Below are 72,089 nucleotides of genomic sequence, written 5' to 3'. Positions count from 1 at the left end.
ATAAAATTTACTTGTTGAGCCAAAAGGGTCTGCAGGAAATAGGCTTGTGCTGCTTGAGAAGTCGAGTTTCAGACGAAAATGGGGGAAAACGATGAGAGTGCAGTAGAACTGAGACGAAGGAGTGAGTGCGTATTGCTGCTAAGGGAGAAAGTATATTAGTCATAGTCCACAATATTTTACTTTTTAATCAGATTGGCTCCTTTTTTTTAGTTTAAAGATTTTCATATTGGCCCAAACATCACTTAATTCGTCTTGTCTCAATGGAAAACTAAACGCTTCAATTCGTTTTCACTAAATTTTATTGGCATTTGTTATTGACATGAAATAAATTTTGAACGCTATTTTATAAGTTAGAATGTCTACCTCATAAAGTAAAGTATTTATATATTTCAAATTTAAGTGTTTAATTGTCAGATAAATCATAATTAAGTATATTTTATAATTTTTTATCAACCTCAACTTATAAATAGTTATGATCAAGTCCAACTTATTAATCACATTTTTAGCTTTCTACTTAGAAATCACATTTGTGGACTCACCCACAATGTTTATTTGCATTTGTAGATTTGTTTTATAAATAGTTTCGAGTCTGTCTTATTATTCATTGATAATGATTTATTAATTGTAATTATTGAGTATGATTTATAAAGAGTGTGATTCTTTGAAAAAAATAATTCTTTGAACTTATAATACATTTATTGATTGCGACTTATAGTTTATTTGATTAAGTTTTTAAAAAGCCAAAAATTACTATTCCTCCGTTTCATATTACTTGATCACTTTTAATTTAATATGCTTAAGAAACGATATATAAGAAGATAATTTTATTAATTTATTGTGGTAATTTTACAAATAAATTTGAACACTTTTAAAAAGAATTAATTACAAAGACAATATAAAGAAATTTAATTAATGTTTTCTTGATTAAGTGAGGTATGAAATAATTATTTTTAGTATAATGATCAACTAATATGGATCGAAGAGGATATTTATTTTAAAATATTAAGGTGTTTAATCAAATTTTTTTTTGGTTAAAATTAAGTACTTTGAGTAACCCTTTTTATAACTACCAAAGTCCAAAAGTGCACATTTTGGGGAAAAGTCCCATTTTTTCCGTTCCTCTTAAAGCACAATAAACCCAAACTCCGGCGAACTCCGGTATGGCGAACAACGCACCGGAGATAAATGCTGCCGATGATTTTCTCGAGCAAATTCTGGCGATTCCCTCTTATGCTACGATTCCCTCTTATGCTAGCCTATCGGTAACTGATATAAGCGCCAGTGCCTCATCGGAGAATTCAGCATCTGGTATCTCTCAGCTCCAGCAGCAGCGGCTGTTCCCTTTGGGGTTAAGCTTGGACAATGGCTTTGCTGATGCCAACAACATTGGAGGTTTTCAAGTGAAGACTGTAAGCGTACTACTTCCTCAATTCCAATTTGTCTGACACTATACGGAAAAGTATGTACCTTTTTACTTGTTCCTCTGGGAGTTCATAATCAAGCTTGAGGGTCTGTCTATGTATTATGACAAATAAAAATATTGATGTTGGAGTTCATGAATGTGAAGATGTGCCTTTTTTTCTTCTTTTGAAAGATAAAAGGACAGTGGGCCAAACAAATTGGGACAATGGAAGTTTTTCTATTGTGAAAATTTTGAACTCAGTTCATAGTATTTCAGAGTTTTTTTGTTTACTTCTGTTTTGCAGTACCTCCTTGATCATACTTGCATAAGTGAAATGTACTTACTTTATCAAAATAATCAGTGTATTTAGAGTTTAGCTGGTGTGGGGAAGGAACTGGATATTCATTTCAAAAGGGGTAAGCTCGGGGATAGTACCGTATTTTTATTTGTTATTCATGTTCTTTTGCAGGAAAGAGAAGCTATGCACATGGGGAATTTATATTCAGCTCTAGAGCATTTGCAATCTCATGCTGTTTGCCTAAGTGTTCCTCAAGTTCACCAAGTCCAGGTTACATATTTCTGTTTTTTCACTACGCTATTGTTTCATAGTCATTACATTTTTATTCTTTTAGACTAGTATTTCCATATAATATCAGCAAAATTAAATAAATCAATTTAATCACTTTACGTAAAGTAGCTATTGAGAATTTAATCACTAGTATACTTGTTGGAAACCTGGTTTTGCCGGTGATTTGATATGGGTCCTTGTAGTAAGATTCCTATTGTTCCTAGAGTTTTAGTTTGGTGACGATGAAGGGACCAGAGTGAGTTGAAGAATGTAATAACTAGGCAAATATGGAAATCATCACTACTATCTCTACATAACAGAGATAATAGAAATTGTCTTCAAGAAGCATCAACTCCCAATATACTCAAGGGCGTGATCTAGGGGTCAATGAAGTGGGTTGAGCACCATGAGGTCTTAGGTGCAAATCCAACAGAGATAAAAACAATAGGTGATCTCTTCTCATATGTTCTAGCCTTGGTGAACAAAGTTACCTGGTACCTATTGTTGGTGGGGGTAGTAGTAGGTATCCTGTGGAATTAGTTGAGGTGCTCGCAAGCTAGCCTAGACACCACGGTTATAAGAAAAAAGCATCAACTCCCAATATAAAACGGACAGGCTGCTGAATCTTTTTTGACCTCTTAGCTTCAGATACTTAATGTTCCTAGTAAAGGTGTAAAAATTGCACCTTTTGTTCCCCAAGAAGATGCTATTTTATTTGTGTACTTCACATTAGCTGTACATCTACATCTTGGCTATGGATCATAAGGAAGGGGAGACAGTGAAAGGCTTTATCATATTCTTTTGTTGCTTCCTTCTGTGATAGCTTGTTTCTAAAATCTTGAGTAGTGGTGGCAATTTCAGCTCAAAATTGTTTTGACCCCCCCAAACCATTGATGTTAAACCACCCATTTGGAATATGGGCTAACATGTGTCCACCCAGTTTTCAAACCGTGATTCTTTTTGCATTAATTNTACATCTTGGCTATGGATCATAAGGAGGGGGAGACAGTGAAAGGCTTATCATATTCTTTTGTTGCTTCCTTCTGTGATAGTTTGTTTCTAAAATCTTGAGTAGTGGTGGCAATTTCAGCTCAAAATTGTTTTGACCACCCCCAAACCATTGATGTTAAACCACCCATTTGGAATATGGGCTAACATGTGTCCACCCAGTTTTCAAACCGTGATTCTTTTTGCATTAATTTTTATGTATTTCACTTACCCCTCACTTCCTAATTCCAGTTTAGTTGCATGCGACAGGCTTGACGAGTCTTATATTGATATTTTTTAAAAAAAATGTGGCATCTTTGTCAGTTTATGATTTATATCCATTATTTACTAATAGATCTCTTAACTTCTCTTTGGTTCTTGCAGCCTTTTCAAGGCCACCCAACATCAAGCACAACAGTAACAATACCACACCAACCTGCAATTCATCCTAGGCTTCGGGCACGAAGAGGACAGGCCACTGATCCACATAGTATTGCTGAGCGGGTAATATGACTAATATATTTGGATGTTTGTCAGGAGAACATTAAGCTATGTTAATTCTCAAAAAAATTAAATCAATTTTGTTGTAAAATGTGGGGGTCTGTGGATAATGCTCTAGAAACAAGTGTCTGAATAATGTGTCCATCTCTTTACAGTTAAGGAGAGAAAGGATATCAGAACGAATAAAGGCTTTGCAAGAACTTGTCCCCAGCTGTAATAAGGTGTGCTCTATTCTCTTGTTGCCACAAATTCCATTGATGAGCATTCGTTTTCTTGTTGCTACAGATATCAATTCAGTCTCATTCAATCTTAAAGATATATATTCCAAATAATGGATATATTAACTTTTGTGCTGACCCATCGTTTATCATGATATTAAAATAACTGTTAAAGAATGACAAAAGTCCCACATCGGTGGTTAATGAGATGGGTGGACTCCTTATAAGGCTTGGACAATCCTCCTCTCTTTGAGCTAGCTTTTGGGGTGTGAGTTAGGCCTAAGACCTAATTTAACATGGTATCGGAGCAGGGCCCGTCTCACCCGATGTTGGGACCCCCAAAATCAAAATNGCAATGGTTGATGAGATTCTGGACCATGTGAAGTTCTTAAGGCTTCAAGTTAAGGTAATTTGTCGATCATTATCAGGAAAAAAGTTTTTGTTTTTAAAAAAGTAAGGTAATTTGACAGTCAACTAATTTTCAAGCCAACTACTAGCTTAGCTGATGACTCTATTGTCTAGCCATTATATTCCATGACAAACATCACTAAAGTTCTTGCAATTTTGAGTTATCTACAACGGCACTGGTTCTTCTTGTTTTTATTCTGCCATATGATTTCATTCTCATTTTGGATAATGGAACCGGTCTTTTGAAATGGGGAACATATTAAGCCGCCGCCTCCACGAAAAAATAAGCTAGTCTAAGCCATTCTGAGAAGTTCACAATCTGTTTGTGAATTTTCATGGTGGTATTTAATAATTCTTTGTTTGAGTATATCTTTGCCAACCTCAACTAGCTTCATTCTGTGAGTTGAGATAAAGTGGACGCATTGAAGGTTATTGACTTAACATCACCTTAACCGTACACTGCGAAGGATTACGCACTGCGTTTCCATTAATTTATTTGCTTCCTTGCAAGTTTAATGCACCTTGTAGTTTGCTAATGAGCAATAATACTCTTAGGGGTCGTTTGGTACAGGGGATGGGATAGACAAAGTTATCCCTTGGATTGGGATATCCCATGGGATTAGTTATCCCACCATTTATATGGGATAACTAATCCTATCATTTTATTTCAAATGGAATTAATACCTCTAACCAAATGCAGTAATCCTGTATTTTATCCCAAGATTATTATCCCTTATCCCCGTACCAAATTCCCCTGAGTGATTTCAATTTTTGCTTGATAATTCAAACTGCAGGTTATCCTTGCATTAACCATTCTAAGAGTGTTTCAATTTTCACAATATAAAAAAAAGAAAGAATCTCATTCAACACTGGTTCAACTTGCTTCTTTCCATCAATTGAAATTCTTCTTCCTCTTTTCCCTCCCATTAAATACATAACCTCGCCGAGGATGGATGGTGGCTCTTAAAGTCTTGTCTAGTCGAAACATTATGTAATGAATTTACTGGCTGAAATCTTTAATTGAATATCAATGATCATCATGGTAGTCATGTTTAAAGCTCTTAATCTTTTACCGTTGTACTTTGTTTTGGTCATCATTGCAATCTTTTAAGGGAGTTCTGGCTGTAGTAAAGGTTGGACAAATTAAATACATGAATAAACCACCCCTTATTAGTTCTCTTAATTATGTTGATCGAATAAATGATTTGCCTTAAATATGCCTAAAGGTACTGAGCATGAGTAGGCTGGGAGGAACTAGCGCGGTAGCACAACTTGTTGCTGATATTCCATTGCAGTCTGTTGAGGTAATGAACACAATCACTCTTTTCTGCTTCTAACTAACTGAACATCTTCGAAAAATACCTCTATAGTTTCTGATTACTCAACTGTAAGATTGCTAAATTTTCTCCAAGACTTCATTGTTTCGTCATTATTTTAGGGAGACAGCTGTGAAAGTCGATCCAACCAGCACGTCTGGGAGAAGTGGTCCGATTCTGAAACAGAGCAAGAGGTAGCAAAGCTCATGGGGGAAGATGTTGGAACAGCCATGCAGTACCTTCAATCCAAATCACTCTGCATCATGCCTGTTTCACTTGCTGCACTCATCTATCCTGCTCAGCAAACTGACGACCAATCAATGGTCAAGCCAGAACCAACGGCCCCATCGTAGACTTCTAAGTTATTGCAGGTGCAATCAAGAACTCCTAATTTCTTTTAGTCCCATCTGTCTATATATCCTTACCTATTTTCTCTTGAATCACCCTCTGAAATCCTTGGTAATGCAATTAAACTCAGATGACACAATTTGTGCTTTTAGCTCAACCATTGGCCCCTTTATCAACTTTCTTGAGTTAGTCACACCTTGAACAAAGGCAACACTTAAGAAAGCAACCAATCCATTTGTACCATTGTAGGGAAGAGTGTATTTTTTTTCAAACTCTCTGTTATTAGCTGCTTGTTTCCCCTTTTTTCTTGTGGGTTGGTTGTGACTCCTTGTATCTTTTTTATAGTGGATAGCTAGCGATGTATTATAAAAGAAAATTGTCCCAGATTGCATTTGGTGGACTGTGTGGGGAGAAAGAAACCAAGTTTGTTTGAAGACAAAGCCATTAGTATACAGAAACTAAAGATGAAATGTTTAGGGATTTTCTTTTTTTTGGTGTAAACATAGCTTAATGGAAGATTTAGAATCAACTTATGATGTACTAGATTCCTTATGAGAAGATTAAGGATTAGGAGTTTCTTCTTTTCTTTTCTTTTCTTTTTTTTAAGTTTTTTGCTCATCTGGATGTAAATATGGGGGACTACACACCCTTTGTGTAGTTTGTTATTAATACACAAAAATGTTACCTGTTAAAAATAAATAAATTATAAAAGTGATCAACTGGCACTTTGTAAAGTATAGTGTAATTAAATATGGAGATTGGAGAACAAAACATACTTTTCATATCAAGAATTGAAAAGCAAAAATACAGTGTGTTTGTACAATTGGTTTCACAGCCAAAAAAAAATAAGTACAGTTGCTTTGTATGTTTGAAGGGGAAATTATCCCAGTCTCAAAAAAATATGCAGGATTGATAAACCACCATGGTTTGTCCCCTGCTATATATATGATGTTACAACAAGAACAAAAACGAAAAAGTAACTGCAATTACTAACTCTTTTTTCTGTTTGATTACAGTGTTTCAAAATAAATAAATAAATCAATTTCAGGATTCATCTAAACAGAGAAATCTTCATAAAAGCCTCAAAAATGCGTGTGGTATATTTATATATATCATAGTTCACATGATCCCAAGCCTCTTGTTTCTGATCCTTTCATTATCCTCAGCCTCTTGCATGATGACATGAACATTCTGCAATATCCATGAAAATAATCTCATTAAAATCCATGCCTAGACATGTAACTTATATAAATTTAAGTTATATACATTGACAGTGTAAAGATTTTTTACACGATCTATGTATTTTAACTTATTATAACATGTTAATTATTTACCATATTTATCAGATTACCAATTATATATATCACTCTAAAAGTTAACCAAGTGTTTAACTACTTACTCCTGACTAATGCAGCTTAGCCTATTTTCTTTCTTTTTTTTCTAAAATACATTTTTAATAATCTTATCTTCCAAAAATTTGCTTATGATTGTGTAACAATTCTTTTAACAACAAGTGGAGTGGTGGTGGGTGGTGGTCAAGGTTCAAGAACTTACTCTCGACCAATGCAGTTTAACCTATATTAGCAAATTAATTGTTATTTTTATCAGATTTATCAATCATATGTATTTGTTTACAACTACCTTATAAATGATCTGATTGTGCAACTATTTTTAATGGTAATAGTTCGGGGTGGGGTGAGTGAAGGTTCAAGAACTTACTCCCAAGGAACATCTCCAACAAGCATCAAATCACCTTCTTTATCTTCATAAGCAGGTGCAAATTCTGACCCTTTATAGCCTTCCCTCTCTGAATATTCACCTATGTTGAGCTTGAACATTTTCTCCATTGCTTTAAGGAGTTCAGTGTAACACTTGTACATTTTAAGATCAATTTTTCTAAGAAAAGGGGCTCCATCCATGCTAACTTTGACATAGATTCCACACTGATCTTGATGAGCTTCTGTTTTCTTTGTAGTAATTTGTAAGGTGTTCTTCCAGTAAGATCTCACTGGTGGCCACCCCACTATTTGTGCCCTGCAATTTAGTAGGCGGAGCCAGAAGGTTGAGTTAATGAGTTCTAAATTCTAATAAATAGAAAAACAGCTTATTCGATTCTGGATACGCTGTTTATATATATTAAGTGGATCTCTCAAGAAAAATACAGGATTTTGACCAAAGGTAGTAGTTCTGCTTCCTCTCTTGCTTTGCCCCTACTCATTCAAGACTTGAAAAAAAGTAACCCCTCTTTTTTTATTTTATGTGTGGCATCGTTTCTTTTTAGTTGATTTACAAGAATAATAGTTTTCTAAATTTGGAAATAAATTTAATAGAACTTTCCATTTTACCATAGCCTATCTTGCTCAGATCCTCCAAAAGTATCGCCACAGCCATGTCAGATCTTTCAAAAATAGTGTATTTTGGATGGTCAATACACGTGCAGTGGCGAATTTCATAGTTACTTCTTGTTTGTGGTAGCAATTTAACTTAAAATTTCCATTCCACCCTTAGTTAAAATTATTCATTTCTCGCTTAACCGAGTTAAACTATGTCAGATAGATTGGAACAGATGGAGTATGAAACTTACTTGGCAACAGGGGGTGTTGTGGCTTCATAATCTGAACTTGATTCATCTTCATATTCAGACAAAGACCTTTTGTTATTCTTGGAATTGGGCACAATTTGTTGGTGATCAACTTCTTCCTCTGTCCCTGGCAAACCCAATCTAAGTTCTGTTGCTTTAAGATTCAAAATTTTCTCCATCCTGGTAATAAAAACTTCTGCACAACTATACCTCAAACTATAAACTCAAAATTCTAGGTCTTTCTTGGTTTTCTTCTACAAGATTGATGTGAAGAGATTATTTTTGACCTTGTATTTGTGTTCAAGAAAATATGAGTTAGATAATAGTTTGTGGGTTGTTGTTATATAATGGGAAAAGGGGGAAGAGTTGGAGAATCATTAAAGAAATGTTCCAAAAGTACATAAATTTGGGACAAAGACAAGCTAAGGCTGTTGGCTGGAAGAGTAGCAACTTTGAACATGTAGGGGACAAGAGAGGGACAAGCTCACCCACATATATGGACTAAAACTCTACAAGACTTTTTTTTTTCTTTTTCATTTAAACACTTCAACTGGACCTGTTACCTGTTAGACATTTAACATATATCTAAGATATAACTCTTACCTATCGGATCAATTTCACGTGCTTTAGACAGGTGAGATATATGTTCTTTGTCCATGTCGGTTTATATATTGTGTTTAATTGGCATACATTGATTGACTGAACACGAAGTGTCTGGTATATAATGGTCAGTTGAAGCGTTGGAATGAAAAGTCATACAACTTAAAAAGGGATTGTTAATATATTTGTTACCACTTTTCGTTTAGACACTTCAACTTATCCTGCTACCTACTAGACATCTAATGTATGTCTAAGATATGCCTTTTATATATCGGATCAATTCACACGTCTAAATAAGACATGGTGGCCTATTCTGTTTAATGGTCATGCACTGACTGAAGTTGTTGTGTGTAATAAATTTAGGTCAATTGTTATGTCAAAATGAGAAGTGGTGAAACAATAAGGGACCAACTATGTAGTTGGCGAAAAGGAAACAATAGAGTATATGGTAGGATGGTTGAAATTTTCATTCTTAATTAGAAGTCTCGAGTTTGAGCGCTCTGAAATATATAATTTCAAGGTATGAAATGCTTTGGTACGTACCTATATGTAATGACCCTCTTGGTCATTTTTTGTGAATACTGAATGAAAAAATTAGAGAGAAATTAAAGAAGGGAATCAGATGCTACATTTCATGAGTACAGATTGTACTTTTTAATTTTCTTTTTTCATATTTGTTACTATTGTTTTAGCATCCCAATTAATTCAGATTTACACCTGCGTAAAGCACATTAAAAAGAGGAACACTATTATTGTAGAACAACTAACATATTCTGAACAATCAAATCGCAGATCAACTTGTCTATGTAGTTGAAAGAATGTATACAACCAACAATGACAAGACAATTCTTGGATTTTGTCAATTAGAAGCTTCATGGCAGCATATTGTTTCAAAGAAAACAAAATCAGTTTTGCTGTATTTAGGTTGTGTTTTCATTGCCTTTCATTCTCTCCTCATTATTAATTACCCCAACAAACCTGCCTGTCTTTGACATCTAACCAATGCATTCAATTTTAAGAGGGTGGAAATTAGATCACTTCCATCCATAGACGGATCTAGAATTTAAGTTCGATAAGTTCCACCTCTAAAATAGATGAATTTAAAACCTAACATAATAAGTGGATTCAGAATGAGTTTGATCTATATATATGTGTGTATTGTTCGATCTCAATAGTCCAATAAAATATACTTCCACTGTTTCAATTTATGTGACACTTTTTGAATTTCGAGATTCAAACAAGTCTATCTTTGACCGTAAATTTTTCATACATCTTTTTAATATTTTGAGTTGTTGATTATTGTGACTTATAGTACTTTTTACGTAGTTTATAAATATATAAATTTCATTTCAAAAAAATTAAAGATTCCATGGGTAAATTGTTGGTCAAACTTAAATTGTTTAACTCTCGAAAAACGAAAAATACCACATAAATTGGGACAAAGGGAGTACAAAAATTTGTCTCTATAAAAAATATGTTTTGAAGAGTGAGGCATAACCTATGTCGAACAACTCAAACAACCTACACCTCAAATTTTATGTACATTTAATGAATTTCTTAATGTGTATATATATATATATATATATATGAACTCGTAATCGACCCTCGAGATCCGTTTATGGACAACAATAACAACAACAATATATCCAATATAATTCGACAAGTGGAGTCTGATGAAGGTGAAGTGCGCAATCTTACCTCTACTTTATGAAGGTATAGGTTATTTTTGATAGACTCTCGGATGTTTCTGCCATGGACTTGAGGAGAAAAAAATGGTAGGCCGAAGAACTGATGAACGCAACTCACTCTTCCCCACACGTATTTCGATGCACACGAGAGGGTATTGAAATTGGACTCTCAGTCTGCTGTTAAGACTACATGTAGGCCCAAACCTCACTTCAATATCTTCTGTTAGCACATCATACAGGCCTTCACCACCATCCTACCTTTGGTATTCCTACTCATAGGTGGATTCGAAATTTCAATTATTAAATTTAAAAACTTTTACCATCGAATTCGTCATACTAATTACTATCAATAATTATCATCATTAATCAACATTATATATCGCTAACCGTTATCATCATTCACCAGCCATTAGCTGTTAGCATCATTTCACTGCTAATTATTAGCCGCCGGCACCAAGAACCATCGTTGATCACTACTGCCAACCACTATATCATAAGATACTACTCACAACCATCATCATTAGTCAATACCATCTTAAATCGACACACACAATCACTATTGTTAGTAATCACCGTCACTAATCGCCATGTAAATTTTTGCCACTGCCACCACCAAAGACCACGATTGATCATTGTCAATCACTATACCATAAGATACTACTCACAACCATCATTGTTAGTCAATACCATCTTAAATAGACACACACAATCACTATGGTTAGTCATCACCATCACCAATTGCCATATAATTTTTAATTTTTTTTTTATTCATATGATATTAGATCAATTTAGTATTTTATTTGAACATTATACAAAGATAAAATTTTATATATTCAAATGTTGAGAAAACAAACAATCTTAACTATTTAGTATTCAGATTTTAATGCAATATCTTAATAATCAGATGTGTATTCAAATTCATACATCTAAATCTCAATGCATATCTTAATATTACCTTGTGCGTTCAGACTTTAACGTCTTAACCTCAATAAAAACAAATAATATTAGTTTAGTTTGATAATTAATCAAATTATAAGAAAGAAATAAAGAAATTAAAATTGGTAAGTGTTGAGCAGAGTTATTTAGCATGTTTTGGGGCCTACTATCTCGACTTATGTAACCTTTAGAGAGTTTAATATAACTTGACCAAATATTAACTCAATTCTTTTTAATTCATTCAAATTCAATTAAACTCGCATAATTTGACTCAAAATCATTTGCTTGATAAAAATTTCAATAACCGTTTACTTGATGAAAATAGTACAAAACAATATTGTATCTAGGTGAAAAACTAGATGTCATACCATTAAGGGATCTTGAAATAAATATAGATAGGAATTACCTCACTAACTAACTTACATACCCTATGCACGATAGCTATTGTTGATGAGGAGATCATAGACTCTTGATAGAATGGAATGTGATTACTTGAATCTTAAGAGTTTTGATGCTATCATCGACTTGCATTGCTCAATCATTTTGAATCATGTTCAAGGCAACACTTTGATTGATAATGTGTTGGGTGTAGTTAGGATCATGTTCAAGCAGATTTCTCTAGAAGCTAGTCCACACAAAGTTCTCATCAACGAATGAAATTTGCGAGTCATTTATTTATTTTAAGGTGAAACTCTCTTCATCGAATTTCACAAATACACACTACAAGTCTACAATACAATGATGTTTCTTTTGATATTTATTTTTACATTTTTTTAAAGGATACTTACGAGATATTATTTTTCAAGAAGTTTTATTACTCTAAAGAAATCAGAAGCTTAAAACATTTTTTTTGTTTCAAACATATCAAACATAAACCAACTAATAAAAAATATCAATATAACAAGAATTCAAACAAAGTAAATATTTTCTTGATAACTACTTAATTTACAAACAAAAGCCTCAAGATTTATGATATACATATATGATCATTCACTCTTAATCAAGATATTTCAAATTCACATTTTGTGTATGAAAAGAATTTCTAATGTACGAATATTAGATATCGAGTGAAACCCCTCCCCGAACCCCACCAAGAAGCCACCTAAGATCTACACTCAAGCATTTGTCACATGACTTTATCACGTGATCACACAATTTCACTATCAAAGAATCGAATCAACCCCATTAAATTTTCATTCCTCCAATCGGCGGCCCACCGCTTTCTTACTCCGTTGGCCGGCCGATCGCCGGAATCTTTCTGAAACTTAGCCCCTACGCTAAAATCAAATCCAATATTTTCCCCAAAAAAACTCAAAACCCTTTACTTTTTTTTCATGATTATGTAAATTAATAATCCAATTTTTTGCCTTCAGATTTCACTAATCCGTATACCTAATACTAAAATTTTCCATGGATTTCGTGGAACTGGAGGCAATTGAAGGTCTCCGGTGGTCATGGAATTCATGGCCAGTATCAAAATCCGAAGCTTCAGGTCTGATAATCCCACTATCTATTATGTGTACACCATTGATGCATTTTAACGAGCTCCCTGTACTTCCTTATGATCCTCTTATATGCACCCAATGCGGCGCCGTTTTAAACCCATATGCTCGTGTTGATTACCAATCGAGAATTTGGGTTTGCCCGTTTTGTTACCGGAAAAACCCGTTTCCAAAATCGTATCTTGGAATCAACGAAAACAATATACCTGCTGAACTTTTCCCGACGTACAGTACTGTTGAGTATCATTTGGGGAAAAGGGGTTTAGCTCAAAATCCGAATTCGAGCTCTAATTTTGGAAATATGTCACTGTCATCGAAAATGCCTTCGTTTTCGAGTACTTCCTCGAGCTTGGATTGGGCGGGATATGGGATTGGCCCAGCGTTTGTGTTTGTTGTGGATGCTTGTACGTCGGATGAGGAGCTTGGGGTGGTGAAAAATGAGCTTCTTCATGTGATTGCTCAATTGCCTGAAACTGCATTAGTTGGGTTGGTGGTATTTGATTCAATGGTTAGAGTTTACGATCTTGGTTTTGGAGAGTGCTGTAGAGTTGTGATGTTCCACGGTGAGCGTGAGCTTTCTTCTGAGCAGGTAAAATGTGACATATTTCTAAGCCTTTGTCAATGTGCTTGTCTAGTTCAGTTTACTAATGCATTCAATTAACAAAGAGCTGTTTTTCTTTCTGAAATATATTATACCCTAGTTATATCAAGGATAATGCAATTTAAACAGTGGTAGCTTTCCAAATGTTTGATGCATCAGTGAAACAACTAGAGAAGTTTGGGTTCAATGCAGGAATGCATGCTTTACTTGTTTTTGAGCTGTGGATCTCTGATTGAATCTTGATACATTTCTTTTCGTAAGAAATGTGAGATGAATTAGCCTTTGTCGTTTGGGAATTAGTAAAAGGGGATAAAAAAGGAGGAACTTTAGAGTCGGGTGGGGGGCGAGCACTATACTTTTAAGGAGAACAAGAAAGCTCCACATTGAATTTTTAGTCTATTTCTTCTGATCCCCAAAGAAGAGTCGAAGGAAGTTTGAGGGACATTATTTTGAAGTTCTCAGTTCTGCATATGAATATAGGATCACTTTTATCAGACAAAACCTTATAGTTAATGTTTAAAGGCTAAATCAGTCAGCTGGCCTGTTTGCTCCACTTTGTATAGTGCACTTGTTCAGCACATCGTAAAAGTTCTAGCCAAATAGTTGTATTTAATTTGAAGGGAAGCAAGTGTGTGTTATGATGTGACGCACAAGAGGTTAGCTTAAGAGGAAGTGTTTTAGTGTCTTGAGGGCAGACGAGGCAATGCTTTCTGTAGTGTAGATTGTGATGGATTGGTCTTTGCTGTTATGGCTTCTCCTTATACAACTTTTCATTGGTGTGATTTATATTAGGGATCTCATTGAATGAGTCCTATCTATGCCTTTATTCTAGTCTGAAGCTTCATGCTAACTAAAGAACACGTGCTTGGCATCATTTTAAAAAATTTGGGACATTAAAGTGCTGCAGAGCCTCTATAACTATTTCAAATTTGGCAACATACCCTATAAAACATCTTCCATGACATGTAGCCACCTAAACATTTAAACGGTAGCGACTGATCCCTTCCGTGAGTTTTTAACTAAGATCAACTTCAACTCAGAGAATTGTTGGAAATGCCAGCTTCTCCTATTCTCTTCTTGTCAATGCTCACCGTTTAGGAGTAGTCAGCCACTTCATTAGTTTTCCCTTCTTTTTCTTACTAGACTTTGCGTACTCTCTCCTCCAGTTCCTTCTCTAACCCGAGTTCTAATCTGCTTTTGTGTTTCTTTCTCGTGAATTTCCACTTTTCCCCACTTTTTTCTTGTTTCTTCCATCCCACTTCAATAAGTATATGCTCATCTTTCTCTTCCCCTCTCCCCCTTGTTCTTTTCTCTATATCTCTTCTCGCCATCTTTTTTTGACATCCGACGCAACATCCCCACCTTCGCACACTAGTGAAATCTTGTTTCTCAGCAAACCAACCAACCAACAACAAGCACCAGGAAATCGCACAGGGGGAGTCTCAAGAGGGTAGGGTAGGGTGTACGTAGACTTTACCTCTACCTCCATACCTCATGGAGGTAGAGAGGTTGTTTTCTAAAGACTCTTGGCTCAAGTATTGCATATCAGAGCATTAAGGCAAAGAACATATAGAAGTAAAGAAGGCATAATAAATAATAGAGAAAGAATTATATTACATTCAATGAAAATGAGCAGTATCAGTAGTAAAATAGTGCAATAATTGAATCACAAGAAATAAGAGGTAGTAACAGTGAGCGTAGGACAAGGAACTACAAAATTACCCCTAAGCCTACTCTGTAGGAAAGCGAGACCACTCCACTACTCACCCTCTACCCTAATCTGCGATCTGCACAACTTTCTATCTAAGGTCAAGTCCTCGGTAAGCTAAAGATGAGTCAGTCATGTCTAATCACTTCTTCCTATACTTCTTCGGCCTGGCTCTACCTCTTCTTAAACCCACCATTGCCACCTCTCGGACCTCCTTACTTGGGCCTTTGCATACCTCCCCTTCACATTCCCGAACCATCTTGGTCTTACTTTCCCATCTTATCCACCACAGAGGCCACTCCCACTTTGTCCTGGATATATTCATTCCTAGTCTTATCTCTCCTAGTATGCCCGCATAACCGCCTCAACATCCTCATTTCCGCCACTCTTATCTTGTGAAAAAGGATGTGATGGACACTATTAGAAACTTTCACAAGAGAGAGTATTTTGAAAAGAGTTTCAATGCAACTTATGTTGCCCTGATTCCCAAGAAAAAGGTTTTAGAGATTTCAGACCTATAAGTCTAATTGATAAAATTATCTCTAAGCTTCTCATTGAAAGGCTCAAGAGACTGATTATAAACTGGTGATAGACATCAAATGACTTTTATTAGAGGTACACAGATCATAGATGCGACATTGATAGCCAATGAGTGTGTGGACTCTAGAATCAAATACCAGACTCTTGGTATTCTCTGCAAACATGACATCGAGAAGGCTTACAATCATGTTAACTGGAATTTTCTCCTAAAAGTTCTAAAAGACATGGGTTTTGGTATGAAGTTGATCACCTGCTGTATTAAGATTGTCAAATTTTCTATTCTGGTAAATGGATCTCTTGAAGGGTTCTCTTTTGAGAGAGGATTGAGACAAGGTGATCCTCTCTCCACTTTCCTCTTTCTATAGCTATGGAAGGACTGAATCGGATGTTTAAAATTACAAAAGACATAGGAGCCCCGATGGGTTTCAAGGTTACAGACCTGGAGAACAGTGGTATAGAGATCACCCATTTACTTTACGCAGATGATTCATTGGTACTCTGCGATGCTGATATTGATCAGGTCAAACATCTGAGAACTATTCTGGTGATTTTTGAGGCAGTTTCTGGACTTCATGTTAACTGGCATTAGAGCAGTTTATCCTGGCTAATAAAGTGGACAATATTCAAGAACTTGCAGGTGTTCTGGGATGTGTGGTGGGTTCCGTACCTACTACCTATTGGGGGCTAACTTTGGGTGCTAAAAGTAAAGCCTTGTAGATCAGGGGTGGTGTCATAGAGAGGTGTGAAAAGAGGCTTGCAATATGGAAGGGACAATACTTATCTCTGGGTGTTAGGGTCATACTAGCCAATAGTGTTTTGGATGTCCTTCCTACTTATGTCATGTCTCTTTTCCTTTTCCTAGCAAGGTAAGGAAAATAATTGACAAGATCAGGAGGAATTTCATATGGGAAGGCAACAACGGAAAAAGGGCATTCCACTTGGTTAATTGGGATGTTCTTATCAAATCCAAAAAAGTTGGAGGCCTTGGCATCAAGAACCTAAATGCTCACATCCAAAGTTTACTAATGAAGTGGATATGGAGGTATAATCTTGAAACATATGCTTTATGGAGAAATGTCTTTCATGACAAGTATGGTCAAGATGATGACCAGTGGTGTTCAAAGGTGATTGTGAGACCCTGTAGGAGTCTGGAAAGCAAAAGCAATCAGATCCCTCTGGTCTTTGATTGCTGGAAATATTGGTTTAAGAGTGGGCTATGGAAGGAAAATTCTTTTTTTGGTGTGATAATTGGCTTGGGCATGGACCTCTAAAGGAACTCTTCCCTGAATTCTTTAGCATTGCGACTACGCCAAACATTAGCCTGGAATAAGCAAAAGGAGTACATAGATGGAATATTACTTTCAGAACCTACTACATGAATGGGATCTGGAAAGTGTTTTGTTGAATTTTCAAGACCTTGGAGTCATTCCAAGGGTTCAAAGATACTAAAGATTCACTTTTATGGAAGCCCACCAGTAAAGGAACTTAGCTTATAACATTCTGATTAGGCACAGACAATCAACTAATCAGTGGCCACAGAGATCCATTTGGAAGATGAAGGCTCCTATTAAGGTGGTATGCTTTTCTTGGCTAGTAGTAAGAAATGCTTGCATCACATAGGATAAACTTCAAAGAAGGGGATTCCAATTATATGCTTTTTGCGTGGAGCTGCCGGGGAAAATAATAGTCACCTATTCATTCACTGCCATGTTACTGGACAATTATGGCAACCATTCTTGAACCTAATAGGAATCAGATGGTCAATGCTAGCAACAAGTGTTGATTTACTGAAATGTTGGAATCAGAATGATGGGGCAGTTAGTCAGAAAAATTGGTGGAAACTTATCATTGCTTGCATATGGTGGACCATTTGGAAGGAGAGGAACCATAGAGCTTTTGAAGACAAATACAATTTTTGGAGAAAATCAAGATGAATTGTATATTTTTATTTGACTTTTTTGTGTAAAGAAACTTTCTTTCTTTGGATTGCCTGTGTATCAATCTTCACTTCCACGCCAACCTCATGCGTTACATCACTGAACTTGCACTCTAGGTATTCAGTCTTGGTCCTGCTTAAGTTGAACCCTTTTGACTCTAGGATTTGTCTCCAAACATCCTGCCTAGCATTAGCCCTACTGCAAGTTTTGTCAGTCAGTACAATGATATTCAGAATTGAAACAACTATAGGGGGATCAAGTTGTTGTGCCACACGATGAAAGTTTGGGGGAAAGGGTAGATATGAGGGTCAGGAGGGGTGTGTCTATTTTATAGAACCAGTTTGGTTTCATGCCAAGGCGACCCAGTCTAGAAGTCCTTCACCTTATGAGAAGACTGCTGGAGCAGTATAGGGAAATCAAGGATTACACATGTCAAATTAACGATAACGCATAAGTTAGAATGGAGAGAGTAATATCTCAAATTACAATTAGTAAAATTTTACCATTAACATTTGTGAGTTAGGTTGAAACGGCCGGAGGAAGTTGCTCGGATGCTAAGCACCCCTCAAATCCAATTGTAAGATTGTGAGTTTTAGTCATCAAATGTACAAAAAGGATGGAGCGTTTTTGAAATAGCAAAAAGGATGGAGCTTTTGCGGAGGAGTAAAAAACAAAGTTAGGTTAAAATGTTAAAGAAGAGGGATTTAAACTTTCAGTAAGCAAAAATTACTTATATAATATTGATTTATATAATATTACTTATATAAAATTTTCATTCTCAAAAAAAATAAAAATTATATAAAAGGTTGACACAAAATAAACTCACAAAAAAAAAGTAATTTTGTTATATTCTTGTGAAATACTAGTATCACTATCCAAACTTTTATAATATGTAATAACATATTAATTATATATTTTGTTAAAGCGGATGTATCTGTGAAATGTGAAAGTTTGTGAAGATCAGAAGTATATGTCTAGAAAGAACATCATATGTAAATAATAAACAACATCAAATTCATGTCTCACATTATAACTTATCATTATATAGAAACATAGATCACAATAAAATATTTTTTAGATTTATCATATCATAATTTTCACTTAAAGACCCAACCAATTAGACGGTGTGGTTGAAGAAATCATTTTAAGTCCTGTTTCGGTATCTTTTGCTATAATCTTTGACTGTAACTCGTTAATCTTATCATCTAAATCTCTTTCAAATTTTTTGATCTCTTGTGTCAGCTGCTTCTCTCTTTCTAAATCAGTCCCCTTGAAATTTTTTGATGTAGAGCGCTCAAAATCATCTTCAATAACCTTTCCTTTTCCCTTGTCATCGATTGTCTTCTTTTTTGTTTTGTCCATCTTCTCATGTTTTTTAGGGTGACAATTTTTTTCAATTGTCATCCTACAACTTGAGGAACACTCAGTTGATGATTTCACCTGCAAAAATCGATCAACAACCGATTTAGCATTTGGTAAACCAAATATGAATGGTTCATCTATAATTGAAAAACTAATAATAACTATATCGATTCCACACAAAACAGAAAGATATGTTGCTTGCTTGCAAAGAGCTTTCTGTTTGTTGGAGGACGTGATCTCTTTGGTGGACTTCTTTTCACTTTTTTCTTGCATCTGAGAGCTCTTTCTTGTCATGACTAATACAATAAGATGTATGATATATAAATTTTGTATTGACAGAGTCTTCCAATCTCATATCAGAGTGAGTACAGATGAGAGAGCAAACCTGTATATTTATAGACCCGTCAGTTTTTAAGTTTTGTGATTTACCAAAACTTTCCTTGTGATTAAACAAAATTATTTTCCACCCTCAACTTCATTAAATTATCTAATTGGCTAGATTTTTTGAGTTTCATAAAGGACTTGCCGATTATCACTCCATTAAAGTTTTGCAAAATTGGCATTTTCCAAGTTTACCCTTACTTAAATTGCCTATTTTATATTACTTAATGAAAAATATAGTATAATTATTACTTTATTTATCCTTCTAATATGTTCCAATATATAAAACAAGGAACTTTAATCTTGAATTATTTTCGATTTTGTACATATTTTATGAATTTTCTCTGTATTTGTATATACTTTCAATTTATTATAAGCATAATAATTGTTTTACATGATTTAGTCAACAAAAAAAATTAATAATTATTATACTATGTGATCCAATGTAAATGACTAAATGAGTGTCCATTACACTCATTTGCCAATAAATACAAAGTGGCAAAGATGACAGTTACCAATAAAGAAAATAATTTTAAAAAAAACATTTGTGAAATGAAATTAGTGAGAGAGTTGTCCAAACCAGCATAATAATTGTTTTATATGATCGAGTCAATAAAAAAGTTAATTATTATTATATTATGTAATCCAGTATAAATGAGTGTAATAATTACACTCATTTACCAATAAATAAAAAGTGGCAAAGATAACAGTTACCAATAAAGAAAATAATTCAAAGATAAATAAATGTCATTTACGATTAACCATCTCACGAGTGATCTTTGCCAAAAAAAATTTAAAATAAAGGGAGGTCATTGTATTTTTAGAGATAGAGCGGGGTTGAGTATAATATCATAAAATTAGAGTGCATCAACTAAGTAATTAGGAAAAGTTTGCAACTAACTAGCATAGATTACCTTAATCTTCCTCATTTGAATTTATTCTTTATCTTTATTTTTCAAAAAAGAAGAAGAAACAAAACAATATAACATACCACTCGTTTTCAATTAGTGCTTTTTATTTACTTACTATTGTTTTTCTGGATGCTAATTGTTTTTAATAACCATCAAGTGATGCGGTTTGACCATCAGCAAATGAGATTCCTTCTCTTTTAATCAAAGGTCTCAGATTCGAATCCTTAAAATTAAGATTTTTTATACGGAGCGGTTAAACCACTTCTCCTTAATAGACCTTACGTGACACAAATTTGAATTAGTCCAGCCAGTTAGTACCATATGATTAAGAAATATATATAATAGGATGAGGAATTTTGAATGATAATGTTATATGTAACACTTAGTAAGTTCTGGCCATGTTGAACTAGCTAAATGTGTTTGATTCAATCCAAACTAATAATAATCGTGTGTATGAGATTAGGTACCTTTTTCAAATAAGGAAAAGTGATTTTGTGTTCCAACGCTTCTAACCATTCGTCAATCTGAGCCCCGCACGAAAAGTTATGTGAGTTTTATGAAATTACTGTGCAAAAATTGAAAATTCGCCTAAGTGTCGAAAATGAGGACCTCACGGAACAAGCTCAGAGCGAGGGGATCTGGACCTTGCGGAGTGTATCTCAAAGCATGGGAGGGACCTTGCTTTGGCCTTCGTGGTGCAAGCCTCTTCTTCTCGCTATGGGTTTCGCGGGGCAAGGTGTCTCAATCCCTGCAATTCTCAAGGACTTATATTGTTCCCATTCTCTCGCTTATCCTCCTCGTCCCTGCTTCCACCCACTTCTCATAAGCAACCTTTTCTGCTTCCACTTTTCTTTGGACTTCTCCATTCCACCACCAATCACCTTGATGCTCACCAAAGTTGCCCCTCGAGACCACAACAACTAGTTGCCTGTCCCACATACTGTTTGCGTCCCCTTTACTCCCCTAAGCCCCTCATCGCCATCAACTTCTCCCCATATCCTAGGCTCCGGATGCAGTCAAGCCACCTCATCTGATCCTTGACCTGTTACACAAAACCCTCCTCCTCTTCCTCATAATCTTCAAATCCATCACCAAGAGCTTATGTTTTGTTGTAAGATTCTCACTCTGAATAACCCTTCCGAAGTAGTAAGTAATCTATCTCGGTCTTACCCAATGAACTACAGAAGGTCACCAAGTGTTCCTCCTTCGAGAAACTTGAGTTAGCTACCACCAACTAAAAAGCTTTTGCAAAATCCAAAACCGAGGCTCCACCTTTGTTTCTATCCAAAAGCAGATACCTTTAGCACATCATTATATCCTCTTGAAGTTGTTCCAATGTGACCACTAAAGTTGTTTCCCAACAATTTTATTTTTCTCCTTTTCTATTATGTTCTTTGTGCGTGTGGGGTTGGGGTGAATGGGGTGGTGGTGATTCCTCCTCCTTTATTCAACTATTGGCTGCAACATTATATTTTGTTCCATAGCTTAACTTTGATAAAGTATTTGCACAAAGAAAAGGGCCAGTAGAAGCAATTCGTAACGAGAGTAGAGGCAGTAGAAGGAGTTGAAGAAATAAAGTAAAGAGAAAGCAGAAAAGAGTGAAGAAAAGAAGCATGGTAAAAAAGAACGAAAAGGGAGCAATGCATTTGATGGGCTAGACTGATGCTTAGCAATGATGGTGCACAAATGAGGAAAAAGAAAACAAAAGGGGTAAAGAGTATTGCTACTGAACCTTTAGACTTAAAAAACTAATACAATAGATCAGTTGCTTCTCTTTTGTCAGTTCAAAGGTTGGACTATAAATGTTTGTTTAAGGGGTTAGTTTAAGAGACGTACTTTTCTCTCTTGGTTGACGGCTAGTGGTGATTTTGAACTCGAAACCTTGAGGAAGATGTGGATAACATATGCTACTTATTGATTCATGTGAGAACAATTGGGAGATGACATAGATTACGTCTATGGTGTAGCTTTTAGGATGGTTCGCAATACGATGGACCATGTTGGGTGCTGTGAAGCATGAGTTGTTTAGTTGGGTCCTTAGAAGATGAAAAGACACTGACCCTGGGATGTTGCACCATTAAAACTTATGTGGGTATAAGGAACAGAAAGAAATAGGAGAGCCTTTGAAGGGAAGAGCTTGATTTTGTGCATCTGATGAATAGCCTCCTGCGTATAATGTCCTTTTGGTGCACTCATGTAGTCTCTATCTGTGTAGAAGATTGGGCGTCTTTCGTAAAGAATCATATCTATCTGTAAATTCTCTATGTTTTTTTGTATACCTCTTGTATATGACTTTCCCATTATCAATACAATTATACTTGATTAAAAAGGGGGTTAGTTCAAGGCTTAGATGCCAAACCAAAAAATAAATAATAGTTGAAGTGTGTGTTGCCCAAATTGAGAATAGTTTGAAGGGCTTCAGAATGCTTTAGAGTTTCTGGATGACCAATTTACTAATCAATATTCTGAACCATAAGGAAAATGATATAGTAATAAAAAGTCGCTTCAAGCTGGTTTAACCATTCAATTTAAAGTAAGCTACCTTGCGTAACCTGTTCTGTGGTCCTGATTGCCCCTTCCCAATCCCCCACGGCCCACCAACACAAAAAAATGCATCAACAGCAACATCTAGAAACTCATTATGGATTATGCTTTAATTTGTTCATTTTGCTATTTTTTCTTTAATCACAGACCAAGCAACTCCTGGGTATTCATCGAATGAAGTACCAAGCAGGAATGGTACATATGGCTCCAAAACAGGGATTCCTGATACCACTATCAGAAGGGGAGTTCAGCATCACATCAGCAATTGAAGATATCCATTCTTCACCGCAGGTTATGCCAGGGCATAGACCTTTACGGGCTACAGGAGTAGCAGTATCAGTTGCTGTTGGACTACTAGAAGGATGCTTGGTCTCTGCAGGTTCGCGTATCATGGTCTTCACCTCAGGGCCAGCAACAATCGGCCCAGGGATGATTGTAAACTCTGATTTTGGCAATACCATTAGGAATCAGCGAGACATTGGTAATGGTTATGCACCATACTACAAGAAGTCCAGTGAATTCTACAAGCATATATCTAGAAGATTGTCTGATTCGTCCATTGCTCTTGATCTCTTTGCTTGTTCATTGGATCAAGTTGGAGCAGCTGAGCTTAGAGCTCCAGTTGAAAGTTCAGGGGGGTTCATGATGTTAACAGAGTCATTTGACTCGGACCAGTTCAGAAAGTGTTTGTGTCATATATTTAGCCATGATGAGGTTGGTAATTTGAAAATGTGTCTTGATGCAACTATTGAGATAGTAACGACAAAGGATGTTAAAATTTGTGGGGCTCTTGGTTCATGTGTTTCTCTTCAGAAGAAGAATGGTTCAGTCAGTGACAATGAAATTGGCGAGGGAGGTACCTATATGTGGAAATTGGGGGCACTTACTGATAAAATGTGTGTTGCCTTCTTTTTCGAAGTAGGGGATGAACAGAAAGCCCAACCTAGTTCTGCATTTTTCATACAGTTCATAACAAACTATAGATATGGAAGCATGATGGGAATTCGGAAGAGGGTGATCACTGCTGCAAGAAGGTGGGTCGGGAACCACTCTCCGGAAATTGCTGCTGGTTTTGATCAGGAAGCAGCAGCTTCAGTGATGGCTAGGCTTGCCATTCATAGAGCAGAGAGCAATTTTTCTCAAGATGTTGTCCGGTGGCTAGATAAACGTTTGATACGTTTTGCTTCAAAGTTTGGAGATTATGTCCCGGAAGACCCCTCATCATTCCGTCTTGCGACTAATTTATCCCTTTTCCCACAGTTCATTTACTATCTAAGGAGATCCCAGTTTATTGATGTCTTCAACTGCACCCCAGACGAAACTGCTTTTTTCCGTCTGTTGTTGAACCGTGAGGGGGTAGTTCGCTCACTTATTATGGTCCAGCCAACTCTTTTCCAGTATTCATTCGACGGTCCCCCTGTCCCTGTTCTTTTAGATATCTGCTCCGTCTCTCCGGACGTTATCTTGCTCTTTGACTCCTACTTCTATGTGGTTATTCATTATGGCTCTAAGATCGCACAATGGCGTAAACTTGGCTACGACAAGGATCCTAGCCACGACAGTTTCCGCAAACTGTTAGAAGCTCCCGAGATCGATGCAGAGCAACTAGTGTCTGAAAGGATTCCTGTGCCAAAGCTTGTAAAATGTGACCAGCATAGTAGTCAGGCTAGATTTCTTCTTGCCAAGTTGAATCCATCTGTTACACACAACTCAACTTACACACAAGGCTCAGATATTATATTTACTGAAGAACTAAGCCTACAAGTTTTTATTGAGCACTTGCAAGCTTTAGCAGTGCAGGGTTAAATTTTGAGTGTTGTATAAAGTAGTTATATAAAAGTGTTGTACATTAGCAGCAAGGTAAAAATGTCTGTTTGTTAAGTAGATTTTTCTTTTTTTTTTTTTGGTTGGGTGAAAAGAACATTTCCTCATTGCCTTGCATATGGGAAGTTCTAATTTTTCCTTTTTGTTTGTGGAACATTTGGCTTACACGAAAATAGTGTACTACAAGTACAATACAAAATTTTGCAGTTCCACTTTATTTTCAGAAATACTTGATACTTATGGTTGCCACGATCCTTAAGCATATAGCTAGCGTTCCTTCTAGTCAGGATCAAACTCTTCTTTTGAGTATGATTGGGCCCTATAGTGGTAGAACCAGGCGTACTACTTACCACTCCATTTGCCTATAATATATAGTGAAAATGTCATTGTATTGTAATTTTAGTAACTCTGCCACCAACTTTTGACTCTAAGAGTGAAAGTAGGTGTCAATCTCACACGTTATCATGGTGAAAAAGCCAAAAATTGTGCTTTTAAGCACACCTTTATCAATTCTCTGTCATCACAAAACAAAGTTAATTTTGTATCAAAATAATTGAAAAAAATCGATCGAACTAAATTGAATCAATTTGATTATAGTTTTGAAAGTAAAACAACATATTTCTAGATTTATTACTAGCATTTATTTAAATACTGCTTACAAATTTGCAAATTTGTTGATGTAAGAGTTCTATGAGAAGAATAAAGGAATATATTTGTAGTGGAGGAATCATAGTGTAGTGGTTGGTTCATATAAATTCCTTACTCATCCTCATATATATAATGTATGAAAGGGGATAAGATACAAAAGCACATATAAATTATATTGGAATTGTCAAATTATAAATCTAATCTTCTATCAACCTTTTAAACTTATTTTCTTGTATTTCTTTCACTAATTACTTTGTAAAAAAAATATAACTTAAACTATATCTCATATGCATAGACACGCTTATACTAGACCAAAAAAAAGTTATTTTAATGTCTTATTTTATTTGAGTCTTTTAAATTCAAATCGACTGGATCTCATAGTTCAGTCTTAATCCCAAGAGATTGAATTTTTCTTTTATTATTTTAAGTATATACTTTAACGAAGCATAAATCTTTGTTATGACTTGAAAATATTCTTTGTATTTAATACACGAAGAACATAGAACATTACTCAAAATTTTGATTCTGTAGTTTAGACTCTATCATTTTGATACGTGGAAAGATAAATATTTACAAAAACCTTATATGATCGAATAAACACCAATAATAACAAATATTGAAACGTTAATTCTTAGAAGAGTAAAAGATAATAACAACTTAAAAATAGTAAACACAACTAAATTAATAGTCAACACTAGAAAAACATGACACGTAGCTCAATTAGGAGTAAATTTTGAGACAAACTACAAGACGGTCAATCAATTCATGTAATTAATTTAAAATGTATTCTATTTGACCTCCTCTAATTATTGATTTCGATATGATAATTCAATATTTATTATACTATAGCTACCCTTAAATTGACCGCTACAAATAAGTATTCAATCTTCAAAATTGTGGTCCCAAATGAAAATTAATATTCTTTTTGTTTCAATAAAAAGAGTTAAAAAATAAACCATTTAAATTTTTAATTTTAATCTAAATATATGTAAAATGTATAAAACATCAATTAAATTTTATAATAATAAATACGTCATATAAAAAATGAACAAAAAATAAAAATATATTTATTTTTGAAACGAAAAGTAAAACGAACAAATTGAAACTATCGAAAAGAAGTTGGGGTCAATTTGGCCATCATACAAAAGAATTTTGGAACAAAATAAAGCTTTCTTCCAGAGTTCCTCTTTCATCCAAAATATAATTCTCCACTTCTCTGTATGTATAGCCATGTGATTCTTATACATTTTCCAATTTACACACAAAACCCTAATAATTTCATCCAATTAGGGTTTATTTTTTCTTGAATTTTTTCTGTACAGAAAACGACAGAGAAAGTTTTTTAATATACTCTATATACATACAAATTGTGGAAAAAAAATTCTGGGTTATGGTTGATTGTGTGTAAAAGGTTATTTGATATTGAGGTTGAATGGTTATTGTTGTTGTTGATGATGATGATGGGTCGAGAAGGAGGTGGGCATGTGGTGCCGGTGGATCCAGTTAAGGTGGTGGGTGGGTTGAAGAAGAAGGGAGCGGGTGCAAGGAGTTGGCTTTTGATGGATGCTTCAGGATTGGAAACTGTTCTAGATGTTGATAAGTACGAGATCATGCATCGCGTGCAAATTCACGCTCGTGATCTTCGGATTATTGATCCACTCCTTTCTTATCCTTCTGCCATTCTTGGCCGTGAAAGAGCTATTGTTCTTAATTTAGAGGTGATTGTTTTTTTTTTCTTTCTTATACAGTATCTCCAATTATTGAGTAATGAGTCGAAATTGAGAAAAATGAAAATTGAGGTTTTTTTTTCTTATATAGAGTACCCAATTAGTGAGTATTGGAATGAAATGGATTGAAATTGAGCAAAATGATGATTGAAAATTCATGATTGATTTTTTTTCTTATACATAATTGCCAATTATTCAGTGTTGGAATGAAATGGGTAGAAATTGAGCAAAATGAAATTTGAGAATTCATAAAGTTGTCCTCAATTTTGTCCAATTTGTCACTGAGACCTAGTTGTTGGGAATGTGCACTCTGTGTTTGGAGATTATATGTTAAATGTAGTGGTGATTGATTTTTTTTTTTATACAGAATCCTGGATTATTGAGTATTGTCCGATTTGCCTTTTTAGACGTAGTTGTTGGTAATGTGCACTCTGCATTAGGAGATGATATACTGATTTTCTTGATATTTTTTTTCTGTAAATAGCTATAGCTGCTCTGTAAATTGAGCAAAATGAAAATTGAGAACTCATAAAGCCGTCAATTTTGTCCTATTTGTCATTGAGACAGAGTTGTTGGGAATATGCACTTTGTGTTTGGAGATGATATGCTAATTGTTTTTTCTGTAAATACCTATACCTGTTTTTCACATTTTGCTTTTTTGCTTGACAGTTTATATCCTACTTTCATTTTCCATTTTCCATTTTCAAGTGCTTTGTTTACTAACCATTGCAAATTTTGTTCTATGTGATTAAGGGCAGCATATCAAGGCTATTATTACATCTGAAGAGGTAATTTATGTTTTTTTTTTCACAGAAGCTTCTTGTTTTCTGAACTTTTGCTCTGGCAAAGTTATTTGAATTTTTGTTAACTGTATGTATGTGTGTAGTCTATGGAACTACATTTTTTGTACTTTTGAAGTCAGGATGCAGTCAGCCATGTTCTTACCAATCTTGTGGTTTAACTGCTTTAGTATACTGTTACTTTTGTTTAATGATAGGCATGCCAACAGTTTCACTTTATTATGGCGGGTAACATTTGTGTTGTGTTGCAAAATCTTATGACTTCACTTTCATCAGTTGAAATTATGAGTTAAGACTACAATTGCAGTACAAAGATTGGATATGACAATTTTTCTATAATCTTTTATTGTCAGGGCTTGCTTCTATTTTTCTGTGAAGTCAAAAAATGCTACCTTTTCCTTTCTCCTCTGAGAGGATGTTCAATAATACTAGGACATGTACTTATAAAAAAATACGAGGACATGTAACTGAATTCTGTTTGTGCTATCATTTAGAAAGGACAGCATAATAGCAGGATTCTTTACACGCATTTTATAGAAGTCTAACAAGAGTTAGCTTCTGAAATATGTTAGTAGGTGTTTCTGTATGACATAACAAAATCTTTCACTGAGAAAATCACCTTGACTCGTCTTAACTTCTAAATCTCGATAATACCATCTAGACCATGTTCTCTTACCCTCATGCCTGTTATGGCCTTTACTTCATTATACCTAATTCTACTAGTGTAACAACTTAGTCTCTTGTTGACACATAATATTAACTCTCCTCCTATTTAAGGCAAAAACATATTCTTTTTACTTTCCTATCAACGAGCCTATGTTCAAACTATCTATTCGAATACAACTCTCTTGGGGTAGTATCCATTATCTCATACATCCAATAAGATGTGGGAACCCTTTTATCTTGCATCACACCCAAGCATGATTTTGTGGGATGACTTCATCCGCTCTCTTCCATGGTGTGGGAACCTTACCTTGCTTATACTTTGTAATTCCAGAATGATGTTATGGAACCCGTTGCTCATCTAACACTAAACCTGGACGCCGATATTGCAGTGTACCTAGTTACATCTCATTTAGTTCAGAATTCATAAGATTCATCACAGTTAGGATTTCTTTTTTCTAGCCAGTAACACGCGTCAACCCTCATCGTTTACACGGATTTTAGGATGGGATATGTTATGCTTTTGGAAGCTTACTCAGATGGAGTTTAGATAATTCATCATAAGTAGACTATTTATTTTCGTACTAGATGGCATCTTGCTGCAGCCTTCCTTCTTTACATGGGTTTGGGAAGATATATGCTGTGCAAACCTCAGATAGGCTGTTGGAATTTTGTTTTGTAACTCAAGTATTTGTGGGTTCTCCTACTTGGAAAGTGGTCAAAGTCTGGAATTGATTAAAATGTTCATTTGACCTCAAATTTAGACCACCCATCCCTGTTGTTTCTTTCCAAGTGCCCTCCTTTTCCATTCCCAGAATTTGGTCATGTACATGTTATGTTGGTCAAGTCCACCCTAGGCCAGTAGAATTATTAGTCCTTTTACATTTTTTCCCACCATATACCATCCTAGATTTTTTATCTCATGTTTCACTTAACCCTGAAAAGTATGACAACTTAGCTTCCCTTTATAAGATAGTAAAGTACGTTTTCCAACATCTAATTAGATAAGTACAGATGGAAGATTGTCCCAGCCTGCATTTGGCGGACTATTTGGCTGGAAAGGAATCAGAGATGTTTTGAGAACAAGAGCTGCTCTATGGAGAAGATGAAGTTGAAGTGTTTAGCTCTTTTCTATTTTTGGTGTAAACATGAATATTCTCATGAAGATGAGGATATCCCTAGTATCTTAGAGTTCTTAATGAGTTCATAGGAAAACAACAACACTTTTGTATTTCTGATTGTAAGTATTACTGGAATACGTCTTGAGTATTCCTGTGTTTATAATACAAGTTACCTTTTCTCAAAAAGTAGATATTCAACAAAAGGTCTATACTTTGAAATATTAGAAGTTTGAGTCTAATGCAATTATTAGATTTTAAAGTTAAATCCTTTAGGCTCTTCATGTATACATTGGAAGACCAAGATCATTTCTTGCTTAGCTTTTGAATGCTTTTTATGATTCTTACATATTGAATGGGTTAGCTCCCTAATCTTTATTTGGTGAAAGCATCTTCGGGCAGCTTAAGAAGCCTAGTTGCTGCATTCAGATCTAAACATACTTTGAACATAGTGATTCCATATTAGTCTTAATTCAGTTCTTGTTCATTCCAGAGAAGATAGGAACTGGATTTTCTATCTTTGTTTAGCATCTTAGAGGGTGTTTGGCTAAACTCGTAACTTATAAGCTGGTCAAATTCATATAAGCATTTTATGCCTTATCTACGCGATTGGTTTACACTCACATTTCTTATAAGAGCACTTCTAGTTTGATCAAGTTTTTTTATTATTTTATCCTTGATATTTTGTTTTAATTCTCAAAATACCTTCACAGAATAAACCCCCCCAACTTTCTTTTCACTCTGTATTCATCGTTTACCTTTTCTTTACAAGGATATTGTTAAATTTATAATTGTTTGTAAGTATTTTATGCTTTTGACCCAAGGAGCAACTTATTAGGTCTTAAAATTAATTTGAGGGAGTGTGAGATTATTCCTGTTGGGGAGATGAATGATATTAGGTCGCTCGCTTGAGTCTTGAATTGCAAGGTAGGGACTTTTTCCGACTACATATCTCGGAGTGCCTTCAGGTGATTTGAACAAGGATCATACAATGTGAAATCTGGTTCTTTAGAGGGTTGAGAAGGGACTAGCAGGGGGAAGAAAAAATATTTGTCCAAGGGCGGGAAGGAAGTGCTTATTAAGAGCACCTCATCGAGCATTCCCACTTACTACATGTCTTTCATGCTCCAACTTCGGTCATTGAAAAGTTGGAAAAAATTCAAAGAAATTTCCTCTAGGATGTGATGGATGGGACAAGGAAATCCACTTGGTGCGGTGGCAGATGATCACATCTCCTAAACAATAGGAGAACTTGGAATGAAAGATTTAAAAGTTTTTAATAAAGCTTTACTAGGCAAATGGTTGTTTAGGCTTTGTGGAGGGGGGGAATAACAATAAATATGGGAGTATGGAAGGGGTGTGTGTGTGTGTGGAAGACTAGAGATATTGTTTTGCCATTCGGTTGTGGTTTGTAGAGTAATATCATGAAGGGATGGGATTATTTTGTGCAAAATATCTCATTCAAGGTCGGAGGTGGGAGGAGAGATTAATTTTGGGAAATAAATGGTGTGGGAACATAGTTTTGAAAGATGAATTTCAGAGTTTGTACAAATTATCTTGCCAAAGAGACTCAATAATTCAACAAATTAGGGGGACACAAGGGGGATAGACTTTTTGGGATTCGAGATTTAGAAGGGATTTTCAAGACTAGAAAGTGAGTGAGTTTCAAAGGTTATTAGTTTTACTTCATTGGCAAGTCAATCCGATGGATAATTCTGATGTTTGGTGGTGAAGTCTGGGAAACGATGGAGAGTTTTCAGTCAATTCCTTTTATGATAAATTGTTGGTTAGGGAGGAGTTGCTTTATCATGTAATGCAATGGGTTCCAAATGCATCGAGGAAGGTGTGCTTTTTCACTTGGCTAGCCATTAGAGGGGTGATTTTGACAATAGAAAATTTGGGAACACGGAAGTTGGTGTTACATGGTAAGGAGGCAGGCGAGGACATGGATAATCTTTCTTCTATATTGTGGACTAACCATGAGATTATGATGGGGATATGTTTAAGTGGTTTGGCACTCCTTGGGCAATGCCAAAATTGTGAAAGATTTGATGTGCAGTTGAAAGAGAGGGAGGAAGAGAGGACGAAGGGATGGAAAGTGGTTGTGCTTGTGCTATTGTGGATAGCCTGGGGAGGGAAACATGAGAGCTTTTGAAGGAGTAGAATTGAGTTCTTCTCAGTTGAGGAGTTGAGGAGTAGTCTCTGATCCCTTATTTTCTTTTGGTGTAATCAGAAAGTCCCTTGTTGTATAGATGATTGAGTGGAATTTGTAGAGAATCATATTATGTAAATTCTTTACCTTTTGGTATACTCTTGTGTATGCTCAGTTTGACCATGTTTATGAATGAAAATACTTTTACTTGATTAAAAAAATCACTACTTTTTACCAAACACATTAATTGCTTATTATCAGTATTAGTACTTCTATTCAAAACACGTAACTGCTTATTTATAAAATCAGTTTCATCACTTAAAAATGCTTTACAACACTTGAAGTTCATAAACAATTTACAAATAGCTTACCCAAATGGGCTCTTAATCTAGATTTATCTTGATCACAAGTAGGATTAGAATTCCTGCTGATGCTATATTTCTCTGAAAATCAAATCAACATGAATGAGTACAATGACCTTTGTTTTAACTACATGAGTGAGACATCATTTAGAATAAACAAAAGTTATCTTTATAATTAGACAAATGAGTCAGATTTGGTCCTACCATTTTCTTTTGATTAAAATTCCAATCCCTTGGCTCCCAAGTTTTTTATTTTACATGAGGAGAAAGAATACATACATCTTTACTATGTTGTGTAATTGAAGTTCCATGTGGGCAGTTAGATCTTGTTATTGTGGATATTCACATCAACTTCTACACATTGAGCGATTTTCGCTTATAAAATCAGCCCCAAATATATGACCATTTCTAAATTTTCTATTGGACAGGTTCTTCTTCGGGATCCATCAGATGACAATGTTACTCCCGTTGTTGAGGAACTCAGAAGGCGACTGAAACCAATGAATGCAAATCGTGAAGACCAGAGAGAGGAAAAAGATTCCAATGTTCTGCATGATATTGAAACAACTGAGGAAGATGGTTTTCCTCTTATCATTCTCAATTTTCTGTACTTGTGAATTTCTCACATTGGATTTTTAAGCTCATGCTTCTCATTTCTTTGGATATTACTCGTGTTCTTTTTGTGAGTATGTTAACATTTTTTCTTGTGCCAAATACAACACAGAGTCTCCATTTGAATTCCGAGCCCTAGAGGTCGCTTTGGAAGCCATCTGTAGTTACCTTGCTGCGCGCACATTAGAATTGGAAACTGCTGTTTACCCTGCTCTGGATATGCTGACATCAAAGGTGTGTATATGAAACATAAATCTGTTTAGTGTTTACATTATAAGTATGCTAAATGATATTGCTCTTCCATCCCTAGAAAAAAGAGCTACCTTCTGCCAACATTCTTATCTTTCCTTGTTTATCCTGAATTTCCTGTTATATGTCAATTGATAACTTGCAATCCTTAACTGTTTCCTGCACACACACTAACACAAATAATTATTTTTATGTTTGTGTGTGTGTTGGAAATCTTCAATCTCAACTATCATGCTTTTTGTTTGTTTACGACACTTTACGTGAACTAAGATCCTATTTATCATTCTTGGCACTCGGTTTTTTTCCTTTTTTTTTTTTTTTTTTTTTTTTTGCCTTTGGCCATTGTTGTCTCAAGAAAATGAGACACCATTAAATTTTGACTTGGAATCGTAAGGTTAAGAAAAAGTAAAAAAATTTGGGTGAGTGTTGGACTATCTCTACACAGATAACACTTTGTTAACAACAACAAAACCCAGTGTAGTCCCACTAGTGGGGTCTAGGGAGGGTAGTGCGTACGCAGATCTTACCCCTACCTTGGGAGGTAGAGAGATTGTTTCCGATAAACCTTGGCTTAAGAAAATAATATGAGTGAAGAAATCAAGTAATACGATAAACGAAGTACAAGGAATAATAAATAGTAACAGAAATCAAAGAAACCAAAAACTACAAGAGTAATACTACGACTGCTAGTAAGGTAGAATAAACGAGACAACCCTCATATACCTACTACCATAATCCATGTCCTCCATAATCTCCTATCTAAGATCATGTCCGCTGGAAGCTGATCAAGCTGCCATATGTCCTGTCTAATCACCTCACTTCAATACTTTGATCTACCTCTACCTTCCTGAAACCATCCATAGCCAACCTCTCACAGCTCCACACTAAGCATTCTCGTATCTCCTCTTCACATACCTGAACCATCTCAGTCTCGCCTCCCGTAACTTGTCCTCCACCTGGGCCACTCTCACCTTATTAGCAAATCACACTTTTGTTATTAATAGTAAATAATTCCTTTTTGTAAACAGTAGTACTTGTAGTTGTTTTTGTTTGTCCTTTAAAAGAGAATTCCTCGCCATATTAAATACTGTTTGGACTCTCTCTTTTACTGCTTCTGATATGAGGAAGTGTGAACTATTTCCTGAAAAAGTTCTACTGCTTCTTATCCCCCCTCGCCGTGTTAATTTTAGCATGAGTACCCTTCACAGAAAACTTGATAGTTTTGGAGTAAAACTTGGTCATAGTCACTTCTTAAAGAATAATAAACAGATGTCAATTAGGGCAGGCCATACTCACTCAGCACAAACTGTTAGGTGTTTTCACTCTCTTTCTCCCTCACACACACCCCTCTGCATGTCTATTTCAATGAAAGGTGTTCCCCAAAACTTACTGAAAGAGGTCCTTATCCTTCAGATATTGTTCCACATATGAAGAATGCATATAATTTTCTACATGAAAAAAAAGGAAGAATGTATACTGTTCTCTTAGTTTGCTGGGATATATATATTCAGTGTCTTTTGGCATCTTGGACATTGTGTCCGTTTCCTGCTGTTTGTCCTTGTAAAGTTTTGCTTGCATTTCTTGGGTAACTTAGGTGCAGCTACTAATTTCAACAAGTTTGAGGTTGTACTGCATTTGAAAGTTCAGCATGTTCCTTTTCATGTCAAGAATCTTAAGATTCTTTCTTCTGTGGTTCCTTTTCCTGATCGTCACGCATAATCTCCTGCATGCACGTATATGTGGATGTCTTTGTGTCTACAATCCTTGGAAGGTTGATTGCTAGAATGTTATCTATCTATCATGGGTTAATTTTTTCAAAATAATTTTTAATGCAGATTAGTAGCCGTAATCTGGATAGAGTGCGGAAATTAAAAAGTCAAATGACACGGTTGACTGCTCGTGTACAAAAGGTTGGAACCTATATTTAAGTGACACTGACATTAACTTTCTTATTTGTGTTTTCATTTTTATTAGTTTGTTTTAACAAGCTGAACACCATTTAAATCCTTTGAACTTTTTCCTCTCCAGATTGTTAAAGATATTTTGTTGAAAGAGTCATATTTTGTATTATTCCGTTGTTCCATTAATAAATGCCTCGTCATGACCACAGATTCCAGCCTTTGTGTCGATTAGTGGTGTTAAATGGGCTGGTTGGGCTGAACTTAGGCGGGTCTAAATGACTTAAAAGTTACTTGGGCTGAAACGAGCTAAAACACAGGTCATAACCCAACCCGCCCAATTTTTAGTATTTCTTACTATGTTTTAATTTCCTTTGTTTGTTTTTAATATGTTTTTAAGAACCTAATACAACTTTTTTTTTTCTTCTTTATTTTTGTAATATATAACATATCAAACAAAAATGTCCTTTTGAAAATATTTTGACAAGGTTTTTCATGGGTCAACTTGAGCTACATATCAACCCGATTTTTAAATGGTTGTGTAAAATTAGGTCTTGACCCTAACCCACACCCTTAAAGCTAGCTCAAAGGCAGAAGGATTGCCCAAGCCGTATAAGAAGACCATACATCTCATTAACCACCGATGTGGAATTTTTTCAGTCTTTAACACCCCCCACCTCACACCTGGGGATGGACATCTGGTACGTGGACAAATTTAATTTGGGGGCCCAACATCGGGTGAGATAAGTCCCTCTCTGAGACCATGTAAAATTAGGTGAGTTAGGCAGAGTGAGCTAGTCCCAAAATCTAATTTTACATGGCATTAGAGCCAGACCCATCCCAATTACTGATGATGTTTGGCTTTCATATTAAATTATCCACGCACTAGATGTCCAGTCCTGGGGTGAGGCAGGGTGTTAAGTCCCACATCAGTGGGATGAGAGAATTATGGACTCCTTAAATGGACTTGGACAATCCTCCCCTCATGAGCTAACTTTTGAGGTTGAGTTAAGCGCAAGATTCATTTCTTTACCGGCTGAATTGGACGTCTCAAAATGGCTTGAACCAATGACCTGACTTTCATGGGCTAATTTTGTCACCCGTAGTAGCGATATATATGCAGCTAGTATATTTACATTTCTCGGAGATAGATATTTGTACAGAAACTGCCACCCACCCACCAAGAAAAAGGGGAAAAGAAAAACTTGATAATGATCTTAAAGTTAGCAGTAAAGAAGCCCAATGTTCATACATGATTAGCTTGTATATATTAGAATCGTGACCCATTATATGAACCACATTTCTTTCTGCTCCATTTTGATATATTGTTTTGATAACCAAGAAATTTGCTGTTTCATATTCAAAACTCGGTAGAAATGGATTCCCTGCTCGGCACTTCTCTGCTGAAATCCAGTCTTGGTGTTGCTACTAAGTTTTAAATTCATGACATGCACCTACGACACATCCCCGTGTTGTACTACCTTCGCCATGGAGCTCCACTCCATTTTGATATACTAAGGGGTCATTTGGTAGAGTGTATAAAAATAATGCTAAATAGAGTGTATTAGTAATGATTGTATTAGTTATACTTGCATTAGTCAAGCATAGATATTTTTTATGCATTGTTTGGTTTGGTGTATTAAAAAAAAGTGTATTGTATAAAAATATTTATTTACAGAAGTATCCTCCACAATTATGGTGGAAAAGATGTAAAAGTGTTTTTGAGGGGTAAGTGGGTCTTTAATTATGCTAATGCATGTGTTAAATCCTTTGCATTACTAATACGTAGAAATTCATGGTATTAGTAATACACTTATCAATACACAATACACAATAGAGTGTGTAACTAATGCTTGCATTAGTTATACATAGCATAAAAAAATGGATCAAACAAGGTACTACTAATACACAAAGCTAATGCAAGCATTATTTTTATTAATACACTCTACTAAATGATCCCTAAATGAATATCTTCAACTTATGCGTGTGCTGTAATTTCTACTCCTATTAAGAACGAACTTTGTCATGGAATTTGTTGCAGTTGGATTCTTAGGATCCTTGCATACTCCAAAGTGCTTTGTTTCTCGTCAATATCCCAGTTCTATCTTGAACCTACTGTACAGGCTATCTTGATCATATTCACCAATTAAAAAAGATATCTTGATTTAATTATTGTGGCTTGTTAGAGTTTCTTATAACCTTCTACCCAAGAAAAGACGAAAGAGAACTTCATTTGAATTAGCTGTTTCATGGAAATAGATTTAAGGATTCTAATTTATTTACATGCTCTTCGAGAACCCAGCCTTGAAAATGCTGCTGCTAAGATACTAGATTCCCTTTCTTCCTCACAAGTGAGAAGTTCCACTAAGGCCGAAAATGAATGTGGATGCTTTTTGTTGCTTGAAAGATTGTGCAAACAGTGAGATTGTGTTGAGTCCAAGCTTACCAACGGTGTTATCCTCATAAGCACTATTGGGGTTCCTTCTCCAAAAACATTGTTCACATGTGGTGCTTGGACTTTTTAAAGAAAGTGTGTTGTTCAGCTCTTTGGAACCCTTTAATTTTTGGAGTTGTTGCCATCAGCGAACCTGTGTCACCTTTGTTTGTTTTCCTCTTATGATCAATCTTCGTGAACAATTATAAAACCACCTTTTTGCATCCTTGGAAATCTAAGTCAAATTCTATGCTGATTCTTGTTATAGTTGGATCTCTTAAAATAGATGCCGTGATGCCCTCATATGCCAGAAGATATGAGTCCTCAAAGATATTAGGTTGTACATCTTTGGAGCAACCCTTTGGGATTAAGACGTCATTCCCTCTCACCTTTCCGTCTTTCTCATTTTAGATGGTCTCTGAGCCCTCTTTCTTCTTCAATTTGAATCCAACCTCCATAGTAATCTCTGACTTCCTTGAAAACATTATGGGGCCATAATTGTAGTGGGAAACCTACCTGATCCAAACATGATTGATGTCTGAAGTTTTTAAGAGAGAGCCCACTGCTGACGACCACCATTGAAAATTAAACTCTTGAAGTTACCAATACCACTTCCCCTTTAGAACATGGTTTGATGTTGTCTTCAATGAGAATTCGAGAAGGAAGGGTTTTGTCCCATCTCATAGATGTTAACATTATGTATGCCTGCTTCCAAGTGCTACTAGCCCAACGATATTTCTCTGAAATCCCTACTGGAAGGCTACCCACCTCACTCTTAGAGAGTTCATTTTGGGAAGTGCCGACTCCTCCAGAAATGGTGATGATACCATCTTTCTCCTGAACAGTGGCCTCATTCCTTTCTTTGGCCGTCCATTTATTCCTTGTGACACTGTCTGTGTAGGGGAGTCCTTCCACTGTATTCCTAGCAACACTTGTAACTGCCTTCTGGGATTCGATATAAATGAAGTGAGAGTTCAACTGCAGTGACCTTCCACCCAGGCATTAAATGACATTTTCGGGATGATAATGACTGATCTCTTACCTCACGCCTTATCTTGCATGTTTACAATATGTGCATAGACTGCCATGAATTTTGTAGTTTCTCGAGCAGAAGAACTCTATCCCTAAGTTTAACTGTTTTCCGTTAAAATCTAACGTTCCCCTCCCTAGCTCATCTCTCTCTTCTCCTTGCTGACCCACCACCTCTCTGGTTCTTCACTGCAAGCAGGACTGGAATCTATTTATTGTTTGTAGGTAATCTGATTATTTTATTTGAATTTGTTCTGTAGTCTTACATTGGTGCTATCACTTTTTTCTTCAATTTTCAACCTTGCATCTATTAGTCAGTTTCTTTGGATAGTAAAACCCAACACCAATAATTTTACTTTTTCATCTGTGGAAATTTGGAAGCTTTTGAGCTTCAGTGCTCTTTCTAGAGAAACATCCATTTCTGTTGATAGCCCATATCATCTTTTTTTCACTTTGATGGTAAAGCTCCATCCTTTTTTTCTCTGGAGGAGATAAAGGCGAAAAGCTCGAGTCTTGGAAACTTTTTGCTTGCAACTCATTTGTAAAATTTAGCTTCTTTTGTATACTGGTTGTTGAGCATGAGGAAATATGCCAATTCTAATTCAGGAAGAGTAATTAATGATAAAAGTTCTAATTCTCACTCCGGAAGGGTATATGGTGATAGACAATGAAAAATACCATTCTTTGTGAGCTTGCTTGTGTATAATATTCTGTTCACAACAACAATTTTTGGGTTATATTCATCATCCTATGGAAGAGATCAATTGGTATATAGTTAAGCCATTTCAATTTTGTGGAATGGTACAATGTTTGCTATGCCAGCTCAGTCGGATGGATATTTTGTGGAATCTAATTTCAAGTCATTTCAATCAAATGGATTGAGAAGTAGAGAGGGAGGCAGAGCAAGCAAGGAGAAGAGAGATGAGCTTGAGAGGGGGTCGTTAGATTTTAACGGAGAACAGTTAAATTTAGGGATTAGGACCAAAATGATACCCATTTTACATACATTAAGGACCATTTCTATCGTGTGGTATATAGCAAGGACCAAAATAATTCAACCCCCATACATGAAGGACCATTTTGACCATTTTCTCTAGAATTTTACATAACCATTTGGTGTTTGGTTGTGTTTTAGCAATTTTACATAATTAGTGCTCACATAATTCATGATGAAATCTATGTATAATTTTATGTGAGGTAGAAGGTGGAATAAGTTATGTGGGGATTAGTTATACATGGATTAAAATAATGAATTACACATTTACCTCTATCAATTCACTCTTAAAACGTTTTTTTTTTATTCTTTATATTTAATGTGATTGAGGATGAGAAAGAATTATATATTTTATTTATATTGTCTCCTATAATTTTGTCTACTGATCCAAATTACGATTTCTATCTTGGCCAGATGGCAATACCTTTTTTTTCCGTACAAATCATGCAAACAAGAGTCAATCTCTAGGTATCAAATTGTGATAACTAGATTCATGATGAGTACTTCTGGCCCTTTTTAAGAGCGTTTAAATTTTGTTTCTTTGCAGTAATAATGTAAATTAATTTAAAACAAATCAAATATTCATTAAGAAAATTTTATAAAAAAAAAATAAAAAAATATTCATTTAGAAAAAATTCATGTAATTCATGTATGGTAATTCCTACATAACTAAACCCTGCATAAATAATACATGCATACTTAATCCCTACATAATCACTACATGCATAACTAATTCCTACATAATTAATGTTTGCATACCTAATTCCTGCACAACTAATTCCTACATAACTAATACCTGCATAACTAATGCATAACTGGCACTAAATGGACTGTTCGGATGGATAAAAATCTCAGAAGTTTATTAGGCAAAAAGGAAAATGTTATTAGCCTCAAATATAAGTGTATTTCTTTACTTTATTAAGCAAACTATACCTTCTACTGTTACTTGTCCCAAAAAAAAAAAAAAACTTTATCTTCTAAATGATGTAACCAGCGCCCTTCAGTTGCTCAATGCACTAGACAGTGTGTAATATCCTTATAAGTTATAGTTCTTTCTTAGACCTCTTTTGATATCATAAAGTATCTTTTTACCCATATATCAGCAGTGCAATACCTGCCATTGCTATCCTTTGTCACACTATGCACTGAACAGTCTAGTCATTATGTTTGCTTCATTATGATTATGTACTTAATTGCAGGTGAGAGATGAGCTTGAACAACTTCTGGATGATGATGATGACATGGCTGACCTCTATTTGTCCAGAAAATTGGCTGGTGCATCACCTGTAAGTGGATCAGGTGCAGCCAGTTGGTTTCTTGCCTCACCCACCATTGGCTCAAAAATATCTAGGGCTAGTAGAGCAAGTATTGCAACAGTTCGGGGGGATGAGAATGATGTTGAAGAGCTTGAAATGCTATTGGAGGTAACCTTCTACTAATGCCATCATTCATTATACCTAAGAGAAGGAAAAGTTGAAAAAAAGAAACAAAGCTTCTTTTGAGCCATACTTACAAGGAAATGGTTCTCTTTCTTGCAGGCTTACTTCATGCAAATTGATGGCACATTTAATAAACTAACTACGGTATGCAAGTTTTGCCATCTTTAGCTTTAGTAATGTGAAGTTGGATATTTTAAGCTGGCTAAACCTTTTAGAACCTTTACATGGAGTTCAAGTTTGACATTTCTTTAAATTTGGTCTGTGCCTCTATAATAGTAGAGGTATCATAATAAAGAGATGGCTATAGTAGTTGTATGCTGCCTCTGAAATTCTTTTGAAGTGATTGAATAGCGGACTTGAGCCAAATAGTTCAGTTGTTCACCCTCCCCCTTCCCCAACAAATATTTTGCATCTTGATTTTTCTACCTTTTCTCTTGGATATCGTATCTGTGTGTTCGATTTTCCAACCTTGAGTGATCTGGGTCTTCCTTAATATTCCAATCTGTGGTGCTTTTTTATTGCTTTGCCATTTTTGTTGCTATCAATTTATTTTCTGCTTAAGTATCTTGTTGATTAATGTTTGACAGATCCACTCGATAAAAAGGATATTTTGACAAATTCATTTCAATAGTTTTATTTGGCACAAAAATAAATCCATTTCCTTTTACCCCTCTTCTCAATGCTCTTCAATTCTCAATGCTGGTGGTCATTGTTTTTAATGGTCGGAGAGCAACCAAGTCTCCTTATGTTAACATATAGATATTCCTTCTTTCTGAACCCGAATTGTCATTGCTTTCTTTTACCTTTTCTCTCATGCCTCTTTAAGATACAACAAATCAGGTCTGATTTTTCTGATTTGGCAAATGTTGAAAAACAAAGTGCTTCTACGATGGTTGTGACTAGAGGGATTAGGCCTTCCATTGTTGGGTAATGGGATCTCAATGTGGACCAATCTTTGTTGCTTTCATTGAATCCATGCATTCAACACAACGCCTCCCCCTTCATTTTCCTTTATTTACTAGCACATGTCCCTTTTATTCCAAATTGGTGGTCCATCTGACATGACTATTAGATGGGTGGAAATCCATTGATCTTTTAGATTTTGTTCTTCGGGAATTTTCAGTTCCGAGTGCCATGTTGAATGCATTTTATTTTCACAACATAGCCAGTGTAATCCCACAAGTGGGGTCTGGGGAGGGTGGTGTATACGCAGCCTTATCCATACCTTGTGAAGATAGAGAGGCTGTTCCCGAATGCATTTTATTTTCAATTTCTAGTTAATATTTGTGTATTTTAATTTGCAGCTACGAGAATATATTGACAACACAGAAGATTATATTAACATTCAGGTAGTTGAAATGGCAAGATAATTTTCTTTTTGATATGATTCATCTGAATGGGTTAGTATGATGTCTAACTTACATTTCTTATTTCAGCTGGACAATCATCGAAATCAGCTCATTCAGGTGCTCTGCATTTTATCTTAATCACCTTTCTTCTACTATCATTTTCTTCTTATTGTGTTATAGACAATCTCAATGAAACTCACGATGACAGTTGTCTCTATGTTCATGGCCTTTTGTCAATGCTGGCTTCAGTTAGAACTCTTTCTCAGTTCAGGAACTGTGTGTGCGTCTATCTACTCTTTGATTGCTGGAATTTTTGGGATGAACATTCCATATTCTTGGAATCATGAACATGGTTACATGTTTAAATGGGTAAGTTTGACACCTCTTAGTTCTGACCAGCTGTAATATTGTTGTCTGGTTACCACACCTTTATGGCAAAATAAACTAGCTACTTGGTTAATATTTGGTTTAATGTTGTGCAGGTGGTAGCCATTAGCGGCATCATTTGCGCCGTGCTTTTCATACTTATAATCTCTTACGCTCGCTTCAAAGGGCTTGTTGGATCATGAATTCTACTATCAAGTGAAGGCAGATCTGATGGTGTGCTAAAGCTTTTGCCATCTCTCATTGCCAACATACTTGATGGCTCATATGTTAAGGAACCATACAAAAAACCCAAAGCTGTGAATGACCATAGTTATTTTGCTATGACAAGAGAATTCCATTCACTCTTTTGGACAAAACAAGCTTGTGATATCTACTGCAGGGCTTACCCTGTCATATCATCATATATTATTATTATTAAAAGTGGAAACGATCAAAGTACAAAGTTGGATTACGAAAATGCCCTTTTGACAATGTGATGAATTACATTGATTTTGAAGAATAAATACAAGCTCAAATTAATGAACCAACACACCATCGCTCAAAATGCCCTAACCCTGTCATTTTCCATTCCGGGCCTCATTTGAACTTTAAAATGTCGACGTTTGTCCCTCCGAACCAACGCACTCCATTAATAAGGTCGTCACGGATGTCCAAAAGAATTTTGGCCAAAAATTTGTCGGTATCACATTTCACCCAAAATTCTTAAGACTATATAGCACATGAAAAATGAAAAATTGATATTTTTCGTTCTGGGCCTTGTTTGAACTTGAAAACGCTGAAGTTTTCCCCTTCGAACCAACACACACCATTAAATAGATCGTCATGGACATCCACAAAAAAGTTTGGCCAAAAAACTGTCGGGATCACAAATCACTCAATATCATGGCCTATAGCACGCGAAAAATGGAAAGATGGTATTTCTCGTTTCGGGTCTTGTTTGAACTTGAAAATGCCTATGTTTGCCCCTCCGAATCAACACATGCCACTAAATAGGTCGTTACAGATGCCCACAAAAAATTTCGGTCAAAAAATCGTCGGAATCGCATATCACCAAAAATCCATGGGGATCCATTTGAGTTGGGGAACCATCACGTATACTGACACCATTTTTTTCACGCCCATTTCCGCATCTATAGGCCCTATTTTATGAATCACACAAATTACTTAATTTTTCGTGTGTATTAGCTCATGGATCTGGCGCTCGGAGCACTATAATTTTTTTTCTCATAAAACTTTATAAGGACCTCCGTATTGAGTTGGGGAACCATCACGTATACTCACACCATTTTTTTCATGCCCATTTCCGCATCTACATGCCCATTTTTAGGAATCGAGCAAATTCCTAAATTTTTCATGTGTATTAGCGCATAGATCTGGCACCCAGAGCACCCAAAATTTTTTTCTCAAAAAACTTTATGAGGACCTCTGTATTGAGTTGGGAAACCATCACGTATACTTACACCATTTTTTTCACGCTCATTTCTGCATCTACAGGCCCTTTTTTAGTAATCACTCAAATTCCTCAATTTTTCGTATATATTAGCACATGGATCTAGCGTCCGGAGCACCAAAATTTTTTTCTCAAAAAACTTTTTGAGGACCACCGTATTGAGTTGGGAAACTATCACGTATACTCACACCATTATTTTCACGCCCATTTTCGCATCTACAGGCTCTTTTTTAGGAATCGTGCAAATTCTTCAATATTTCGTGTGTATTAGCCATTGATCTGGCATCCGGAGAACCCAAAATTTTTTTCTCAAAAATCTTTCTGAGGACCTTCATATTGAGTAGGGGAACCATCACGTATGCTCACATCATTTTTTTCACGCCTATTTCCGCATCTTTAGGCCCTGTTTTTGGAGTTGCGCAAATTCCTTAATTTTTCATGTGTATTAGCCCATGGATCTGGAGCCCGAAGCACACAATATATTTTATAAAAAAAATTATGAGGATCTCCGTATTGAGTTAGGGAACCATTAAGTATACTCACACCATTTTTTTCACGCCCTTTATTAGAAATCGCGCAAATTTCTCAATTTTTCGTGTGTATTAGCCAATGAATGTAGCTCCCGGAGCACCCAAAAGTTTTTTTCTCAAAACATATTATAAAGACCTCCGTATTGAGTCGGGGAACCATCACATGTACTCACACGATTTTTTTCACTCCCATTTCCGCATCTACAAGCCTTTTTTTAGGAATCGCGTAAATTTCTCAATTTTTCGTATGTATTAGCCCATGGATCTGGCACCCAAAGTACCCAAAAAAAAATTCTCAAAAAACTTTATGACGACATCCGTATTGAGTTGGGAAACATTCTCGTATACTCACACCATTTATTTCACACTCATTTCCGCATCTGCAGGCCCTTTTTTAGGAATGGTGCAAATTTCTTATTTTTTTGTGTGTTTTAGCCCATGAATTTGGCGCCCGGAGCACCCAATTTTTTTTTCTCAAAACACTTTATGAGGACCTCTGTATTTAGTTGGGAAACCATCACGTATATACTCACAACATTTTTTTCACGCCCATTTCCGCATCTACATGCGCTTTTTTAACAATCGCGCAAATTTCTAAATTTTTCATGTGAATTAGCCAATAGATATGGCGCCCAGAGCACCCAAAAATATTTTTCTCAAAAATCTTTATAAGGACCTCCATAATGAGTTGGAGAACCATCATGTATACTCACACCATTTTTTTCACGCACATTTTCACATCTTCCGGCCCTTTTTTAGGAATCGCAAAAATTCCTTAATTTTTTGTGTGTATTAGCACATGGATCTGACGCCGGAGCACCTAATATATTTTTCTCAAAAACCTTTATGAGGACCTCCTTATTGAGTTGGGCAACCATCATGTATACTCATACCATTTTTTTCACTCTCATTTCCGAATCTACATGCCCTTTTTTAGAAATCGTTCAAATTCCTCAATTTTTCGTGTGTATTAGAACATGGATCTGGCGCCTGACCACCTAAAAAAAATTTCTCAAAAACTTTATGAGGACCTCTGTATTGTGTTGGGGAATCATCACATATACTCACACCATTTTTTTCACGCCAATTTCCGCATCTACAAGCCCTTTTTAGGAATCGCGCAAATTTCTCAATTTTTCGTGTGTATTAGCTCATGGATCTAACGCCCGGAGCACCCAAAAAAAATCAAAAAACTTTATGAGGACCTCCATATTGACTTGAGAAAACCTTCACGTATACTCATACCATTTTTTCACGCTTATTTTTGCATCTACAGATCCTTTTTTAGGAATCGCGCAAAATCCTCAATTTTTCGTGTGTATTAGCCCATATAACTGGCGCCCAGGAGACCTAAAACGTTTTTCTCAAAACAAATTATGTGGACCTCCGTATTAAGTTGGGAACCATCACGTATACTCACACCATTTTTCACGCCCATTTCCGCATTTATAAGCTCTTTTTTAGGAATCACGCAAATTCCTCAATTTTTCATTTTTATTAGCCCATAGATCTGGCGTCTGGAGCACCCAAAAAAATATTCTAAAAACACTTTATGAGGACATCCTTATTGAGTTAGGGAAACCTTCACGTATACTCATATCATTTTTTTCACTCCCATTTTCGCAACTACAGACCTCTTTTTAAGAATCGCGCAAATTCCTCTTTTTTTGTGTGTTTTAAGCCCATGAATCGGGTGCCCGGAAGATCCAAAACGTTTTTCTCAAAAAACTTTATGAGGACCTCCGTATTGAGTTGGGGAACCATCACGTATGCTCACACCATTTTTTTTCACTACCATTTCCGCATCTACACAACTTTTTTTAGGAATCACACAAATTTCTCAATTTTTCGTGTGTATTAGCCTATAAATCTGGCGCCCGGAGCATCCAAAAGTTTTTCTCAAAACACATTATGAAGACCTATGTATTGAGTTGGGGACCAACACGTATACTCAAATAATTTTTTTCACGCCCATTTCCGTATCTGCAGAAAAAGAATTAGGAATCGCGCAAATTCCTCAATGTTTCGTGTGTATTAGCCCATGGATCTGGCGTCAGGATCACCCAATTGTTTTTTTCAAAACACTTTATGAGGACCTCCGCATTGAGTTGGAGAACCATTATGTATACTCACACAATTTTTTCACACCCATTTTCGCATCCACATGCCATTTTTTAGTAACCGCGCAAATTCTTTAATTTTTCGTGTGTATTAGCCCATGGATCTGGCGCCCAAAGGACCCAAAGTTTTTTCTCAAAAAACATTATGAGGACCTCCGTATTGAGTTGGGGAACCATCACGTACACTCACACCATTTTTTCACGCCCATTTCCACATCTACAACCCTATTTTTAGGAATCGAGCAAATTCCTAAATTTTTCGTGTGTATTAGCGCATGGATCTCGCGCCCAGAGCACCCAAAATTTTTTTCTCAAAAAACTTTATGAGGACCTCCGTATTGAGTTGGGAAACCATCACGTATACTCACACCATTTTTTTCATGCCCATTTCTGCATTTACAGGCCCTTTTTTAGTAATCACTCAAATTCCTCAATTTTTCGTATGTATTAGCACATGGATCTAGCATCCGGAGCACCCAAATTTTCTTCTCAAAAAACTTTTTGAAGACCACCGTATTGAGTTGAGGAACTATCACATATACTCACACAATTTTTTCATGCCCATTTCCGCATCTACAGGCGCTTTTTTAAAAATCGCGCAAATTCCTCAATATTTCGTATGTATTAGCCCATTGATCTGACGTCCGGAGAACCCAAATTTTTTTTCTCAAAAATCTTTCTGAGGACCTTCGTATTGAGTAGGGGAACCATCACGTATGCTCACATCATTTTTTTCACGCCTATTTTCTCATCTTCAGGCCCTGTTTTTAGAATAGTGCAAATTCCTTAATTTTTCGTGTGTATTAGCCCATAGATCTGGCGCTCGAAGCACCTAAATTTTTTTTCTCAAAAAAATTTATGAGAAACTCCATATTGAGTTGGGGAAACCTTCACATATACTCACACCATTTTTTTCACTCCCATTTCCGCATCTACAGGCCCTTTTTTAGGAATCGCGCAAATTCCTCAATTTTTAGTGTGTATTAGCCCATGGATCTGGCGTTCGGAGCATCCAATTTTTTTTCTCAAAATAATTTATGATGACCTCTGTATTTAGTTGGGGAACCAACACGTATACTCACAACATTTTTTTCACGTCCATTTTCGCATCTACAGGCCCTTTTTTAGGAATCGCACAAATTCCTCAATTTTTCGTGTGTATTAGCCAATAGATCTAGCGCCCTGAGCACCCAAATATATTTTTCTCAAAAATCTTTATGCGGACCTCCATAATGAGTTGAGGAACTATCACGCATACTCACACCATTTTTTTTTCACGCTCATTTCCGCATCTTAAGATCCTTTTTTAGGAATCGCGCAAATTCCTCAATTTTTTGTGTGTATTAGCGCATGGATCTAGCGCTCGGATCACCCAAAAAAATTTCTCAAAAAACTTTATGAGGACTTCCGTATTGAGTTGGGGAACCATCACATATACTCACACCAATTTTTCACGCCTATTTCCGTATCTGTAGGCCTTTTTTTGGAATCACGCAAATTCCTCAATTTTTCATGTGTATTAGCTCATGAATCTTGCTCCCGGAGCACCCAAAATATTTTTTTTAAACAAACTTTATAAGGACATCCATATTGAATTGGGGAACCATCACGTATGCTCACACCATTTTTTTCACGCCCATTTCCGCATTGACATTCCCTTTTTTAGGAATTGTGCAAATTCCCCAATTTTTAGAATGTATTAGCACATGGATCTGGCACCCGAAGGACCCAAAAGGTTTTTCTCAAAAAAATTTATAAGGACCTCTATATTGAGTTGGCGAACCATCACGTATACTCACACCATTTCTTACACGTTCATTTCCACATCTACAGGCCCTTTTTTAGAAATCGTGCAAAATTTCTCAATTTTTCGTGTGTATTAGCCCATGAATTTGGCGCCTAGAGCACCCAAAAGTTTTTTCACAAAACACATTATGAAGACCTCCGTAATCGGGGGGATTCACCGCAAATACTACCTTGGCTCATTATTGCCGAGATAATGGTCTACTTCTTCACATCCACCGTGCAATGCATGCGGTTATTGATAGACAAAAGAATCATCACGTATACTCACACCATTTTTTCATGCACATTTCAGCATCTACAAGCCCTCTTTTAGGAATTACGCAAATTTCTCATTTTTTCATGTATTAATCCATGGATCTGCGCCTGGAGCACCCAAAATATTTTTTGATCAAAAAAAACTTTATGAGGACCTCCGTATTAAGTTGGAAAACCATCACATATACTCACACCATTTTTTTCACTCCCATTTTCGCATATGTAGGACCTTTTATTATGAATCGCGCAAATTCCTCAATTTTTCATGTGTATTAACTCATGAATCTGGCGCACGCAGCACCTAAAACTTTTTTTTCAAAAAACTTTATGAGGACCTCCGTATTGAGTTGGGGAACCATCATGTATACTCACACCATTTTTTTTACACCTATTTCTGCATCTATAGGGCATAGTTAGGAATCGCGCAAATTCCTCAATTTTTCATGTGTATTTACCCATGGATTTGGCGCCCAAATCATCCAAAAAAATTTCTCAAAAAATTTTATGAGGACCTTCAGATTGAGTTGGGGAACCATTACGTATACTCACACCATTTTTTAACGCCCATTTTTGCATCTTCACGCACATTTTTAGAAATCGCGCAAATTCCTCAATTTTTCGTGTGTCACAAAAAAAATTCTCAAAAACTTTATGAGGACCTCCATATTGTGTTGAGGAATCATCACGTATACTCACACCATTTTTTTCTGCATCTATAGGTCCTCTTTTAGGAATCACGCAATTTCCTCAATTTTTCGTTTATATTAGCCCATTGATTTGGTGCCCGCAGCACCCAACTATCTTTTCTCAAAAAAATTTATGAGGACCTCTGTATTGAGTTGGGGAACCATCACATATACTCACAACATTTTTTTCACGCCCATTTTCGCATCTACAGGCCCTTTTTTAGGAATTATCCAATTTCCTTAATTTTTCGTGTGTATTAGACCATCGATCTGGCGTCAAGAGCACAAATTTTTTTTCTCAAAACACTTTATGAGGACCTCCGCATTTAGTTAGGGAACCATCACGTATATTCACACAATTTTTTCACGCCCATTTTCTCATCCACATGACTTTTTTCAGTAATCGCACAAATTCCTCAATTTTTGTGTGTATTAGACCATGGATCTGGCGCTCGAAGCATCCCAATTTTTTTTCTCAAAAAACTTTATGAGGACCTCTGTTTTGAGTTGGGAGCCATCACGTATGCTAACACCATTTTTTCACACCCATTTCCGCATCTACATGCCCATTTTTCGAAATCGCTCAAATTACTCAATTTTTCATGTTTATTAGCTCATGAATCTGGCGCTTGGAGCACCCAATTTTTTTTCTCAAAACACTTTATAAGGGCCTCTGTATTTAGTTAAGGAACAATCACGTATACTCACAATATTTTTTCACGTCCATTTCTGCATCTACAGTTCCTTTTTTCGAAATCGCGTAAATTATTCAATTTTTCGTGTATATTAGCCAATGGATCTGACGCCCTTAGCACCCAAAAATATTTTTTCTCAAAAGATGCGACCTCCGTAATGAGTTAGAGAACCATCGCGTATGTTCACACCATTTTTTTCACGCTCATTTCCGCATCTTTAGGCCCTTCTTTAGAAATCTCTCAAATTTCTCAATTTTTCTTGTGTATTAGCCCATTGATATGGCCCCGGACCCAAACATTTTTTCTCAAAACACTTTATGAGGATATCCGTATTAAGGTGGGAAACCATCACATATACTCACACCATTTTTTTCACGCCTATTTTCGCATATTTAGGCTCTTTTTTAGAAATCGCGCAAATTCCCCATTTTTTCTGTGTATTAGCCATGGATCTGGCATTCGGAGCACCTATATATTTATCTCAAAATTGTTTACTAGGACCTTCATATTGAGTTGGGGAACCAGCACGTATACTCATACCATTTTTTTCACGCCCATTTTCACATCTGCATGCTCATTTTTTTAGAAATTGCACAAATTCCTCATTTTTTTCTTGTGTATTATCCCATGGATTTGGCGCACGGAGCACCTCAATATCTTTCTCAAATTTTTTTATGAGGACCTCTGTATTGTGTTGGGGAACCAGCACGTATACTCACACCATTTTTTTCACACGCATTTCCACATCTACGGGACCTTTTTTTGGAATCGCGTAAATTCCTTTATTTTTCGTGTGTATTATCTCATTGATCTGGGGCATAGAGGACCCATAAATTTTTTCTCAGAAAACTTTATGAGTACCTCTCTATTGAGTTGGAGAATCGTCACGTATACTCACACTATTTTTTTCACACCCATTTCCACATCTACAGGCCCTTTTTTAGGAATCACATAAATTCCTCAATTTTTCGTGTATATTAGCCCATGGATCTGGTGCCCGGAGCACCCAAAATTATTTTCTCAAAAATCTTGATGAGGACCTTATATTAAGTTGGGGAACCATAATGTATACTTACACCATTTTTTCACGCCCATTTCCGCATCTATAGGCCTTTTTTTAGGAACCGCGCAAATTCCTCTACTTTTCATGTGCATTAACCCATGGATCATAACTCGTAGCACCCACAATTTTTTTCTTAAAAAACTTTATAAGGACCTCCGTATTGAGTTGGAAACCTTCTCGTATACTCACATTATTTTTTTCATGCCCATTTCCGCATATGCAGGCTCTTTTATATGAATGACACAAATTCCTTATTTTATCGTGTGTATTAGCCCATGAATCTGGGGCTCGGAGGACCCAATTTTTTTTTTCTCAAAACACTTTTTGAGGACCTCTGTATTTAGTTGGGGACTCATCTCGTATATACTCACAACATTTTTTTCACGTTCATTTACGCATCTACAAGCCCTTTTTTAAGAATCACACAAATTCCTCAATTTTTTCATGTGTATTAGCCAATGGATCAGACGCCCAGTGAACCCTCTCAAATATCTTTATGAGGACCTCTGTAATGAGTTGGGGAACCATCACATATACTCACATTCACACCATTTCTACATCTATAGGCCCTCTTTTAGGAATCACGCAAATTCCTCAATTTTTCGTGTGTGTATTAGTCAATGGATCTGGCGCCCGGAGCACCCAAACATCTTTCCTCAAAAAATATTATGAGGACCTCTGTATTGAGTTGGGAAACGATCACGTATCCTCGCACCATTTTTTTCATGCTCATTTTCGCATATACATGCCCTTTTTTAGAAATTACCCAAATTCCTCAAGTTTTTGTACGTATTAGACCATTGATCTGGCGTCAAGAGCACCAAGTTTTTTTTTTCTCAAAACACTTTGTGAGGATCTCCACATTGAGTTGGAGAACCATCACTAATACTCACACAATTTTTTCACGCCCATTTTCACATCTACATGCCTTTTTCAGTAATCACGCAAATTCCTTAAATTTTTGTTTGTATTAGTCCATTGATCTGTCTTCCGGAGCACCCAAAATTTTTTTCTTAAAAAACTTTATAAGGACCTTTGTATTAAGTTGTGGAGCCATCACGTATAATCACACAATTTTTTTACGCCCATTTCCGTATCTACAAGCCCTTTTTTAGGAATCGCGCAAATTCCTCAATTTTTTTAGTGTATTAGCCCATTGATTTGACCACAGGAGCAACCCAAAAAACATTTCTGAAAAAACTTTATGAGGACCTCCGTATTGAGTTTGGAAACATTCACGTATACTCACACCATTTTTTCACACCCATTTTCATATCTACTGACTTTTTTTTAGGAATCACGCAAACTCCTCAATATTTCATGTGTATTATAGCCCATGAATCTGGCGCCTAGAGGACCCAAAATGTATTTCTTAAAAATACTTTATGAGGACCTCCGTATTGAGTTGGGGAGCAATCATGTATACTCACACCATTTTTTTCATGCCCATTTGTGAATCTATAGGCCTTTTTTAGGAATTGAGAAAATTCCTCAATTTTTCATGTTTATTAGCCCATGGTTCTGGCGCTCGGAGTATCCAAACTTTTTTTTCTCAAAACACTTTATAAGGACCTCCGTATTTAGTTGGGGAACCATCACGTATACTCACACCATTTTTTTCACCCCCATTTAGGCATCTACAAGCCCTCTTTTAGGAATCGCGCAAATTCATCAATTTTTCGTGTGTATTAGCCAATGAATCTGGCGCCCTGAGCACCCACAAATATTTTTCTCAAAAATCTTTATGCGACCTCGGTTATGAGTTGAGGAACCATCACGTATACTCACATCATTTTTTTCATGCTCATTTCCGCATCTTCATGCCCTTTTTTAGGAATCACGCAAATTCCTCAATATTTCGTGTATATTAGCTCATGGAACTAGAGCCCGGATCACCCAAAAAGAAAATCTCAAAAAGCTTTATAAGGACCTCCGTATTGAGTTGGGGAACTATCACGTATGCTCACACTATTTTTTTCTCGCCTATTTCCGCATCGAAATCGCTCAAATTCCTCAATTTTTCTTGTGTATTAGCCCATGGATCTGGCGCTCGAAGCACCTAAATATTTTTCTCAAAACACTGTATGAGAACCTCTGTATTGAGTTAGGAAACCATCAAGTATACTCACACTATTTTTTTCACGCTCATTTCCGCATCTACGGACCCTTTTTAAGGAATCGCACAAATTCTTTAAATTTGCGTATGTATTAGCCCATTTATATGGCGCCCAGAGGAACCATAAATTTTTTCTCAGAAAACTTATGAGGACCTCCGTATTAAGTTGGGGAATCATCACGTATACTCACACCAATTTTTTTCACACCCATTTCCACATCTACAGTCCTTTTTTTAGGAATCGCGCAAATTTCTCAATTTTTCGTGTGTATTAGCCTATGGATCTGGCGCCTGAAGCACCCACAAAATTTTTCTCAAAAAACATGATGAGGACCTCCTATTGAGTTGGGGAGCCAACACGTATACTCACCATTATTTTTATTCCCATTTCGGCATTCACAGACCATTTTTTAAAAATCATAAAAATTCCTCAATTTATTGTGTGTTAATCCATTGATCTGGCGCCCGGAGCACCCAAAATATTTTCATAAATTTTTTTATGAGGATCTCCATATTGAATTGGGGAATCATCACGTATACCCACACAATTTTTTTCACGTTCATTTCCTTATCTACATGCTTTTTTTTAGGAATCGAGCAAATTTCTCAAAACACATTATGAAGACCTCCGTATTGAGTTGGGGAATCATCACATATACTCACACCAATTTTTTCATGCTCATTTCCGCATCTACAAGCCATTTTAAGAAATCGCTTAAATTCCTCAATTTTTTGTGTGTATTAGACCATAGATTTGGCGCCCTGAGCACCAAAAATGTTTTTTTCTCAAAAACATTATGAGGACCTCCGTATTGAGTTGGGGAACCATCACGTATAGTCACATCATTTTTTCACGTTTATTTTTGCATCTATAGGCCCTTTTTTATGAATCACGCAAACTTCTCAAATTTTGATGTTTATTATCCCATGGATCTAGCGCCCAAAGGACCCATAAATATTTTCTCAGAAAACTTTATAAGTACCTCTGTATTAAGTTGGAAAAACATCATGTATTCTCACACCAATTTTTTAACACTCATTTGTGAATTTATAGGCCTTTTTTTAGGAATCGCACAAATTTCCAATTTTTCATGTTTATTAGCCCATGAATCTGGCGCCGGAGAATCCAAATTTTTTTCTCAAAACAATTTATAAGGACCTCCGTATTTAGTTGGGGAACCATCACGTATACTCAAACCATTTTCACGCCCATTTCGGTATTTACAGGTCCATTTTTAGGATTCGCAAAAATTTCTCAATTTTTCGTGTATATTGATACGCTCAAATTACACCTCCCTAAAGAAGTATAAGCGATCATTGTCAAATAAAGAACCCAACTTATAGGTTGGGGTCGATCCCACGAGGATAGTAATTATTTCCTAGTGTATTACATGCAAAGTGATAAGTTAGGTATCTCTAATTCCTTGGTCCGGCAACTAGATAATTTCACCCCGCACCTTGGTCCGACTACGTGTGTATAATTTACTAACCCTTACCTTTACCTCATATTAGACATCACATCAATGTATGACTTAGTTTTCACCCTCGCACCAATTGACATTAGACTATTAGATAGTATCACATTAAATCTATGTTGATAATTCTTTTCTTATTAACTACCTCCTTGGTCCGGCAAGTAGCAACAAGGCGAGTTCTAACGCGTGCACTCGTTAAAAAGACTTCTAAACGAAAGAATTATCAATGCATGCAATAACACTCTTTAAGAATTACTTAGTTACTATTCATACATTGTTAATCGCTCATGGTTCCTACAACCCTAGTTGTGGATTTAGTTACCCATAGTAGCAAGAACACAATTCATATTTTTAGATGAAGAAATCATAAACTTACGTAATGAGAAGAATAAACCTAGAATCTCAACTTGAATTTCAAAGCCAAAATCTTCAAAACGAACTTAGGAAATCAAGAATTGCTAAAGTTGCAAGTTAATCTCCCAAGCCAAAAACTATAATAAAAGTAATAAGGTCTAACCCCCAAAAACGAGGTTTACATGCCCTATATATAGAAAGACATGTCTCAAATAAAAAGGAAACGAAATAAGGAAATAAAGTTTCTAGACGTGGCTTCGATCTATGACACTGACCTACAGACCATGGACTAACCTACGGTCCGTAGGTCCATTCCGTGGTTTGGGACTTAGGCAATTTTCCACAACTCAAAATCTCCCCCTCTTAGTAACAATCGACGGATCAGCAGGACTGACTGTGGTTCGATCCACGATCTGTGGATCCTTCTCCGTAGTTCCATACTTAGACTTTCGAAATCAAGTACTGGAACCCCTTTTCTAAATCATTTGACGGAGCTGTAGGACGGCCCGTAGGTCGATCTACTGCCTGTCATTCGAAATCGTGGTTCCACACTTAGTCAAGAATTCCCTGATTTTCCCTCAGGCAGGCCTTACCTGTCCATCTAAGTCTACCACCTACGGAACGTGGCTGGACCTGCGATTTATAGGTCACGACCGTAGATGCCCTTTTCTGCACAATTCTTCAGTTGTGTCTCTCTACTTCCACGTCCGAACTTATTTTCTGCAAACATGATAAAAACACATCAATACCAATACAAAATGGCTCTAGACACACAAAACTCTTAAGTGAAATGTATTTAAAATATCGTAAATTCACGGTATATCATGTATTAGCCCATGGATCTGGCCCCTGAGCACCCAAAATATTTTTCACAAAAAAATTTAGGAGGATCAACGTATTGAGTTAGGGAACCATCACGTATACTCACACCATTTTTTTCACGTCCATTTCCGCATCTACATGCCTTTTTTTATAAATCGCACAAATTCCTCAATTTTTCGTGTGTATTAGCCCATGAATCTGGCGTCCGGAGCACCCAAAAGTTTTTTCTCAACACACATTATGAAGACCTCCGTATTGAGTTGGGGAAAAATCACGTATACTCACACTATTTTTTTCACCCTTATTTCCGCATCTGCAAGCCCATTTTTAGGAATCACGCATATTCCTCAATTTTTCGTGTATATTAGCCCATAGATCTGGGGTCCAAAGCACCCAAAATGTTTTTTCTCAAAAAAGATTATGAGGACCTCTGTATTGAGTTGGGGAACCATTACGTATAGTTACACCATTTTTTCACGACCATTTCCACATCTATAGGCCCTTTTTTAGGAATCGCGCAAATTCCTTAATTTTTCGTGTGTATTTGCCCATTGATCGAGCGCCCGGAGCGTCCTAAATTTTTCTTCTCAAAAACCTTTATGAAAATCTCTGTATGGAGTTGGGGAACCATCACATGTACTCAGACTATTTTTTTCACGCCAATTTCCGCATCTACAAGCCCTTTTTAAAGAATCGCGCAAACAACTCAATTTTTCGTGTGTATTAGCCCATGGATCTGGCGCCCGAAGCACACAAAACATTTTTTATAAAAAAATTTATGAGGATCTCTATATTGAGTTAGGGAACTATCATGTATACTCACACAATTTTTTTCACACCCATTTCCGCATCTAGGCCCATTTTTTTAGAAATAGCTCAAATTCCTCAATTTTTGTGTGTATTAGCCAATGAATCTGGCGCCCGGAGCACCCAAAAGCTTTTTCTCAAAACACATTATAAAGGCCTCCCTATTGAGTTGGGGAACCATCACATGTACTCACACCATTTTTTTCATGCCCATTTCCGCATCTACAATCCCTTCTTTTAGGACTCGCGCAAATTTCTCAATTTTTCATATGTATTAGCCCATGGATTTGGCATCCAAAACACCCAAAAAAATTCTCAAATAACTTCATGAGGACCTCCGTATTAAGTTGGAAAACATTCTCGTATACTCACACCATTTTTTTCACACCCATTTCCGCATCGGCAAGCCTTTTTTAGGAATGGTGCAAATTCCTTATTTGTTTCGTGTGTTTTAGCCCATGAATCTGGCACCAGGAGCACCCAATTTTTTTTCTCAAAACATTTTATGAGGACCTCCGTATTTAGTTGAGAAACCATCACGTATATACTCACAACATTTTTTCACACTCATTTTCACATCTACAGGCGCTTTTTTAAGAATCGCGCAAATTCCTCAATTTTTCATGTGTATTAGCCAATGGATATGGCGTCCAGAGCACCCAAAAATATTTTCCTCAAAAATCTTTATAAGGTCCTCCATAATGAGTTGGAGAACCATCACGTATACTCGCACCATTTTTTTCACGCCCATTTTCGCATCTTTCGGCCCATTTTTAGTAATCGCGAAAACTCCTTTATTTTTCGTGTCTACTAGCACATGGATCTGGCGCCGGAGCACCCAAAATATTTTTCTCAAAAAACTTTATGAGGACCTCCTTATTGAGTTGGAAAACCATCATGTATACTTACACCATTTTTTTCACCCCCATTTCCGGATCTACATGCCTCTTTTTAGGAATCGTGCAAATTTCTCAATTTTTCGTGTGTATTAGCCCATGGATCTGGCGCCCGGAGCACCCAAATTTTTTTTCTCAAAAACTTTATGAGGACCTCTGTATTGAGTTGGGGAACCATCACGAATACTTACACCATTTTTTTCACTCTCATTTCCGCATGTACAAGCCTTTTTTTAAGAATCACCCAAATTCTTCAATTTTTCGTGTATATTAACCCATGGATCTGGAGTCAAAAGCACCCAAGTTTATTTTTCTCAAAACACTTTTTAAGGACTTCCACATTGAGTTGGAGAACCATCACGTATACTCAAATATTTTTTTCATGCCCATTTTCACATCCACATGCCCGTTTTTAGTAATCGCGCAAATTCCTCAATTTTTGTGTGTATTAGCCCATGGATCTGGCGCCCGTAGCACACAAAATATTTTTCTCAAAAAACTTTATGAGGACCTCTGTATTGAGTTGGGGAACCATCACGTATACTTTTTTTTTAATCGCGCAAATTTTTCAATTTTCGTGTGTACTGCAGGACCAAAAACATTTTTCTCAAAAAAAAATATGTGGACCTCTATATTGAGTTAGGGAACCATCACGTATATTCACACCATTTTTTTCACGCCTATTTCCGCATTTATAGGCCCTTTTTTAGGAATCACGCAAATTTCTCACTTTTTCATGTTTATTAGCCCATAGATATGGCGTCCAGTGCACCCAAAAAAAATCTCAAAAAAATTAGGAGGACCTCCGTATTGAATTGGGAAACATTCACGTATACTCACACCATTTTTTTCACGCCCATTTCCGCAAATACAAACCTTTTTTTAAGAATCGCGTCAATTCCTCAATTTTTCATGTATAAGCCCATGAATCTGGCACCCGAAAGACCCAAAACGTTTTTCTCAAAAAACTTTATGAGGACCTCCGTATTGAGTCGGGAAACCATCACGTATGATCACACCATTTCCGCATCTACATGCCCTTTTTTAGGAATCACACATATTTCTCAATTTTTCGTGTGTATTAGCCCATAAATCTAGCCCCTGAAGCATCCAAAGTTTTTTCTCAAAACACATTATGAAGACCTCCGTATTGACTTGGGGACAATCACATATACTCACACAATTTTTTTTACGCCCATTTCTGCGTCTACATAACTTTTTTTTAGGAATCGCGCAAATTCTTCAATTTTTCGTGTGTATTAGCACGTGGATCTGGCATCAGGAACACCCAATTTTTTTCTCAAAACACTTTATGTGGACCTCCGCATTGAGTTGGAAAACCATCGCGATACTCACATAATTTTTTCACGCCCATTTACGCAACCACGTGCCCTTTTCTAGCAATCGCGCAAATTTCTCAATTTTTCGTGTATATTAGCCCATGGATCTGGCGTCCAAAGCACCCAAAACAATTTTCTCAAAAAATATTATGAGGACTTAGTATTGAGTTGGGGAACCATCACATATACTCACACCATTTTTTTCACTCCCATTTCCACATCTACAAGTCCTTTTTAGAATCGCGCGAATTTCTCAATTTTTCGTGTGTATTAGCCCATGGATCTGGCGCCCGAAGCATCCAAAAAAAATTCACAAAAATCTTATGAGGACCTACATATTGATTTGGGGAACCATCACGTATACTCAAACCATTTTTTCACGCCCATTTTTGCATCTATAGGCCCTTTTTTAGGAATCGCGCAAATTCCCAATTTTTCATGTGTATTAGCCCAGGAATCTAGCGCCGGAGCACCCAAAATATTTTTCTCAAAAAACGTTATGAGGACCTCCTTATTGAGTTGGGGAACCATCATGTATACTAACACCATTTTTTTTCACTCCCATTTCCGGATCTAATGCCTTTTTTAGAAACCGTGCAAATTACTCAATTTTTCGTGTGTATTAGCCCATGGATTTGGTGTTCGGAGCGGCCAAAAAAAAATTCTCAAAAACTTTATAACGACCTCTGTATTGAGTTGGGGAACTATCACGTATACTCACACCATTTTGGTCACGACCATTTCCTCATGTAAAGGCCCTTTTTGAGGAATCATCCAAATTCCTCAATTTTTCATGCTTATTAAACCATAGATCTGGTGTTCGGAGCACCCAAATTTTTTTTAAAAAAAAACTTTATGAGGACATCCGTATTGAGTTGGGGAAACCTTCACGTATACTAACATCATTTTTTTCACGCTCATTTTGCGCAGATACAAACCTTTTTTGAGGAATCACGCAAATTCCTCAATTTTTCGTATGTTTAAGCCCATGAATCTGGTGCCCGAAAGACCTAAAATATTTTTCTCAAAAAACTTTATGAGGACCTCTGTATTGAGTCGGGAAACAATCACGTATGCTTACACCATTTTTTCACGGCAATTTTCGCATCTACACTCCCTTTTTTAGGAATCGCTCAAATTTCTCAATTTTTCGTGTGTATTTGCCTATAAATCTGGCGCCCGGAGCATCCAAAAGTTTTTTCTCAAAACACATTATGAAGACCACCGTATTTAGTTGGGGACCATCACGTATACTCACACAATATTTTCACCCCCATTTCCGCATCTACAAAACCTTTTTTAGGAATCGCGCAAATTTCTCAATTTTTTGTGTGTATTAGCCCGTGGATCTGGTGTTAGGATCACCCAATTTGTTTTCTCAAAACATTTTATAAGGACCTCCGCATTGAGTTGAAGAACCATCACGTATACTCACACAATTTTTTCACGCCCATTTTCGCATCCACATGCCCTTTTTAAGTAATCGGGCAAATTTCTCAATTTTTCGTGTTTATTATCCCATGGATCTGGAGCCCAGAGCATCTAAATTTTTTTCTCAAAAAACATTGTGAGGACCTCTGTATTGAGTTGGGGAACCATCACATATACTTACACCATTTTTTTACACTCATTTCTACATCTACAAGCCTTTTTTTAGGAATCGCACAAATTTTTCAATTTTTTGTGTGTATTAGCCCATGGATCTGGCCCCCGAAGCACCCCAAAAAAATTTCACAAAAAAATTCGTGAGGACCTCCGTATTGAGTTGGGGAACCATCACGTATACTCACTACATTTTTTTCATGCCCATTTCCGCATATACAAGCCCTTTTTTAGGATTCGCGCAAATTCTTCAATTTTTCGTGTGTATTAGCACTTGGATCTGGCACCCAAAAAACTTTTCTTAAAAATCTTTATGAGAACCTCCATAATAAGTTGGGGAACTATCACGTATACTCACATCATATTTTTCACTCCCATTTTTGCATTTACAAGCTCTTTTTTAGGAATCGCGCAAATTCCTTAATTTTTCGTATGTATTAGCCCATAGATTTGGCGCCCAGAGCACCCAAAAGAATTTTCTCAAAAAACTTTATGAGGACCTCTGTATTGAGTTGGAGAAATCTTCACAATACTCATACCATTTTTTCACGCCTATTTCCGCATCTACAAACCTTTTTCTAGGAATTGCGCAAATTCCTCAATTTTTCGTATGTATTAGCCCATTCATCTGGCGCCCGGAGCACCCAAAAAAAATTTCTCAAAAAACTTTATGAGGACCTCTGTATTGAGTTGAGGAACCATCATGTATACTCACACCATTTTTTTTCACGCCCATTTCCGCATCTACATGCCCTTTTTTAGGAATCAGGAAAATTCCTCAATTTTTCGTGTATATTAGCCCATGGATTTGGCGCCTAGAGCACCCAAAAAAAAAAATTTCTCAAAAAACCTTATGAGGACTTCCGTATTGAGTTGGGGAATCAATATGTATGCTCACATCATTTTTTTCACGCTAATTTCCGCATCTACAGGCCTGTTTTTAGGAATCGCACAAATTCTTCAATTTTTCGTGTGTATTAGCTCATGGATCTGGCGCCCAGAGCACCCAAAAAAATTTTATCAAGAAACTTTAGGAGGTCCTCTGTATTGAGTTGAGGAACCATCACGTATATTCACGTCATTTTTTCACACTTATTTTCGCATCTACAGGCCCTTTTGAAGGAATCACCCAAATTTCTCAATTTTTCGTGTGTATTAGACCATGGATCTTCCGTCAGGAGCACCCGAAATTTCTTTCTCAAAACATTTTATGAGAACCTCCGCATTGAGTTGGGGAACCATCACGTATACTCACACAATTTGTTCACGCCCATTTTCCATATGCCCTTTTTCAGTAATCGCGCAAATTCCATAATTTTTTGTGTGTATTAGCCCATGGATCTGTCCCCCGTAACACCCAAAAATTTCTCAAAAAACTTTATGAGGACCTCCATATTGAGTTGGAGAACCATCATGTATACTTACACCATTTTTTCACGCCCATTTCCGCATCTACAGACCCTTTTTTAGGAATCGTGTAAATTACTCAAATTATTATGTGTATTAGCTCATGGATCTGGAACCCGAAGCACCTAAATTTTTTTCTCAAATAACGTTATGAGGACCTCCGTATTTAGTTGGGTCCCTTCACATATACTCACACCATTTTTTTCACTTTCATTTCCGCATCTACATGCCCTTTTTAGGAATGGCCTAAATTACTTATTTTTTCATGTGTTAGCCTATGAATCTAGCACCCGGAGTACCCAAATTTTTTTTCTCAAAACACTTTATGAGGACCTATGTATTTAGTTGGGGAACAATCACGTATACTCACAAACGTTAATTATGTCACATAAATTGAGACAAATGGAGTAGATATATAGATTGTTATACAAAATTACGCAATGAATAATATTCTCTCCGTCTCAATTTATGTAGTACAATTTAAATTTTAAGATTCAAAATTTCAAACTTTAACAGCTAGTTCAGCATAGAAGTATTGAAATTCTTGAAATAAAATTCATTTATTTAAAAACTAGGTTAAAACCTATAAATAACATTAGTTCACCACCTAAAATGTTTAGTAGACATATTCAGAAAAACTTGATCGGCTCTCAAAACGTTAACTATGCCACATAAATTGAGACAAAGGGAGCTGATATATAGATTGTTACACAAAATTATGCATGGATTGTATTAAGGATATCTATTGGAAGATACTTTTATAGTTAGATATACAAATAATACATAGATTTCATCACAAGTTATACTCGTTAGATTTTTATTAGACAACATAAATTACGCAGAGTTTGATACAAAAAACTAAACAGTGCACTGGTTATGCAATGCAAAGATAATATCAAGAACACACTGCTTACAACACATGGAACAAAGTCCAGCTTGAGAAGTGTTTAACTGTTTTACATAAATTAGTAGCAATTCCACAAGCAAATATCAAATACACGCTGACACCATGTAAATTCTGCCAATTACACCAAACTCTTGACAGTAATCAGGGAAATTTTACCAGGACTACAAACTCCGTGTATAACATGCATCGTCTTTCTCCTGTCAAAGCTATATTTAAAACATTCTCAACAGATGACTTAAAACGTCACTTCCCCTTTCGAATGATTCAGTGCACTCTTCAACCAGCAAGTTTAGCCTTGTCAGCCCTCACTGAAATCAGACCAATTAGGTACGGATCAACTTGTTTAACCAATGGGCACAAGAATTTTGACAAATGATGCTTCATCGTGCCCTATTATTTGGGGAAGGTAGAGATTCACAGAACTATCAGAACATCTAAACGAAAAAGGAAGAGGGAGAAGCACTGTACAGCCAGTGAAGTCAAGGCCAGTGGGAAATGCTAAGTTCTGAGGGAAAAACAAAAGGAGAGAACATATACAAGAGAATCTTATCTGAAGGCTACATCAATCACACTCAAGATTCTCCAAACGTCCTCTCCTGGATGATCTGCCCAAGTTTCTTGTACACAGCTAGCTGCTCCTCGAATGTAAGGTTCAGTATTATCTACACCATTGCAGGAGAACATCAATCAACACTCACAGTTATATTTCATTAAGACTTTTCAGGGTGTTCATGTGAACTTGAGAAACCTACCTGATCCAAGATCATCTCAATTGACAAGTTCTGTGGCACAATAAAGGACTGATGATAGATATATGCAAAAACAGCCATCACCATCTGCAGAAATATAACTCCTCATGAAAAAAAGATTCAGAATCTCGGCGATTCAGATTAGAACTACAAAGTACTACTGCTCAGCAAGGAACATTATGCAAGAGGGAAAGGCGAAGCACAAGAAAGAATACCAATCTGAAAATACTAATTCTAGTAATCAATGTCAGAGGTCATAATCAGTACGCAACATCGCTTGGCTATTCCTGCTAAACTATTATTTGTCCAGGTAAGGGTAAGAACCTTCTGCCGATTTCACCCTTCAAGTGTTGGTTCTTTCATATTTATGTTTAGAGATAGATCCATTATGTGATCCGCGTCAACATATTCTATTTGTTTACAGGGGTGGATTATGGTGACAGTACTGAAGCTTTGCTACTGTTCAATACATAATGAGTCTACCATGTCTTCCTCTTTGTAATCTCTCCCAAAAACTAGCAGAGGTTTCATGATGCAGTTCAACATCATAATGAAAACGACTTGACACTGGATTTTACAATATCTTTTATCCGTCAGGATATTAAAACTAATAATTAGGAGGATTGTTTTTTACGGGCTATCCTAATGCCCACATTAGGGGACATGTGGCAATTGGAAAAATATATCATTGCAAGTATTGAAAATCCATCAAGTGTATTAAATAAATGTCAAATTTTCAAATGTACAGTTCAGAAGATGATAGATTGAAGCGAAACAACTCTTCGTCTTTGGATCCATCAAAGCTAAAATTGCATGTTCCAAGATTCCTACCCCTTCTTGGATTAGAACTAATTCTTTTTCCTGATATAACTTAAAGTGTAGATAATTCCAAGAAATCATGGCAAGAAAATCCATGGAGGACAATTTTATGGCTCAGACATGTAATGTGCCAAAAAAAGGGTTCCTTAATATTCGATAATACCTGCCATACAAAAGTTCGAAACCCATATTTAATTTAGCTTCCGTTCAGGTTCGAAACATGTGCCCCAAAGCACCAGATTTTGAAGATAAAGTGTTTGCTTGGTGGAACAGGTACGATATTTCTGGCACGCCATCTTTTCACCTTGCTAGCAAGTTGAAAATGTTAAGGTGTTTGGGAGGGTTGGAGGCAAAAGTCGAGGCATTGTGGTTGAAAGAAGGGGATTCTGACTCAAAATCCTTTCATAGGATGGTAGCAGACAGGAGGAAGAATTTCATGGAGTCTTTAAAGGTGAATGGAGAGGTGTTTGAGGGGAAGTAGGAAGTGAAGGGGCACCACAAATTTTGTGTGTGTGTGGGGGGGGGGGGGTCAAGGCTGTGGGACTGGATGATTTCACTTTGGCTTTTTTCCCAACAGTATTGATAGGAAGCATTTACAAAATTATACCGAAGGTACTTTCTAATAGATTAAAAAAGGTTCTGGATGAGACAGTGTCCACTTCTCAGAACGCTTTTGTGGAAGGAAGACAGATTTTGAATGCAGCTTTGGTGGCTAATGAAGTGGTTGATTCCAGAAAGAAGAAAGGCGTGCTGGGAATATTATGCAAGTTAGACCTTGACAAAGCTTACGATCATGTGAATTGTGATTTTCTGGATTCCATTATGTTGATGATGGGTGTTGGGGACAAATGACGGAGATGTCAAATTTTGCATTTCCATGGCCAAATTCTTTGGGTTGGTGAATGGGAGTCCTTGCGGTTTCTTTGGGAGCTCAAGGGGTTTGAGACGGATTCTAATTGGGTTCAGGTAGTATCAGACCTTAGGATTAAACTTAGAGAATGTGAGATCACACCAGTGGGAGTAGTAGATAATATTAAGGAGATGGCGCAGGTGTTGAATTCTAAAGTGGGTACTCTACTTCTCTGGGTTTACCTTTGGGTGCTTCGAGTAAAGATCTCACAGTGTGGAATATTTTTATTTATTTTTGAGAATAATCTCACAGTGTGGACTATGGTGATTGAGTAAGTGGAGAAGCGGCTAGCGGGATGGCAAAAGAGGTACTTGTCAAAAGGGGTAAGAACGTTTTGATCAAAATCACTCTTTTTAGCATTACTACCTATTTCATGTCACTTTTGTAGCTCCCTGAAAAGACATCAGTGAAACTTTCTATGGGACACAATGGAAGGAATAGGAAGTTTCATCTAGTGAAATGGAAAGCTATCACATCTCTAAAGGAATGAGGAGGACTTGAGCGAAAGATCTCAAGGTATTAAATAAAGCCTTGCTAGAAGAGTGGATATGGAGATTTGGGGTAGAGGAAAATGCTTTCTGGAGGGGGGTAGTGGATAAGTATGGGGTCATGGGAGGTGGATGGAGGACAAAAAATATAACAACTTCTTTTGGGTGTGGTGTGTGGAGTACCATGAAGGAATGGGAAGATTGTAGTGGATGTATTTCATTAAAGGTTGGGGACAGAAGTAGAATTAGTTTTTGGGCACATAATGGTGTGGGGAGAACGAGTTGAAGGAAGCCTTTTCTAATATATGTATTGTTTCCTCTCAAAGAGAGTTGACAATCCAAAAAAATTATAGGTCTTGTGAAGGGGTCATTCACTGGGATTTAAGATTCAGAAGACGTGGGAATTTCACAATTTGGTTGAATTTGTGTATGGGCTGGACACACCAAACAACATACCAGATGCATGGAGATGGCGGGAGAGCAGACATGGTTAATTTACTATCAGCTTTTTTTAATAAGAATTTTCTTGTGAGAGGAATATTCCCTCCCTCGCGACTCCAGTTGGATTTCTATAGTTTCGAGAAAGGTATGTTTCTTTATATGGTTGGTGGCGAAGGGTGTCATCTTAACAGCGGAAAATTTGAGGAAGAGGGGTATTACCTATGTCAGGGTGCTATAAGTGCAAGAGTAAGGGTGAACATGTAGATCATCTACAATTGCATAGTAAAGTGGTTAATAGGTTGTGGCGGGTAGCCCTTAACTTGTTTGGGATGCAATGCGTGATGTCAGGCATAGTGAAGTAGGCTTTTCAAAGCTGGACTCATATGAGAGGGAAGAAAGGCCAAGGGCATGAAGAGTTGCCTCCTTACCAATCATGTGGGTTATTTGGAAAGAGAGAAATAGGAGGGCTTTTGAAGGACTGAAGCAAGCTTATTTAAAAATTGTAAAGTAGTTTAACCTGTCTAGTTTCCTTTTGCCTTTTGGTGTACTTTTGAGGTCCCCAAGTGTATAGAGGATTGGACCTCTTTATTTGAGAACAATATTATGGTGTAGGTTCTCTTTTTTGGTATATAGCTTGTATACGAGGTTCCCACAATTGTTAATAAAATTATTTACCTTGTCAAAAAAAAAAAAAAAATAGCTTACCTGACAATCCATTCTATCTGTCATACCGCCATGTCCAGGTATACTATCACCAAAATCCTACAATGAATAGAATGAAGGAAACCATATTATTCAGTGAGTATGGTAATAATAAAGGACCTAGTAAGGCATCTAGAAATTAAAATAAAAATAGTAAATACTGTACCTTGATCTTGAAGGCTCTCTTAAAGCCACTAGCAAAAAAACCTCCAAAAGGAGCTATAATAGAAGCAAACAAGCCAAGCAATAAAGCATGCCATTGTACAGGTAAAACAGCAATCTCTCTCGAAAGAAACTGCAGAAATAAGAATCATAGATAACTTCAGTTTATTATGCAATTGGCTGAAAAGAGCGACATTTTTCATGCAGTATGAATCCCTTGTTAATCACAAGTATAGGATTAGAAGAATCAAAATTATACCAATCACATCAGTATCTCTTGAACACTTTTATACACTATTATCACAGAACTTGATACTTGAAGAAAACCCAGATCTTTCACAACTTAGAGAGTATTGTGATAAACGTCACATCCAGAAGTAAATATGATATTAGTAGTCATTTTCACCAATTGAATTAATATATATTTTAAAGGACCTTGTTAGCAGTTAGCACCTATAATGGAAACTTAGACCTACTTGAGTAATTACTATACTCTTCCTCTTTTTTTATGAATGAGTAATTACTATTCTAAATATTTTAGTTTACCATTTTCGAATTTGTCGATATTCAGTGATCAAGATTAGCTAACAAGTACTTCAATTTTAACAAGTACTTCCAGAAAAGGCTTTTAACTGGAAATAATAAGATAAAAGAAGAACAAAGAAGACCATAGTAGATCTATGATTAGCCCTCGGGCGGGATGGTCCTGTCGAAGAACTTGATTCATGCAGAGAAAAAAACTTAAGATAGGAGCCTGATGGAAGCAGCAGGGTTGGGTCTGCGAGTGGAATCCCAAAACTCAAATCAACTTCATATCACGGCCAAAAATTTTAGTAGTTTAGTACCTTGTATTGACTATTGACTATATTTGAAGAATATTCACTTAGATCATTTAATTTTTTTCAGAGAAATATTGAGAAGAATCTAAATACTCTAGTTACAACAGCATTAAGGTAATACACTTGTTCTTGTACAAATCAAAATTATAATGGCCCAACACTTTCTTATCTGCCACCTATGATTGTTTTTTAATTCCGTGGATAAAAACATTAAAGTGCATAGAAGCAGCATCTGTATGCAGATGTAATTACTGTAACTTTTTGTTAATGCTACTATGTTAGGAACAATAATTAAGAACTGCTCAAGGGGAGCTTTCTCTCCCTGATCAGTTTTCTTTCTTTTACACTGCTCTGTTCAATTGGAGCTTTTTTCCCTTAAATACGTTTAATCTAGTATTTTAACTTAATAAAACCTCAACTTATATTTTAGGATTTTCCTTGAATACATTTAATCTATTATTTTAACTTTAATAAGCTTCAAATAATTTTTAAGACCAAGTTATATTCTTTCAAAAAAATAACAATTATCCAAACAACTCACAAAATAAAACAAAAAAATCAACACAATAAAGTTTTTTTTAGTCCATACCTAAGTTGCTCGGACTCGGGTGCATGTGTCCGATACGGGTGCGGATGTAGAGGTCGGATCCTTCATGATCTAATTTTTAAGATTCGGGGAAATGGATCCATGTATGGATACGGGTGCGGGGATTCGCCAAAAAATAATTAAATTATCTAAAAGTAGAGTTATGAAACCAAAATGTTGAGAACTTGAGGAGAATCCTGGATGGAAGGTGATTAAAGGAAAAGGAGTGATATAGAATTTTATATATAAAAGATATTCAATTTTCTTTAATTTCACCTTAGTTTGTGTGTTGATTATAGAAATCATTAAAACTATCGAGCCTTTCCCCATCGATTTTGGTCAATGTATCCAAAATCGGACACGGATTCTACACCCACACCCATGTCATGTCAACACGGGTGCGGCACCAAAAGTGAAGAGTTCGAGCAACTTAGGTCCATACACCATAACTCATGACCATACTTTATTTTAACTTTGCAACGGAAAACCTAGCATAAGGGGTATTCATCAAATGAACTACTCTCCCATAAATACTTTTGAAGGATATTCTTAAATATTTATTAATTATCAGATATGGAAACATTGATATTGGTATATTGGTCAAACTTGATTCATAAAAATAGTTTAAACAAAGCACCTTCTAACATGAAGGAACTCATCAAGTTATTAATGTGAATTTCATAATAGTGTATAGAATATGTAGGCATATTACATAAACAAACACTCAAACTAGCCCTCAGGCAAGTAGACACTCCAACTTTGAGTATGCACAATTGCACATCTAGACACCTCAACTCGTCTCCATTGTGTCAGTTGAACACTCCTATAAAATGATCATCTAGACACCTCCAAAATTAATGTGTCACGTCTGCATCGGGTGTCCACATGACACAACGGTATGAGTTGGGTGATTGGTTGCTCGTTGAGACCAAGTTGAGGTGTCTAGATGTGCAATCTCAAAGATGCAGTGCTTACTTCTCAATAGAGGCCAAGTTTGAGTTATGTTTATGCATGTATGTATGTATGTAAGTGTGCATATACACACTCGTAGTACAAAAAGTACCCCAAAGACATCTTATTACAAATTCATATCTAGTGTCTACAACAGTAAAATTGTCTCAGTGTGACCTATACGTCACAGGTTTGAGTCGTGGAAGCAGCCACTAATGTTTGCATTAGGGTAGGTCATCTACATCACACCATGTGGCCTTCCCCGGACCCGCTGACGCGGGATGCTTTGTGCAATGGGACTGCCTTTTTTATATCTAAGTGTCTAGAACAAAAAAAAAAAATGAGACAAGTAACAGTTCTATTCAATAAAAACTTAGCCACCCTAGAAAAAGGTGCTAAGTTGAAAACTTTACAAGCATCGAAAAGGTGCTAAAACCCCTGCCCAGAACCCTATATTGCCAAGTGTCAAGAACAAATTCACCAGGAAACAGGAAATAAAAGGTGGATGCCTCCTAAAAAGTAGCAGACATGACCAAAGCAAATGTACGCTCATGCTATAAGATAAAAAAGAAAAGCTTCTGCCACAGACAGATCTGTTATAGTGACAAGAGCACATACAAACGCAACTTTAAGTTTCCAAAGCTGACAGAGAACTTACCCATGCAGGAAACCATTCTGGCAAAGTAAAATATTCTGGTTTGAACAGTGGGCCAGGATCACAATCAAGCCAACCAGTTGATAGGTCCTGCATCACAAAATATGGAAGTTAAGCTTTCAAAACTGAGCAGCTAGTCTCCCAAGCCAACAGAGAAACTTTACCAGAATTACCTTTCTAGGGCATGTCAGCCACTGAAAACGACCAAACATATTCGCAAGCTGAAAAAACAGCAGATGATAAGCAAATCTATAAAAAGAGAAAAAACCATATACCCTTCTCAAACACTGTTCAGAAGAAAAATCTTTCTCATATTTCTATAAACATACATAAAAACTACAAAACAACTTTAAGCATGAGAACTTAGATGAGTCTGTCTTGAGAAGGTAGCATAACCACATAAGAGTAGGATTAAAAATATTCCCACTATGCAATCATTCCGAAATGGAGGAAAGACTAATGCACTACACTGAAAGTATAACTGTACTGCAATTGCTATTGCACCAAATAACAGTTACCAGAAAGGCAGAGATAATGGTTGTAATAGATGCTCCAATGAAGCCTTCCCAAGTTTTCTTAGGGGACAATTTGATCAAAGGAGTTCGTCCAAAGAAGAATCCGAAAAAATAGGCAGCTATATCATTGATCACGATGAGCGAAGCTGGAAGCAGGAACCTGCATAAAGTTAATCTGTGTTTGAAGTTCCATATCTATGTTCAATTTATTGCATGATTAAAACCAAACCAGAATAAAAATGTATGTTCCCCCAGAACTAAAAGATGTTCACCAAGGATTTCTACTAGATATATTCACCAAGACGAAAGGGATTTGGATCAGAATCAAAGCAGACCTTTTTTATGACCGTGGTGTCCGGTTCAGCTTTCACGCACCTCGACTAATTCTACGGGATACCTACCACCTCCCACCACCAGCATGTCCACCGAGGCTAGGACAGATGGGAAAAATCACCTAGTGTTTTTTGTCTCCACTGAGTTCTGAACCTGAGACCTCCGGGTTCTCAACCACTTCATTGACCACTAGGCCACACCCTTGGGTGCAAATCAAAGTAGATTTAAATCTCCAAAACATACTAGAGAGAGTAGGACCGGTATGCTAGGGTAGCTACGGTTGGTTAGTTTAGTCAGTGAATACAGTTCCTTCTCTATTTGTTGTGGATTTCACAACTATACCTCAATCCCACGCAAGTTTGGGTCGGCTATATGAATCTCACTGTCCATGTCGCTCCATTTAAATTCATCCCAAAGCAGTATTACCTATGGTGGATGGAGGAAGAAAAAAAAATCTATCAAACTGAAGGCCCCTTACCAGAAAATTCCCTCAAAAATATTGGCAACAGTGAAAGCCGATTGTGTGAACACCACAATTAGAATCATATGCGTCCATGCGTACTGGCTAAATTGATACTTGTACATCTTCTTCTTCAGTGTTAGAATGAACCACATGAAACCTGATTCCAAAGGAGAGGGAACACTTCAGAAAAATTTCTCAAACAATCAACAGAAGATGTACATGAATTATGACAACCCAAGGCTTGAAAAATGGCACCCCAGAACAGCAGTACGACATACAACTTGTTACTTTACGCCTTGGATATTGTTAAATTGCGAAATGTTTTTTTTTGATAAATTGCAAAATGCTTTTGACATTGAACACTGCATGAAAGGACATGCTTCAAACATATAGAACAAACCTGCGATATAGAAGAAATAAC

At 36.4% G+C, this 72,089-nt stretch overlaps 6 protein-coding genes across 9 annotated transcripts in view; 3 read left to right on the top strand and 3 right to left on the bottom strand.

The window, feature by feature from the left end:
* The window catches only part of LOC125858621 (acylamino-acid-releasing enzyme-like), a 7,021-nt gene extending 6,847 nt beyond the window's left edge, over positions 1–174 (bottom strand). The window contains exon 1 of the mRNA XM_049538450.1: positions 12–174. Coding sequence (XP_049394407.1) covers positions 12–163 — 152 coding nt within the window. The 5' untranslated portion in view covers positions 164–174. The remainder of the gene's footprint in view (positions 1–11) is intronic.
* A 932-nt stretch (positions 175–1,106) lies between these two features.
* LOC125860227 (transcription factor UNE12-like) lies at positions 1,107–7,568 on the top strand. The gene is made up of 8 exons (XM_049540150.1): positions 1,107–1,409; positions 1,872–1,970; positions 3,342–3,461; positions 3,614–3,681; positions 4,019–4,082; positions 5,311–5,388; positions 5,523–5,771; positions 7,433–7,568. Exons 1-7 carry the CDS (start codon positions 1,161–1,163, stop codon positions 5,751–5,753), a joined length of 909 nt encoding a protein of 302 aa, XP_049396107.1. The 5' UTR covers positions 1,107–1,160; the 3' UTR covers positions 5,754–5,771; positions 7,433–7,568.
* LOC125860225 (auxin-responsive protein IAA4-like) lies at positions 6,529–8,768 on the bottom strand. Its single transcript, XM_049540149.1, has 3 exons — positions 8,333–8,768; positions 7,468–7,782; positions 6,529–6,939 (listed from the first exon to the last, which is right to left on the bottom strand). Exons 1-3 carry the CDS (start codon positions 8,506–8,508, stop codon positions 6,861–6,863), a joined length of 570 nt encoding a protein of 189 aa, XP_049396106.1. The 5' UTR covers positions 8,509–8,768; the 3' UTR covers positions 6,529–6,860.
* Positions 8,769–12,720: 3,952 nt separating this feature from the next.
* On the top strand, positions 12,721–25,099 carry LOC125858905 (protein transport protein SEC23). Its single transcript, XM_049538677.1, has 2 exons — positions 12,721–13,644; positions 23,187–25,099. Exons 1-2 carry the CDS (start codon positions 12,964–12,966, stop codon positions 24,843–24,845), a joined length of 2,340 nt encoding a protein of 779 aa, XP_049394634.1. The 5' UTR covers positions 12,721–12,963; the 3' UTR covers positions 24,846–25,099.
* A 1,609-nt stretch (positions 25,100–26,708) lies between these two features.
* On the top strand, positions 26,709–43,141 carry LOC125859704 (magnesium transporter MRS2-I-like). Of its 2 annotated transcripts, XM_049539504.1 has the most exons (11): positions 26,709–27,229; positions 27,997–28,026; positions 32,762–32,912; positions 33,058–33,179; positions 35,030–35,104; positions 40,749–40,973; positions 41,088–41,132; positions 42,293–42,337; positions 42,425–42,454; positions 42,587–42,706; positions 42,820–43,141. In XM_049539504.1, the coding sequence occupies exons 1-11, from the start codon at positions 26,963–26,965 to the stop codon at positions 42,904–42,906; spliced, it is 1,197 nt and encodes a 398-aa protein (XP_049395461.1). In that variant the 5' UTR covers positions 26,709–26,962; the 3' UTR covers positions 42,907–43,141. The 2 variants fall into 2 exon arrangements, with proteins under 2 accessions (XP_049395461.1, XP_049395462.1); XM_049539505.1 differs by lacking the exon at positions 42,820–43,141 and having other exon boundaries at positions 26,710–27,229; positions 42,546–42,708.
* Positions 43,142–63,002: 19,861 nt separating this feature from the next.
* Positions 63,003–72,089, bottom strand: part of LOC125858307 (phosphatidate cytidylyltransferase 1) — a 16,524-nt gene continuing 7,437 nt past the window's right edge. The window contains exons 4-13 of one of the 3 annotated variants that reach the window (XM_049538056.1): positions 72,069–72,089; positions 71,684–71,825; positions 70,876–71,032; positions 70,531–70,578; positions 70,361–70,447; positions 67,331–67,459; positions 67,168–67,224; positions 63,808–63,891; positions 63,593–63,717; positions 63,003–63,445 (exon numbers count right to left, since the gene is read on the bottom strand). The exon at positions 72,069–72,089 is cut by the window's right edge and continues 131 nt beyond it. In XM_049538056.1, the coding sequence (XP_049394013.1) occupies positions 63,628–63,717; positions 63,808–63,891; positions 67,168–67,224; positions 67,331–67,459; positions 70,361–70,447; positions 70,531–70,578; positions 70,876–71,032; positions 71,684–71,825; positions 72,069–72,089 (815 nt within the window). In that variant the 3' untranslated portion in view covers positions 63,003–63,445; positions 63,593–63,627. Of the gene's footprint in view, positions 63,718–63,807; positions 63,892–67,167; positions 67,225–67,330; positions 67,460–70,360; positions 70,448–70,530; positions 70,579–70,875; positions 71,033–71,683; positions 71,826–72,068 lie in introns of all 3 variants that reach the window. The other 2 variants (XM_049538057.1, XM_049538055.1) reach the window with 2 other exon arrangements.

This window comes from Solanum stenotomum, chromosome 3 (genome assembly GCF_019186545.1).
Source record: "Solanum stenotomum isolate F172 chromosome 3, ASM1918654v1, whole genome shotgun sequence".
NCBI lineage: Eukaryota > Viridiplantae > Streptophyta > Magnoliopsida > Solanales > Solanaceae > Solanum > Solanum stenotomum.
The sequence above is the reverse complement of the archived record's forward strand: the minus strand, read 5'-3'. Positions and strand labels throughout refer to the sequence as shown.

Excerpts from the sequence above, each read along its gene's own strand:
- LOC125858905 (XM_049538677.1), top strand. The coding sequence starts at position 12,964 with ATGGATTTCGTGGAACTGGAGGCAATTGAAGGTCTCCGGTGGTCATGG. Across the intron at positions 13,645-23,186 it reads GTGAGCTTTCTTCTGAGCAG|ACCAAGCAACTCCTGGGTAT; the intron begins GTAAAATGTGAC and ends CTTTAATCACAG.
- LOC125860225 (XM_049540149.1), bottom strand. The coding sequence starts at position 8,508 with ATGGAGAAAATTTTGAATCTTAAAGCAACAGAACTTAGATTGGGTTTG. Across the intron at positions 7,783-8,332 it reads ACAACACCCCCTGTTGCCAA|GGCACAAATAGTGGGGTGGC; the intron begins GTAAGTTTCATA and ends ACTAAATTGCAG. Across the intron at positions 6,940-7,467 it reads GTTGGAGATGTTCCTTGGGA|AATGTTCATGTCATCATGCA; the intron begins GTAAGTTCTTGA and ends TGGATATTGCAG.
- LOC125859704 (XM_049539504.1), top strand. The coding sequence starts at position 26,963 with ATGATGATGATGGGTCGAGAAGGAGGTGGGCATGTGGTGCCGGTGGAT. Across the intron at positions 32,913-33,057 it reads TGAAACAACTGAGGAAGATG|AGTCTCCATTTGAATTCCGA; the intron begins GTTTTCCTCTTA and ends AATACAACACAG. Across the intron at positions 40,974-41,087 it reads AGCTTGAAATGCTATTGGAG|GCTTACTTCATGCAAATTGA; the intron begins GTAACCTTCTAC and ends TCTTTCTTGCAG.